The sequence below is a fragment of the Haliotis rubra genome, unplaced genomic scaffold (genome assembly GCF_003918875.1).
Source record: "Haliotis rubra isolate DU_JTF1 unplaced genomic scaffold, ASM391887v1 Scf83, whole genome shotgun sequence".
Taxonomy (NCBI): Eukaryota; Metazoa; Mollusca; class Gastropoda; order Lepetellida; family Haliotidae; genus Haliotis; species Haliotis rubra.
The window spans coordinates 2,356,793-2,417,740 of NW_025767557.1; the positions used below are offsets into that span (position 1 = coordinate 2,356,793).

Genomic DNA, 60,948 nt, shown 5'->3' on the forward strand with positions numbered 1-60,948 from the left:
GTGTGTAAAATCAAATCCCATATGCACTCTCTGTTGTTAGTCAGTCATACAGACCCTGAAAAAGTATACCCAGTCCAGCCCATGCAAGTCTAGATTACCACAGTTCTGTTCTGAATATGAAGGAGGTCTCTTGGCTTCTTTTTATTGTATTTTATAGTATGACTAGAAAATATTGAGAATTCGAGGAATATGTTTAATTGGATTTCTAGTATAAACAACCTTGACCGGCTATCAAGTGCTTGGTTTCATTCAAGAGAGACAACTCCGTTAATCCTTTATCATTAGTTTGTGAAGAGTTATCCCCCTTTGTTTACTTGCTAGCAGACGACATTTTCAGTGATCCTCAGTATGGATGATTTACAGAAGAGGAAGTTGATTTTAGAGTATTATAACAAGGACATCAGATCAGCTAAAGTGATTTCAAGTAGAACAGGCAACCCTTTGTCCACTGTTTATCGTGTTTTGAAAAAATATTGCAAATGGATATGGCATTGAGCACCAGGGAGGCGCAGGTAGGCCCAAAATATTGACTGTCGGTGACAGGAGGCGGCTTGGTATTCTTGTTTCCAAAAACAAACGAAGGAGTTTAGAAAACTTAAGGCTGGAAATGATTGATAGAGGAACTGTGGCTGTCTGTAAGGAGACAATTAGAACTGAGCTGCATGCAATGGGTTGGTAGAAAAGTCGAGGAATTCCATCACCGATCATGAAACCTGAACAAAAGGAGCGAAGGTTGAAGTGGTGCTTACAGCATAAAAATTTTACCTGGGACAATGTGATTTTCTCAGATGAAAGTTCTGTGTGGCTGTTTCCTAATACACTGAAATTCTGGACCAAACAAACTGAAAAACCTTTTGTATCAGCGCCCAAAGTACAGTCCGAAATTTAACGTGTGGGGTGGCATATCTGTGTTAGGGACAACGCCCCTCTGTGTATTTGAAGGGAATATGAACAGTGAGCGGTAAAAAGATATTCTCGAGGGACATTTACTTCCATCTGCTCACGTGTTCTATGGAAATCTTTGGATTTTCCAGCAGGACAACGACCCAAAACATCATTCAAAGCATTCACAGGCCTGGTATCGGACCCAAAATATGACATTATTAGATTGGCCAAGCTATAGCCCTGACCTAAATCCAATAGAAAATGTTTGGGGACTTATGAAGGAAAGTGTCAATAAGAACAATCTGACAAATATTGCTGAAATGAAAGAAGAGGTGGTCCGATATTGGGACAGCATGGACCACGACTTTCTAACTTCTTTGATCAGTAGTATGCCCCGCCGCATTGAAGCCTGCATTGCTGCCCATGGTGACTTGACAAAATACTAACTGTTCACCTGTCTTTGCATCTGGAATTATGTTCTGCTAATATTCACATTTAATACGTGAGTAATGAGTGAAAGAAATATAAAAACTTACGATCTTTTAATTCTCAATAATTTCTGGTTGTACTGTACTAACACAATTCAAAAAACTGTATTTTTGTGTAAAATATGTTCATTTTAGAGACAAGATGATAGTCTAAGTCCGCTGTAAATATTGATGGTTAATCATTGTTTTTAATACGGAACTGATATATGACTGCTCTGATCATTTCAAATGTTAAACTTTAAAATTTGAAATTAGATACTATTTAAAATTCTAGCTTTAAATAAACTAGCTCTCCATCCCCCTTCATCTTTGTGGAGATTATTGGTCAGAAAATGTGTCCAACAAAATATGGTGGTCGTCAGAGGAAATTAGTAGATGGGGTGGTCCAGATCGGTGGCTTGATTGAAATAAACTAATTCGAATAAACAAAATGTTTATTTCATGTGGTCACTTATGACACTGTCAACATTGCAGGTGGTTTTATTTGACATGAAAACACAAATACTGAAATGAAGGTCGCAGTGCCCAGTGTTTCGAATAGTTGACAGGACAGGTCGTTTAATTAATATTTACGGTATACTCCTTTATACCAGTTTCCTGAAGAAGCATGTGATGGGAGAGTTAGGAGTGAGTGAGTGAGTTTAGTTTTACACCGCACTCAGCCATATTCCAGCTATATGGCGGCGGTCTGTAAATAATCGAGTCTGGACCAGACAACCCAGTGATCAACAGCATGAGCATCGATCTGCGCAATTGGATACCGATGACATGTGTCAACCAAGTCAGCGAGCCTGACCACCCGATCCCGTTAGTCGTCTCTTACGTCAAGCATGGGTTGCTGAAGATCAATATTCTAACCCAGACCTTCACGGGTGAGAAGAATTAGGAGGTCGTAAGATGATGGCGATGATGATGAATAGATCCCTTGATAGCAGCAGTCACATCTACAAAAGTGTCTTGGTCTACATTTCTTAAAGTCATATGATTCACAGCAATTTACATTTTCACTCGCTGGTTTTATTAAATGCAATTATTTTGCGTGTCAGTGGTTTTAACGCTTGGCCTGTTTTCAAAGCTTAATGCTAAGGATTTTAAATGGTTGTACGAACTTTACTGGTATCATAGATTATTACTGGGTAAAGTAATGTTACTTGCAATACAGAATGTAAGGGACTGACTGTAGGTGATGGGAGATTGAGGCACCTACGTGTAAGACACAGAGTGATACAATGCACAGAACCGTAGCGTTGTTTATACTGTCAAAGGGTACCTGTAGTTTAAATATGAGATAATTCCACTTGATGTGAACATCATAGACATGAAAGATGGTAACAGCCACATACGTACGCACTAGGGGTGGGTATTGCAGAGAATTTTCATATTGCGATATATTGCGATGCGGAAGCATATATTGCGATATGTATTGCAATATATTGCAAGAATTATTTTTTTAACAAAAACTATTTATAATCGAGTTAATGCTTGATTATAAAGCAAAAACACAACAAAATCACTATGATTGATTAACCTTTAATAAAAACTTTTAATCATGACAAAATAAAACTGTAAGTAACATTTGGCACTAATGAAACAGGGAAGAGAACAATTCAAGAAACGGAAATATCCGAAGATTTCCGAGTGTTACGAAATTTTCCGAATGCATGTCAAAATACCGGTTTTCGATCAGTGTATCGCAATACGTATCGTTTTCATGTCTGAACCGGTAAATACCGGTAAACCGGTTATATTGCGCAGCCCTAGTACGCACACACACAAAAGCAAGCACACACATATATTCATGCACAAATCACACGCAAAAATATGCACACGTACACTCACACACAAACACATATACAGTCACGCGCACAAACACACACACACACACACACACACACACACACACACACACACACACTTCATATACACACATTGCAGACATGTTAATCGTGGTCTGTTACAAATCTGAGTGCCAATCTTAGCGCTAAGGTAACCTTTGCTCCAACTCACAGGCTTACGGTCACCGTAGCGCTAAGATCGCTTTGTGAAACAGAGGTGAGGTTACTGTCGTTCAGTGTCCTAAACAGCCCTCTCGATACATATGCATTTCACAGTGCGGCCTTACTCGTTGAGCAAGTGAGTGAGTATGGTTTTACGCCGCTTTTATTCCAGCAATATCACGGCGGGGAACACCAGAAATGGGTTTCACACTTTGTATCCATGTGGGGAATCGAACTCGGATCTCCGGCGTGACGAGCAGACGCTTTAACCACTAGGCTACCCCACCGCCCCTACTCGTTGAGCAAGAACACTTAACGAACAGTCTGATAGAAATGGACGCAGTGTAACAACAACTGAATCAAAGAACACAGATGATTTATAGTTTAAAACCACAGTGAGAAGTGTGTGTAGATCCTTGATAATATGACAACCTCACATGTTCGATTCTCAACATCGGTGAGCGGGTGAATGGAGTGTCACGCCGCTTTGACAATATTCCAGCAATATCACAGCGGGAGACATCAGAAATAGGCTTCATACTTTGTACCCGGGGTCTTCGGCATGACGAGCTTCTACGTTTGATAACACATATTCTAGGGTTTCCCACAGTGGCAAATGTAAAAAAACTGCATTACTCCGGGTTTTCCTCCTGCGGTAAGCAACACGCGGTGGTATAAATCTAGTAACTCCCAAATCGGCGTTAAAACCCACTCACTCACTCATCTGATGTCACACCCGGGCAATGACCGACCAATCAGTCACACTATATATAACGGGCACTGCAGACAGCCACTATCAGGGTGTGACGTCAAAATGCACAATAAACTACATCATTGACATCTTGTAGGCTCCACCAAAACACGTTAAGAAAATCTCCTACCCAGTCTGGCCCAGCGCAAATCTAAAAAGATAACAGCAGCCGGTTTTACCACGTGAAAAATCGACTTCAGCAGGTATCATGCCGATGTTTTCAGTACCGTATTTCCTCCATTAAACCATATTCAATTTGAAATTCCTTACCCAGGCGTTTAATCGCAAAATGATAATGGGGACAATTCCCTGCATGAAAACGTTTAATCGCGATCAGGGTTAATCGAGGAAATATGTCACATACCTATAACCTGCGGGGTTGATTGAAGTGACTTTCACGGTGGCTCCTGCTGTTAAACTTCCCAATCCACAATACCCGTTGCCACGGTACGTGCTTGGAGATTCAAAGATGTTTTGTATGTCAGTATTATTTGAAAGGCTGTGGAAAATTTACAACGTGACATGAACACATGAACACAAGAACACAATTTTTAACTCTGAAGTCCATGATAGAAAATTTACGGAACATCAAAGACAGGGTTCCCACATGCATGGCAGGCCAAAATTCCCTGACTTTTCCCTGACAAGTATAGATTTTTCCCTGACCATTTAAGTGTAAAAACTGGCCTCCTTCCTCCCTTTCAGTCAGTCCTAACCACCCTGTTAAGATATTTCCTTCACACATATCATAAATACACACAATATTTGTTAATTTATTACATTAACCAAAACATTGATATTTGTGATGAAGAAAAGTTTCCTTGACTCTCCTGCCACGATGTTACATAATACTATTAGAAACATTTGACCGTGACCTAAAATATATATTCTCAGGTGAAGTCAGTAATATATCATCTGAAAACTTTGTATTTTATATTAAAGGCTTTTGACAAAGAGCATAAATGTGAAACTAATGATTTAATTGAATTGTTTCATCAAAGTCAGGAACACATTTCTTCATTATCACAAAATGTTGTAATTATCAAAGGCGTATTTGGAAAGAATAAACATGCAAGATGTAACTTTACATTCAGTACAACCATGACAACTAGATTATGAACATCATTAAACCACTTTCAATTTTGTGAATAAACAGCAAATGTCAGAACATAGGGCATATTATAAACCTATGCTGTACTTTAACAATGAAACTTATATGGGTATTTTTGGCCAATATGGGCTTTCACAATTTGCAAGAAACCACCATAGCCATCATACTATTTATAATATTTTGGAACAGTATACAAATGAATGGAAAATTATCTGTTAACATAGTTATCTTTAGAAGAGGTGGATCTGTTGCCTATAAAGAAACATGTTTTTGAATGACAAACAATTATCTATTGTTAATCACTATGCCTATCTCAGACTAGTGTTTTTCCATACTAAACAAGAGTCATCAGAAGATGACAAATCCCCCAGCCCATACAAATATGAAAGAGAAAATCATCTGACGGTTACTTAAAGTTGAACTTCATTTTTTTAGACAAATTCCAATATGTTTCCATGGAAACCAAGAAAAATTGATTTGACAAAAATCTGTAAATAGCAAAAGGCACCACTTTAGGTTCTGTTTGATATATTTGCCAAGTTTTATTGAAACATATTAAACGGTTTTCAAGTTGTGCTCCGGAGACAAAGCCCACCACTCCCTTTTAAGAACAGTCAAAAACGTTTCCATGGCAACCAATAAAAATAAAAATGACAAAAATATGTAAATAGTCAAAGGCACCACTTTAGGTTCTGTTTGACATATCTGCAAAGTTTTGTTAAAAACATTAAACCGTTTTCGAGTTATGCTGCAGAAACTAAATGATTACGGATGGACGGATGGACAGACAGACGTGCAAGGCGTCGACTATATCCCCCCGCATTCATGCTAAGAAGGCTCTTATTCAAATTTATGTCAGTTCCCCAGAATTTTGGAATTTTAACCCGGAAAATATGTTTCATATTGTTTGGTTCACAAATCCAACCGATTGTGTTTCATAGAAGAATATGTCTGTTATGTTACCCGGCTATAGAAGATAAAATTCACATTATGCTGATTTAAGAAAACAATACATGCCAAATAATTATCTGTAAAAATATCCTTCAAGTGACTTTGTTTCCATTCTATCCTCCAGAAATAAAAATGTAATATGTAATCTAGGGCTTTATGTTAAATAATGCTGTTATGCTTAAAAGCAATCTCTTATCTGAACTGTAATTTATTTCAAGACATGTCTGTAACATGTGCTGCATCTTGGACTTTGACTACTACCATAGCTGATAAGCGACATTCTGAGTCTTATTTTTCCCTGGCCAAAACCCTAAATTTCACTGACTTAAACCCCAAATTCCCTGACTATTCCCTGACTTTTGAAAACATCAAAATTCCCTGACTTTTCCCTGACTTTCAGAGAAATGCCAGATTTCCCTGACTTTTCCCTGACCTGTGGGAGCCCTGGAAGACGTTATTTGCTGCACTCCATAGGGAGATTTATGGCCTGGAAGTGGCCATCGAAATACCGGTCCTGTGAAGTAGGTTGTAGTCAGGATATTGATCATTATTGGCAGTTACAGGGCCACTATTTATGGGACATCATTCCGCGTACTGTGAGTGCAAGTAGAACCTCTTACGTCAGGTGATAGCAGTTCAATGTCACCCCGGTGAGGGGTGATAGAAAGCTGACGCAGCAATAAGTCATTTATCAGGAACTAGAAGATATACAAGTCCAGAATACCAAGCAAGGGTAGATTTACCCCGATTTGGAGAGAGAGAGAGAGAGAGAGAGAGAGAGAGAGAGAGAGAGAGAGAGAGAGAGAGAGAGAGAGAGAGAGAGAGAGAGAGAGAGAGAGAGAGAGAGAGAGAGAGAGAGAGAGAGAGAGAGAGAGAGAGAGAGAGAGAGAGAGAGAGAGAGAGAGAGAGAGAGAGAGAGAGGTTTAGTTTTAGGATTTTCGACGAGACGAGGGAACGCTTTAACGGCTAGGCTACCCTAGCACCCCATTTCTATCACTAACAAACTTGAGCCACGGCTCCACCTGCAATCCAAGAGAATCGTTGTGCAAAGAGCTATGACTATGACACGTCATGGTTAGATTATAGGGGACATAAAACCGATATACATTATAATATAAGTTGTTCACTGGTCACGAGGGGGGAGGGGGGCGGGGGGGATAAACAAACATCGAGGGTACATCAACCCGAGGGACCGGTGAACAACGTATTTATCTTACCGAACACCTCAATGTTAATTTTGAATTGTTTGAAGCACGGGTACAAATGTTTTTTGTAGCCATCGCTAGCTTTTGCTGACAAGAATAACAGATTTAGAGTTATCTCCCTTCCATCGATTTGCATTCGCAAAACATCGGTAATTTCCGTACATCATACGTGATTCAATGTTATTCGAGATAAAGAATTACTACCACGAAGTACCAAATGAGTTGCCATTGGCAGCGGGGTACATTGAAATGTTACTCGCTTGTGAGCGGGGTACATTGAAAATAATAGAAGAGCGCTCAGCCAATCAGAAAGCGACATTTATGTGTGAGGTAAGATAAATATAAAGACAGCCAGGCAGACAGTTAGATAGAAGGATAAAGTTAACCACTTCAACTGAAATGCTTGTTGTTTAAATACATATATTTTTTACACAGATAGGTTAAGTCGGAGGAATAATAAAACTATTTTCCTGTCCCATGTTGAACTTACATGTCTAGCCTCACTCCATGGCTTACGAATATTTACACACTGCATCTTTTAATCAAATCATCATTAAAGTTTACCAAAGAAATCCAAACAAACGTGGGGAGTTGTCCGCAAACATATTTGACATGGTATTATTAAGAAAAGTAACCGTCTTATTGCACGTCGTTAGGAAACGGGATGTTTTAGTGGCGAGACTTTCAAGTATATGTTTACACGATGTGCGCATGTAGTGAGTGGAAGGCGTACGTATATACACAACACAGAAAGAAACGCTTCATGCTCGGATGCTTCTAGGAGGATGTAGACAGAATGGTCCTTTCACACCCTCACCCATCCCCTTTTAGCATTCAGTCTGAAAGAAAGACTGGGGTGCCCCTCTTACCGCTATTGTGTATTCGTCTGAAGATAAATAGATGACTCAACAATTATTAACTTTTCCTTATAATTTCTATAAATATTCTTCAGAATGTTTAGCCTACTCACACGAATCACTAATGTAAAATAGTATCTGGCTTATCGTATATGATGCTAACCATTCTAAAGGGGTGGCCCAGTAGTATACAGAGCCTAGCAGAGCTGACACAAGGGTTCAAATCCGTAATTCGGCCCGATTATGATCATTGGTCTGCTAGCATCATTATAGTAAACGTCGACGACTTTCGTCGCTCACTGACTCACTCGCTCACGACCATGGGCCATTCGGCTTTCCTATTACAGTTCCTTTATACTTTTTATGGCACTCACTTAGGTTTGAATGCTTTTACGCCGCTTTTAGTAATATTCCAGCCATATCACAACGGGGTACATCACAAATGGGCTTCACACATTGTGCCAATGTGGAGAATCGAACCCGGGTCTTCGACGTGACGAGCGACGCTTTAACCATTAGGCTATCCCACCGCCCCTCTTCTGACGGGGATGGTGCACTGTAGTAGTAGTAGTAGTAGTAGTAGTAGTAGTAGTAGTAGTAGCAGTAGCAGTAGAAGATGCAGAAGCAGCAGTAGTAGAAGTAGCACTGGTACTAGTTGAAGTAGTGGTTGCAGTAGAAGTAGCAATAGCAGCAGCAGCAGCAGCAGCAGTAGTAGTAGTAGTAGTAGTAGTAGTAGTAGTAGTAGTAGTAGTAGTAGTAGTAGTAGCAGCAGTAGTAGTAGTAACTGAAGTAGTGGCAGAAGCAGTAGTAATGATAATAATGGTATTGGTCACTGGATCATCTTGTCGATTATTTACAGACCGCTAGTAGTAGTAGTAGAAGTAGTAGTAGTAGTAGTAGTAATAGTAGTAGTAGTAGTCAGTAGTAACAGTAGTAACTAGTAGTAGTAGTAGTAGTAGCAGTAACTGAAGCAGCAGTAGTAAATGATAATAATGGTGTTGATCACTGGATCATCTGGTCGATTATTTACAGACCGCTAGTAGTAGTAGTAGTAGTAGTAGTAGTAGTAGTAACAGTAGTAACTGAAGTAGTGGCAGAAGCAGTAGTAATGATAATAATGGTGTTGATCACTGGATCATCTGGTCGATTATTTACAGACCGCTAGTAGTAGTAGTAGAGTAGTAGTAGACCGCTAGTAGTAGTAGTAGTAGTAGTAGTAGTAGTAGTAACAGTAGTAACTGAAGTAGTGGCAGAAGCAGTAGTAATGATAATAATGGTGTTGATCACTGGATCATCTGGTCGATTATTTACAGACCGCTAGTAGTAGTAGTAGAAGTAGTAGTAGTAGTAGTAGTAGTAGTAGTAGTAGTAGTAGTAGTAGTAGTAACAGTAGTAACTGAAGTAGTGGCAGAAGGAGTAGTAATGATAATAATGGTGTTGATCACTGGTCGATTATTTACAGACCGCTTCCATACAGCTGGAATATTCCTCAGTGCAGACAACAAATCAAAAAGCAGTAGAAGCAGTAGCAGCAACAGAAGCTGATATAGTTGTAAATTATGTCTATGTTAGGAACATAACGACTACCGTGATACACAGCAGCGCTATAAGCGCTCGATTCATGTGACGTATGGCCAAGACACACAGCTGTGTAAACTCACCGCTTATAACATCACATAACATCGTGTAACACTTTCTAACACACTACTGTCATGATACCTTCGGCAAAGACGTGTGTGATATGTTACCTGGGCGTGTGAGACCGCGGGTGATCGGGCAGTATAACTGACTGACTGAGTTTAGTTTTACGCCGCTTTTAGCAATATTCCAGCAATATCACGGCGGGGGACACCAGAAATGGGCTTCACACATTGTGCCCATGTGGGGAATCGAACCCGGGTCTTCGGCGTGACGAGCCAACGCTTTAACCACTGGGCTACCACACCGCCCCCTCGGGCAGTATAAATCAAAGTAGGGTATTAGCGATCAAAAGCTCACCTGGAGATGCTGTTTGCCCCCCGACGTCTTTTGTTATATGTTTAGTGCCGCCCTATTTCCTCAGACTGACTGAGTTTGGTTTTACGCCGCTTTTAGCAATATTCCAGCAACATCACGGCGGGGGACACCACAAATGGGCTCCACACATTGTGCCCATGTGGGGATTCGAACCCGGGTCTTCGGCGTGACAAGCCAACGCTTTAACCATTAGGCTACCCCACCGCCCCATTTCCTCAGAAGAAAGAGTGAGCGAATTATGGTTTTATCAATATTCCAGCAATGTCACGACGCGGGACACCAGAAAAGGGCTAAACACAATGTACCCATGTGGGGAATCGAACCCGGGTCTTCGGCGTGACGAGCGAACGCTTTAACCACTAGGCTACCCCAAAGTCTATTCCTCAGAAGACGGAAGTCTATTCATCTGTAGATTATCCCTGATACAACTAACTGAAAATCGTTCCTCATATGACGTCACTGCAGTGCTCTGTCGCCAGAGTTACGTAACCTGTCTGTGGTTTCGTTGGCGGGCGAGAGTGAAGCAGGCGACGTTTTGGCAACTTTTAATCGCTCGGTATTAATTAACCACAAGTATTTTAAGAATGAATTTGGTGTTCCGCATAAGACTAACCACAAATCTTTCATATGTAATAGTTAAAAGAGTACAAAAAGGAGAAGTTTATTTGTTCTTTAACTGTTAGATTGATTCACATCGTATTTAGAATTACCAAACGATGGGCGATTTAGAAAGCAATGTGCGCCTTGAGGGTACAAGGGGAGATAACTCTATTAAGATTCTTAGCCATTACCTACACTGCCCAGAGACGGTTTTGCACTTCCTTGAATGCCCAACACATAAAAACCACGCCAGGCTCTCAAAGAAACTGTGCTCAACATAACTAAAAAGGTTTTTACAATTAACACAATGCTCGGGGATAATTTAATGTATGGTTGCATACAAAGAGCTGTGTTAGACTACCTCATTCAAACGATGAAGTGTGACATATTTTAACTGAAAATAAATTTATGTACAACAGTTTGTTAAGTGTTGGGAACATATAGGCCTTTTCGGGCCTCCGGTCGTCCTAAAACGGGGCCGCGTCGCGCCAGGCAGTCATTTGAACCAAATAGACATGCAGAGAGGTGCGCCAGGCCGACTTGTCGGTGTCCTTTGAAGTAATTAACGCCAACTAGCATTGTTTTTGACAGTACGGGGGTCAGCTCATGACGAGTTCACCACTTTCGTGAGTTCTAGCTCATGGTTTAATTAACGAGTTCACCACTTATATTACTGAATTTACAGATTTGAACAGTGTTCACACAGAGTATAAATAAGGAATGATAAATTTACCAAACGATTCGCAATGATGGCTCACGCACAGGTATATCTTAAGTTCATTCCGTCCAACCGTGGAGAAGACTATTAATTCATCAAGGATACATGTTCAAGAGCAAAAAGAAGACTGACTGACTGAGTTTGGTTTTACGCCGCTTTTAGCAATATTCCAGCAACATCACGGCGGGGAACACCAGAAATGGGCTTCACACATTGTACCCATGTGGGGATTCGAACCCGGGTCTTCGGCGTGACGAGCCAACGCTTTAACCACTAGGCTACCCCACCGCCCCACAGTATAAATCAAAGTAGGGTATTAGCGATCAAAAGCTCACCTGGAGATGCTGTTTGCCCCCGACGTCTTTTGTTATATGTTTAGTGCCGCCCTATTTCCTCAGACTGACTGAGTTTGGTTTTACGCCGCTTTTAGCAATATTCCAGCAACATCACGGCGGGGACACCACAAAATGGGCTCCACACATTGTGCCCATGTGGGGATTCGAACCCGGGTCTTCGGCGTGACAAGCCAACGCTTTAACCATTAGGCTACCCCACCGCCCCATTTCCTCAGAAGAAAGAGTGAGCGAATTATGGTTTTATCAATATTCCAGCAATGTCACGACGCGGGACACCAGAAAAGGGCTAAACACAATGTACCCATGTGGGAATCGAACCCGGGTCTTCGGCGTGACGAGCGAACGCTTTAACCACTAGGCTACCCCAAAGTCTATTCCTCAGAAGACGGAAGTCTATTCATCTGTAGATTATCCCTGATACAACTAACTGAAAATCGTTCCTCATATGACGTCACTGCAGTGCTCTGTCGCCAGAGTTACGTAACCTGTCTGTGGTTTCGTTGGCGGGCGAGAGTGAAGCAGGCGACGTTTTGGCAACTTTTAATCGCTCGGTATTAATTAACCACAAGTATTTTAAGAATGAATTTGGTGTTCCGCATAAGACTAACCACAAATCTTTCATATGTAATAGTTAAAAGAGTACAAAAAAGGAGAAGTTTATTTGTTCTTTAACTGTTAGATTGATTCACATCGTATTTAGAATTACCAAACGATGGGCGATTTAGAAAGCAATGTGCGCCTTGAGGTACAAGGGAGATAACTCTATTAAGATTCTTAGCCATTACCTACACTGCCCAGAGACGGTTTTGCACTTCCTTGAATGCCCAACACATAAAAACCACGCCAGGCTCTCAAAGAAACTGTGCTCAACATAACTAAAAAAGTTTTTACAATTAACACAATGCTCGGGGATAATTTAATGTATGGTTGCATACAAAGAGCTGTGTTAGACAACCTCATTCAAACGATGAAGTATGACATGTTTTAACTGAAAATAAATTTATGTACAACAGTTTGTTAAGTGTTGGGAACATATAGGCCTTTTCGGGCCTCAGGTCGTCCTAAAACGGGGGCGACCCGCCAGGCAAACATTTGAACCAAATAGACATGCAGAGAGGTGCGCCAGGCCGACTTGCCGGTGTCCTTTGAAGTAATTAACGCCAACTAGCATTGTTTTTGACAGTACGGGGGTCAGCTCATGACGAGTTCACCACTTTAGTGAGTTCTAGCTCATGGTTTAATTAACGAGTTCACCACTTGCATTACTGAATTTACAGTTTTGAACAGTGTTCACACAGAGTATAAATAAGGAATGATATATTTACCAAACAATTCGCAATCACGACTCACGCACAGGTAGATCTTAAGTTCATTCCGTCCAACCGTGGAGAAGACTATTAGTTCATCAAGGATACATGTTCAAGAGCAAAAAGAAGACTGACTGACTGAGTTTGGTTTTACGCCGCTTTTAGCAATATTCCAGCAACATCACGGCGGGGAACACCAGAAATGGGCTTCACACATTGTACCCATGTGGGGATTCGAACCCGGGTCTTCGGCGTGACGAGCCAACGCTTTAACCATTAGGCTACCCCACCTCCCCAGCAAAAAGAAGAGACATCCCTGGCAGTCCTGGCAGTCGTGGGAATGTATGCTGAAGACCTGTCCTGCAAGACTGTCAACAGTAAACGACATCTTGACCAAACAAGGAGCAGGTCATAACCATCAACGGGTAGACATTGATATAAAGGTAAGACGGTAGTTTTATTCAACCATTAAAAATGTAAATATTTTTTACAAATATGTTTTCATATCCCAATTATATTTTTAACAAAATTCTCTCATGGCATTACAGACAGTTAATTTTCAATTCTCTTTACCAGGTGAAAAAGATCTTGGAGACCATCAAGGGCCTTGCAACCAAGTCCACCAGTGCTTAAAATGAACGTATGGAATATATGTATGAAAGATGCTTAAAATAAATGTATGAAATGTATGTAAATTGCTCAATGTGTGTATGAAATGTTTGCAAAGTGCTTGTGATTGATTGATTGTATGAAGAAATGAACGAATGTATTTTTGACATGTCCCCCAGATTTAACCCCCACCCCCCACCGCCATTATTTCGCTAATCCTTTTTAAATTGTAAAAGGTAAAATGTGAGTTTTGTGAGTTCTCTAGTAATTGTTGTGTTAAGTTTTGTTAATAATTTTAGTATATTTATAAATATTATTTGGGATGGGGGAACGGGAGGCATTCTTACAGAAGGGGCTGAAAAGAGCGAATTATCTCGTTTGTCGATCTGGCGGTACCTCCCCCTAAAACCTCCCCTACCTACAGCGATACCCTTCCTCTGTGTTTGTATGTGCTGGCGTCGTTCAGTGCTGGCCACGTCCAATTTACACATTACTTGTCAAAGACGTGACCTTTATCTACAAGCTTCATCCATTCTGATGATTAACACTACGTATTTCTTAAATATGTATCTATAAACAAAGAAATTATCCAACATAGAAACGGTTATGTGATCCTATTTATCTTAGTAAACTAAACAACATTTGTTATTGAAACTAGAATGTATTTTATTTTTTGGTACAATAATAACAAATCAATTAATAGTTTCAAAACATTTTTTAATATAATCGTTGTTTGATACAATGCCTATCGTTTTGTGATACCGTGGGTGATGATACGAGAATCGTATCGACAGGCCGGCCACGTACCTTTCCAAAACAGTACAAGTACACGTAGGGTATACGTAGACAGGGCTCCAGATAATTTTTCAACATCAGGAGTATGTACTCCTTATTTGTTCAATATAGGAGTACTGGAAAATCTTAAATGTACATTTAGAGTACTGAATGGAAGCTAATGGACTATCAGTAATCTTGTGTTTCGTTTCAGATAAATACGTTTGTAAATGATTCTAAGACCGTACACCATTGCTGTGGTGCGTATTTGCTACGTTTTCTAAATTACTTCCTACCGTATCGTGCATATTTTTTATCCGTACATACGTCGATACGGACCTTATCTGGAGCCCTGCGTAGATATGACATATATCTCAAGGTATTGTTCCAATAAAACATTGGAATCCAGTAAATGTTTTTTTAGCTAAGCTAAAATTAATTTTCTTTGAGGACGGTAATGTTTCCTAAAATGTTAAGTACCGAGTTAACAAGTATATTGCGTTGTGAATAAATTCTTACGACATTGTTAGAGATATTTGTAAGGTATCGCAACTATGTGCTCCGTTGCACAAATAGTCTGCCTCGCAGTCCATGAAACGTACTACATTGTACATTTATTTTCCCTTCCGCTCTTACCCTATATGACTGACTGACTGAGTTTGGTTTTACGCCGCTTTTAGCAATATTCCAGCAACATCACGGCGGGGGACACCAGAAATGGGCTTCACACATTGTACCCATTACCCTATATGAAGCAGGTGTATATTTTTGCACAGGCTCAGAATGCCGTCCCCACAAGCTTTTCTTTTCAAAACTAAATGGGCGCCTTGTTTCTGTCAAAATTATTTCAGAGACTAAGCGTTAGTCATTAATGTTCTCTGCATCTATGGTATTTTTGATACAATATAATTTCCATGCTTTTAATACGTCTTTCCAAAAAGGATTATCAACTGCAACTATATTCTGAAAATTTGCTCCATATTTTAGCATATCCTTAAAAGGAAAATTGCATGGGTTACCAGGATTTGTTTTTTTTAAAGTATAGTTTGAGTGTAGATAATTTCATGGCGTTAACAAAGGTTTTAATATCAATCATCCGTATGTGCACATATTCCTCTATATGCTTGTACCCATCATGTTTTTGTACTCATCACATTGGGAACAATTTAAAAAAAAAGAAGAAAAGCGTTAGTCTGTCCTAGTTCGTACCACACACAGCAGAGATCTATGCGAAAGTTGGGGGTGCTAAAAGACTCACACCTATCTAAGTGCCTCGAACTCCGTTTCTCTAGCTTAGCGTGCTGTTAAACATGAGATACTGTTGAGATAGTGGAATACAAGGGTTATATATCTGAACTTAAATACATACATCAGCTAATTATATTCTTCCCTTAGTCGCACTCTCTGGTAATCAGGACAAATTGATTTTTGATTTTGTGTTTGTCTCTTTGAAGGTTTAAGAAATCTAAATAAAAATATCTAAAAGTGTTTCATTATAATGTATCTTCATTTTAAATAGCAGAAACGTTCGAGTTAATTTAAGGCAAACAACTATTAATGATCATATATAGAGTTTGGTCCATGTTTAGATAAACCAGATGGCGAGGTACCCCTAGCCTTGCTCCAAGGCTGTACTGAATGCTGAGCCCGTGGATGTATAGTAATTCTATCCTTCGAAGAGGCAAGTGACCGCCTCCGTGGTGTAGTGGTCAGAGCGTCCGCCCGGAGAGCGGAAGGTCGCGGGTTCGATCCCCGACCGCGTCATACCAAAAGACGTTAAAATATGGTACTTGTTGGTCCCTGTCTGGCGCTCGTCATTAATGGGTACAACAAGGACTGGTCGGCTCGGAGTCAGTATAATGTGTCTGAGTGGGGTATTCATGCTTCACTGCGGCATGGTATCTCAGTGGGCTAGCACTATAAAACCAGCTTAAGTCTGGGCTAGTACAAGCAGCCGCACATACACATACACACGCATGCACTTCGTCATATGAGCGAAATATTCTCAAGCACGACGTTAAACCCAATTTCACCTTACCTCACCTCGAAGAGGCAAGTCTAGGTAGTAGGATCCCTGTTATTTATCATTTTTTAGAAATTATCATTTAAAGTGTTAATATATACCTTAGAGACTTATGCAAGTCTAAGGTACCCCATGAAGCGGTCGTTGTTGGCACCGTCAAAGTCGTCGGGATAAGATGACATGCAATGAACCAAAACACCGATCCTGACATCCGATTATTTTACTTTTTTAGTAGCCACTCACTCTTGCAACAAGCATGATATAGCTTGCTTGGAAACTCTTTTCACCTGAAATTTAATCAGGATTATTTGACCACTATTATGTGTTTTGATCGTTAAATTAATGAATGATTACGGGGAGACAGTTTCCTAATTTTACACAAATTACAATGTCTAGACCTAAAACGCTTTGCAAATTTACGCAAATGTAACTGAGGCTATATAAAATGGATGTTTCCTTTTCATGGATACAGTTGTCACAGTCTCGTATTGTATTTTTCTAAGCCTGTAACTGAAGCGGTGTTCTTCTGTTTAATACCGAAATCCATTCATAATTTTCTGTCGGTGGAACCTGGAAGTCGAATTTTGTGGACCACTGAACTGTCTGTTTGAGCCCAACCCATATCATTACTTTCCCGATTATGAGATTAGAGTGACGCCCCTTGTCAATTGCGGAAGCAGGTGGCGCTATACAGGAAGTACACGTGTGGTGTTTTGACGTTCAGTCAACTTCAATATTGTTTAGATACTGTCTGTTACAGAAGAATCAGCAAGGTTTTAAGACAATCAAAATGAGAAGGGCACATATAGGTAATATACACAGATAATTATGTTTCTTATCTCAAATTATTTATGTGTAATTACACATGTTTATTGTGAAACCTGTTTTCGATATTTATTTCTGTCACTGTCAGCTCTGTAAAGTCGCAATATTTATTACGAGACACTATTTGGCCTAGTCGGGTGTCAGTTATTTTATTAATCACGAGTAGTCGTGTTCAGGTGCAAGCAAATTAATATGGCGCCGAGGAAAAAGATTACACAACAAAAATCTACTTATATATTTTGAATCTACTTTTACTTTTACTTTTTAATGTGAGTTTTACTTTTATAAGAGGGCTCTGATTTCATGTGTTTTTCTCTCAGTGTTTTTCCACAGTTTATGACCACGAGAAGTAGATGAATGCTTTGAAGGTGAAAAAAACACAGGATGAACATCAGAGTTAGCTGGGTCCGACTGTCAAGACATTAACATGCATCACGCCATGAGGGAATGCTTGACAGGGTGATGAATGGTTATGTCATGACATTTGGACCCCACCGCGTCTCTCGGCTACATGCTGTGTTTGTCAGATCCTGAAGTGTGAAGCCTATTTCTGGTGTCCCCCGCCATGATGTTGCTGGAATATTGCTAAAAGCGGCGTAAAACCAAACTCAGTCAGTCAGAGCCTGACACTGACAGAGCTCTTGTTTGCAACCGGAGCAAAATGTCTGACATTAATATGTTGACATCTTAAGGGATGAGACAGCAGCATTTGTATAATAGGAGGGTGTGTAATGGGAGTCATTTCATTGGGGGTCAAATATAAAGGGCCCTGCTTCAGCTCAGGGGAAACCATTCCATCATATTAGCCTACATGTTATTAACCCCATATCCCACTATAGTTACTATTAGTTATCCTAATGATGGTCATTTCACAGAGGGCAGATGATTAGGTGAAGAAAGTTGAACTGTGATCAGGTGAGATGGGGTGACAGTGCCAGATAAACCCTGTAACTATAGTAACTGTAGGTTATTGGTTGCGACCTATGGGGTACCAGTGCCAGGTAAACCCGCTCAGTAACCATAGTAACTGTATGTTATTGTTACAGGAGACATGGGGTACCAGAACCAGGCCCAACTGGTGGAGGAAGAAAACCAGGTGTTGGAAGATGCACTGTCAGGGAAAGTGAAGGCTCTGAAATCTGTGAGTGGAATTTGTGACGTGATGTTGTCTTTTGAAATTCCTTTCATGCATACCTAGGTATGCAAAAGGATATTTCCCCATTGTAAATTCCTAGTTACTGTCCCCAGCAGTTTATTCTAGTTGTAAAAGACGAGAATATCATTTTGTTGGTGGGTCAGTCAAATGCATTATGTCAGTCGTATAGTAAGATCCACCCAGGTATTCGAGCCACTGTCTTATTGCGAAGCATCCTCGATTATCTCCAGGGAATACGTTATGATAAATCTCCACTAAGCCCTGGATGCATCTATGGCTCTGCCCGATGATTTTATTACCTCCCTTGGTTGGCTTTTTATCCAATCAGGTGTCTACGCTGGGAAGTTGAGCGTACCAATCACAACTCACTTTCGCTTCTTAAATTATCTAATTGATTAAACTTGGCAACACAATTGTTGCAGAGGTATTCTGAAAGAGGTAGAAGGAGTTCTTGCATATAAGTTTCAGACCTGTCAATTTGTCTGTATGATTTCCCCCCAAAATCTGAGTCACACTGCCAACAAACCTTCGCGGCTGCAACCGCTATCTTTGTTGACACTGGCAAGTTTGGTTGTAATTGCGGCTTACCTGATTGGCTACTGTGAGAATGTGGAGCCAGCAAAGGGAGGTAATAAAATTATCGGGCCAAGCCATAGATGCATCCAGGGTACTTGTGGAGATTTATCGGAACATATACCGTGGAGATTATCGAGGATGATTGCGAAGGAATCCTAAGAAAACAACAACAACAACATAACATTCATCCCCAGAACAAAACTCATATGAAAAGTCTTATGTCTGGGATGATACACTATGTCACGATACGATACGCATTGCGATATTTTACCTGCGATACGATAGGTATCAAGATACATACACCTTGAAAGACTGGCACAGTATTAAGGTTTAAACTGATTTTTTTCAAGTTATGTGTGTATAACAATAACACTATTGTAATAAACAAGCACAAAACTCTATCATACTTGCCTATTTTTCTCTAAATAAGTACTTTAACATGTTAAAGATAAAACTGTTTTGAAAAAAAATTGTGTATCATTTTGTATCAATACACCAGTCGACGATACGATAGCTGTTTCAAACTTACATGTATCGCGATGTATCGGTGAATCGTCCCAGTCCTAAAATGTCTTATGTTTCATATAAAGAAATTAATCTCAGGAATTCTGTTTAAGAAATGAGTCTATACAATAAATGCATGATTCGAATGACTAATGACAAGTATCCACCATTAGTAACAAGCAAATCTGATATCGTCACACAAACATATGTCAATGAAAGTCCCTACAACCAATTAACTATTGTACACAGACTGATAAACTTGGGAGAGGTGTCAAAAGCAGGGCATATGGTATCTTACAATCTGAATAATGTTTCATGTAGTGGTGAACTCCTCAACCATCTGTCATGCGTACAAGCCCATTAAGCCTTTATGGCCCACCTTTACATGTTTTGACCGAAAGAAGAAGTAATTGAACTAGTCTGTCCTGATACTAATGAGAAAACACGAAATGCTGGAATGGCAGTCTAAGTAAACTTAGGCTCAGTATTATCCGGTTACACTGCTTTACTGAGTCTAACAAAACCTTGTGGAAGGTCGCGTCAGGTAACCTTTTCAATGGACCAATCAGAACACAGCTTACCAAATCGTGAAAGTTGACATTCGCACATACCTTTTGAACTTTTACCTCGAAAAAGTTTTGTACCCGAACGATTCCAAATGCTATTATCCGTACGATCACTTCCGAGTGATGAACATGGAGCACGCCACAAGAGTGAGTAAACAGTCGCTGAGAATAGCGTTTTGTCAGTATTCAAGGATGTCAGCTTGCGGAAATATTAGCTAATGGTAGCCATGTCAACAGAAACTCAAAAGCGTCTATTCTGCAGGTCATATATCTGTGTTTTATGCGGATTTTCATTTGTTATGAGATCAGTGACCGGGGAAGAGAAAATCCATTTTGTAAGTCCCGCCAACCCTAAATAGTAGCCGTTGTCTGATTGGTTAAATCCGTTCGGCCGTCTCGCGTTTGATTGGACGGTCATAGGTCGCTCAAAGGTTACCTGACGCGACCTTCCAAAAGGTTTTGTTAGACTCAGTATAGCAGTGTAACGAATAATACTGAGCCTAAGTTTACTTAGACTGGCTGGAATGGATATGTTTTATCCGTCAGACTCATATGTTATAGTAGTAGATCTGCTTGTAATAGGTGTTTCTGTTTGTCATTTTCAGCTAAGTATCGATATTGGAACAGAAGTGAGGACACAGAATATGCAGTTGAGAAACATGGTGAGTCAGATGTGTCTACATGTCTTACATGTGTAACCCGTGAAGATCCAGGTTAGAATTGGTCTTCAGCAATCGATGCTTGTAGTGAAAGGTAACTAACGGGATCGGGTGGCTTGCTGACTTACTAGTAGTTGATACATGCCATCGTATTCCAATTGCATAGATCGATGCTGATGCTGCCAATCACTAGATTGTCCTAGACCAGACTAGTTCGGATTATTTAGACCGCTGCCAGTGTCATATATCTGGAATATTGCTGAGCACTCTATTAAACTGACTGACTGACTGACTGACTGAGTTTGGTTTTACGCCGCTTTTAGCAATATTCCAGCAACATCACGGCGGGGGACACCAGAAATGGGCTTCACACATTTTACCCATGTGGGGATTCGAACCCGGATCTTCGTCGTGACGAGCCAACACTTTAACCACTAGGCTACCCCACCGCCCCCTCTATTAAACAACAAACAAAACAAATCTTGCATGTGTATCGACAAGAATTTACAGTTGTCACAAGAATTTGAAAGTCTGTTTTCTGTGTGGAACAAATGTTGCTTCATGAGCCCTTGGCAATGTGTCATGGTTGCAGCAAAAGGCTGGAAGACCAAAGAACCAACAGCTTATCTGGAAATGTCACAACAGAATTCGCTTTTTTATTGACAGTATGTGCACAATAGGCCATTTGGGTAATTTACATTTGTGACACGGGTAATACCGGTATGCATTTGTCACTTTTGTGTTATAAGTAAAGCCCACCCCCAGGCCCTTTTTTCAAAATCCTGAATCCACCTCTTCCTATCATATCAATGCATCTGTTGCAGGATGATGACTTTGACACTTCGGGAAACATCCTCCAGGCAACGATGGGACGACTGAAGGCGCTGACAAAAGCTGGACACTACAAAATCTGGATCTACATGATCTTGTTCTGTGTGTTTGTGTTTCTAGTTTGTTGGTTCATTGTTAGATTCAGGTGACCGAAAGTAACTTCTATTTATACTGACAACTACAAAAATGCCAACTAGAAAGACATTGAACTCAGAATCATAACATTTTGCTCACTTCAGTTGAACCCTTCTTGCTGTTTTTATTATTTAGATGTTTTAATCTCCTTTGCATTTTTTTGTCACAAAAAACTCTCTGAATGCAACACAAATAATTGATGCAATATCATAAACAGGAAAATGTAAACAGAATTATGAGGACTAAGATATTTTGTAAATAAGTAATTATGATACTTATTGGAATGGCATTTAGTGTTGTTAAAAAATAGTTACGTCTCTTCATACATATGCTACTCAGAAGACGTTAAGGTTGAACATGGTATTACGGATGAACCAAAAAAATATGATCATGCTGAAAAAGACTCTGTAGTGGTTTATGGCATGACGGATTAACTATTGTGACATGAAGAACTGAATGATCCTTGGTATGACAGAATAATGATAGTTATTTAGAGGAATTAAGAGGTAATTAAGTTCCTTGAGAACAATATTTGCTCACTGTATATGCAGCCAGTGTTCTTTGATTTGTACAATAACTGGTGCAGGGCTTGATAATTTCACCAGTTTGACATGTTTAAAGATAGACTGGAAACCTCACTAAATGTCTCAATGTTTGTGCTGCTAAGTAGGTCATTTTGTTGTATTTCAGGTATATTGATTATAGTCTTGGCCCATGAAGATCCGGGTTAGAATTGATCTTCAGTAACCCATGCTTGTTGTAGGAGGCGGCTAAGGAGATCGGGTGGTCAGGCTCGCTGACTTGGTTGACACATGTCATCGTATCCCAGTTGCGTATATCGATGCTCATGCTGTTGATCACTGGATTGTCTGGTCCAGACTTGATTATTTACAGACTGCCTACATATAGCTGGATTATTGCCGAGTGCTTCATAAAACTAAACTTACTCACTCAGTGATTATAGTCTTGAAGGTCTTCACTGTAACAACATATTCAGCTGCATTGTGAATCTGTTTGTTCTCCATCGTTGATGCTATCAGCCTAGTCACTTGTTGACACTATGTAATAGGGTTTTGGAGATGCGTTTGTCGTAGATGATACACAAAGAGGGCGAGAATTTAAACCACACATTAATTGCATGTGAGACTGAGAGGTAGAAGATAAATTTTATTTATATGTTGATGAAACCTAAATGTTTCTGATGATAGCGAGTGTGGAGTTTTACCCATTCTGAACTGTGTTTTGGTCAAATTCTGTAGTGTAAACAAAAAAATATGGACTGTTCAGTAAATGTTTGAGTTTGGCAATAAGGCTGTAACGATTCACTCACATATTCGGTGAATCGAACCGTAGCACTTCATAAATTCAATTCAGTTATTCGTGGTCACCAGAACCGAATATTAACAAATATTTACAAATTTTTTAAGGGAGCATGTTTTACTTGAACCCTTGTGTACTTTTGGAAAGTGAAATATGCAAGTATTGAATATGTACTAGCCTTGCAGTAGCGCAAGTCATGTTAGTTTGCCAAGGCCGCACATAGTACTGTCATTGTCAACTAGAACTATTACATACCAAATTTGAGTGTCATGAGATCACTGGTTATTGTTGTGACAAATCAAAACTGTCAAAATGGGCGTTCCATATTGTACATCAATCACTTAACTACAATATTGTATTCGTGAATAATTATTCGTATTCGTTACCCAATATTCATGATACATATCGTATTCTCCACATAGTGTATTCGTTGCAGCTCTATTTGGCACACAGTTCTTAGAAAAATTACAGATGGGTATAGCAGTTTTGGGTGCTTGTTGGAGAGCATGCTTATTGAATTTGTGTTCGTCACATTTTATTTGTCATGGTATTGCTTCCATACTGATGAAAGTTGTGTATTATAAACTAATCCTGGTACCATGGTAACCTGTCTTCATCTGTTTCTTCCTCTAGTCATGAAACTCACTTTAATGAAACTTGTGTGTCACCATGGTTACAAGCGTGATTCAATTTCCATGGAATCAGTACACAGGATATAAATCGTCTGTATGCTTGTATTTTAGAGGGTGATGTTTAAAATGTGTCCCCATGGTTACAAGCGTGATTCACTTTCCTTGTATTCTGTACACAGGATACAGAGGATGATATTGTGTAAATATATATTGTTTGTAGGTACTAATTATTTGTGTATGGACGATATTCAGGACATGTTATTGAGCTGTTCTTGTTGTCCCTGAGGTGTGTTTTTCAACTAAATACACATCCAGGAAGAGTCATGCCTATATTGTTAAGTGATTACATACTGTAAATATGAACATTCTATTTTATGACCATTGTAAATACTGCATGTTGTAAGCCAGGTGTACATGTGAATAAATCTACTTTTATTGTTTCTTATATTTGTGTTTGCTGCTTCTTGGAATAAGAGAATGTCCTGTGTTTGATCAACTGACGCAGTGTCACTGACTGACAAATTGAGGTAGTTGCTAAGAAAGAGTTTTCATCTAATGATTGTATTGTTTGAATAAACACAACAATCCAACTGTGTAGCAGTTGGTTGTTGTATGCGAGAGTAGACACTAAGTCATACTTACCAAATTAAAGTGCAAAATATTCTGAGGGAAATAAATAAGGGATCGCATGAAAGGACACGTGTTCCTTTATTTTTTTCCAGGTTTCTTCACAAGTTGTATGATACAAAGCTTGTGAAGAAACCTGGGAAAAAATATAGGAACACTTGTGCTTTCATGTGATCCCTTATTTTTTTCCCTCAGTATACATCCTCCAATGTGTAAAATAGTGGTATGTTTCTATAAGAACAGACCGTTGCAAGCTTGGGTGTTCATGTTGTGTAACTAAGAGCACTCATATTTTCTCGCAAAAGAAAAAGAATCTAAAGAAATGTAATGATATATGAATTTTCTTTTTAATTTGTAGTGATATTGCAATAAATACAAAGGTCTCAATAACTCTTCCTTGTGATAAATATTGGGTTATTGACCAATCAGCTTATAGCAAAGCGAATCAAATGACATGTTTGTATAATTGAGTCTGGACCATACAATCCAGTGACGGACATCGTGAGCATCGATCTACACAGTTTGGATACAATGACATGCTCAAACGAGCCTGGTCACCCAATACGGTTAGTCGCATCTTATGACAAGCACAGTTAAGCTCTTCATAGGCGACATAATTATGATTTGTCCAGGACAGATGGGTGTTTGAAGGTGTTTCAGACATTCACAGTAACTGGGGTGGTGGGCTAGTCTAGTGGTTAAAACATTCACTTGTCACGCCAAAGACCTGGGTTTGATTCCCCACATGGATACAATGTTTGAAGCCCATGTCTGGTGTCCCTCGCCATGTTATTGCTGGAATATGGCTAAAAGCGGTGTAAAACTAAACTCACTTCACATTAACTCCTGCACACAGTGATATAGAACTACTAACGACAGTGAAAAGGAAAATACTTTATTCTTTATCAACTAAACATGACCTGGTTCACTTACCAGCACTAACATGTTGCTTAAAATGAATAATTGCCGTTTGAAAAATAGATTAAGAAATATTCATACAACCTCATGCCTACCAGCAAACAAGGCTGGATTTGACCCCAGTTTGTGCTTTACTTAATAACAGAATGTATAGAACTTGGTATGTCATATTTCAATTTCCTCATTTTCCAGATTTTCTCATTTTTAAATGTATAACCCCCAGAGACAAACTTGCTTTTTCACATATTTTAGCCAAAGTGTGCATGTGTATTACACATAAAGACCAAAAGAAAGAATTGTAAGATGCCTTGCTGAACATACCCATATTTTAAACTTTTAATTACTTTAAACTTTGACATTTCCAAACGAGTGCCTACCTCTACTTTCATGATACAAAATGTATGATATACATTTGCAGCCAAGGCCAAATTTAGAAAGTCAAGACCTGAACGTGAAATACAGTGTCCCTCTTGCAAGTTAGACTTATCAGATAACCCATTAAGTCACTGAGACCCTTGTCTTAGCCTTATAAGATCGCTTCGTGAAATAGGACCACGAATCTCTTTTAAACTGTAACTAACAATAATAATCAAACCATCAATTCAACATCAAGGAACATGTAACAATGTAACTTGCGTTTTCTCGAGACAAGGGAGATAACCGACTCCAGAACCCAGTTGCCAGACAGTTGCTCAGTTATCTCCCTTGCCTGGGGAAGACTAACTTTGGGATGAAAACCTTTAAGTAGGCGTAACAAACTAAATATACTAGCAGTGTATGAAATAAGCCAAGACCCTGCCAGACATGGATTTAACCAGAACAGACAATCCAAACAATTTTTTTTTGATGTATGGAACATATCTTAATTTTTTGCCAGACCATCGGGCGGGCGGGCGTGCTGGCTGGCTGGCTGTAAATTTACAGCGTCCGTCAGAAATCTAGCCCGTCTCGGGCGGTCGTTCGGACCTTATTTCATACACTGATACTAGCAGACAAAGCTAAGGTAGCGTGTAGTCATATTACAGTGTTTAACCTGTACATATATATTGCACAGTAAGTGAGTTTTACGCGACTTTTAGCACTGTTTCTGCCCTGCCACAAGAAGAGACTTCGATGTTTTGGTTACCCTTCCAACCAGCTGTGTTGCAGGGTAAAAGATGTTTACTGGATCGGGGGTGGGGTGTTTTGACCCCTTCTTTTGATAATGACTTTAGATCACACTGAAGATTGTTTTTTGCGCTGGCGGAGCCAAAGGGGGGGATTCAGGGGGTTCAAACCCCCTCCTTTCAAAATTCCTGGATCCGCCCATGGCTATACTTTACTTTTTACAACATCGTACTCTCGGTTTTCCCGAAATGTGTGATGTCTCAACTCAGATGTTGGTGGCTGAGTGGGTTAGATCGCTGGCTTTGACTCAACCGTACACAAGTGCTAGAACCTGTACATTGCCGAGAAATTGTAATCCCAAATGTAACATATGTTACATTTGACCACTTTCTAAATGACATTGTGTATTCACTATATGATAAATCGGGCGTACACTAAAACAACACTGCGTTTTGCAGTATCTCCATTGGGTGACATTATGCCTTAAACATGCCTCATTCTTACAATGTCATTATATGGTAAAGGTATTATTGCCCCGTTTTCTATCGTACGGTTTACAACATATGTTAGAAATAAACATGTAGTCGTAAAATATTATTTTTACGACCCGGAAACACCCGACTAATTATCTCTAACAAACCATATTAATATTATTAGCAATATTCCAGCAATATCACGGCGGGGGACACCAGAAATGGGCTTCACAAATTGTACCCATTTGGGGAATCGAACCCGGGCCTTCGGCGTGACGAGCGAACGCCTTAACCACAGAGTAATGGAAACCTTCATGGTTCTGTATTGCATGGAGCTGGGCCTCAAGAGCTTGTAGCAATACTAGCATCAAGGTCTACATTGTCAGTGACTGGTCTTAGCACTATGGGGTGGTAGGGTAGCCTAGTGGTTAAAGCGTTGGCTCGTCACGCCGAAGACCCGGGTTCGAATCCCCACATGGGTAACAATGTGTGAAGCCCATTTCTGGTGTCCCCCGCCGTGATGTTGCTGGAATATTGCTAAAAGCGGCGTAAAACCATACTCAGTCAGCCAGCAATATTAATATAGGATCAGTTACTGGCTTACAGAGATCGATAACGTGTGTGAGCAGGAAATGCCGTGATCTATTCAGTGAGAGGCAACGTGCAATACAGGCAATATGGGGATTTCCGGGCGTTAATATTGCATTCGTGGCCAGGCAATACTGTCGGTGTGTGTACATACACAGTCAGTCTTAGCACTATATAAAGGTTATCCTATTACCCAGAACCAGCAAACAAAGAGCTACACAATCAGTCACAGCTATGGGGTGTTCTTTGCTGGTAGTTGCATGGTTAGATTAAACACATATATACATAAGAAAACAATAACATCATCCTCGATAATCTCCAGGGTATACGTTCCGATAAATCTCCACTATATAGTGGAGATTATCGAGGATGCAATAACATTTGATATGTATGAAATCAACAGTTACCTGGACATCATACATACCAATAATGAACCCATTATAACGAATATACCTTTTCGCATTGGAATACTAGTCATTAACTTTGATTGTTAAATAAATTACAAATTACCACACGTGTTCATATTTATCATGCGTTTGAAGTTGGCATGAACAAACAAACAAAATAAATTACATTCTTCTTGTAAAATTATCAATAAATATATAAATGCATTCAATCTGCATCCAAACAATATCTGACCTGGTGAATATAGGCGGTATCCTTTCTCCCACACAGGTGTAAAACTCAGTAACTAAATACACAACATATCCAATTATACTGAAGAAAATAAGTTAGGGATCATAAACATGTCATGGGATTTTTTACATGAAATTATTTGCGCAGTCTTCTCTAAAAAACAGTATCCCCCAATACTCATGATCCCTAACTTTTTTGTTCAGTATTAATAAATACTAAACAGATGACATTTTTATCAATAAATGATATATTTTCAAATGATTTGCATTCACACCTCGAAACACAAGAGCACCCCGGGTTACCTTATTATGCGGTGTTCTAAAGGACTTCCTGGTGGGCATAATATTACCTTGGCACACAAACTTAGTACACATGATTCTGCTGTGTTTTAAAATAAGGTGCATGGTGCATCTAACCATCCGTTAGCTATTGGTTAAATCACGGTTATCCCCATATGCTCTCCGTCTGGTTGACACTATCTATTGATGTTGTGACAGCTGTTGGCGACGGACGTCGACGTGTGTGGCCCCTTTGTGGAAAGGTCCAGAAGTACCTGGGCAATCTCCTTCATTCCTTCCTGAGACTGAAACCAGAACATATGTGTGTCGACAAAACGTGGGTAAATGCTGTATAAGGTCAAGGTTAGCAATATTCCATGATATATCATGCGGTCAAGACTGACAAACCAATGGCTGATGTTATGAACAATGTCCAACGCCGTCGCGATGAAACACCATTTTCTAAGTCACGGAGTCTAACAACCCGCAGTCTGTTTCGAATATTACGATGCGCAAGCGCAGCCTCCACTAGGAACCAGACAAGAACACACGATCCAGCCTAGTCGCCTCGTACAAGAAATATGCAGTGGTGATCGATTTAACTCGGGAGTTGCTATCAATAAAACATATGAATGAACAAGTGAAAGGCCTCTGCTTTACACAACTTAGTACGATGTGGAATCTGAAGACAGTCATTTCATAGGGTACAAGAGAGAATGAACACAGACTTGGTATCGAATTACAAATAGAGTTGTCTGCCCTTCTGGACACCTTCATCTATAAAAGTGTTTCTTACACAACCAACCTTGTGACCAAGTGAACCCCTTTTAAGTCTCCTCATAAAGTGAGAAAGCTACAGCACCTACACTCTTGGTGTTGAGATCACTGTGCGAAATAGTCACTGGCCCGCTGGCCTGTGGCTAGTAAAATCCAGTCGGGCTAGTAAATCTCGGGCCCGACTGGCTTGTGAATTCTCATGGGGTCATATGGTAAATATATCACTCTCTCCGACTTTTAAATTAAAATACCCTTTTTAATCATGCAAGATTATGGCCTGATAAAAATGTTCATCATATTAGCAGCTAAATGATGAAACCCGTGTCTACATTCACATTTCGGGCGAGTGAATTTTTTGTGGGCTAGTAACTTTCAGGCATAGCTAGCCCGACTGGCTAGCAAAATTTTGAAACTATTTCGCACACTGGAACTTGAGATGCCATACAGGGTATTGTGTACATACCTCGGTGGAGTTAGCTGGTGTAGGAGTAGACAGACTGGGAGCGAGAGAGGGAAAACTGCAACCAGAAACACCACGACAGTTACAGAGAGTTAGTTAGTGAGTGAGTGAGTGAGTGAGTTGGGTTTAATTCCACTTTCAGCAGAATTCTGGTTAGAGTTATGTGTCAGCTTCATAAGAAAGGAAACCCATCAGCAAAGCTATGGTGCCGAGAAACCTTGAAACATAAACGGGCCGAACCGGGATTCAAACCCACGATCATAGGTTTCTGGAGTGCCCAAGAGTGCCCTCAGACGACTGGGCCGACTGTGCCCCAAGAGTGTCATCGTGGCCCATGAATGTCATTGTGGCCCAAGAACGTCATCGCTGCACAGCGGATTGCCGCGCCTCAGATGACTGGGCCCGACCGTGGCCCAAGAGTGTTAGTGATAGAAATGGGGTGCTGGGGTAGCCTATGGTTAAAGCGTCCGCTCGTCATGCTGAAGACCCGGATTCGATTCTCCACATGGGTACAATGTGGGGAGACCATTTGTGGTGTCCCCGACGTGATATTGCTGGAATATTACTGAAAGTGTCGTAAAACCATACTCACTCACACATTCACTAAAAATAGAAATGCCATAGTCAGAAGAGAATGTATTAGTGTGCCGCTCCCTGTTTCAACTCATCATTACAGTTAATACTCAAATTCGGTTAAACAGTATTTTGCGTATATTGACGAGACAGTGCAGAGAAAAATATCATTAACTTACTCAAGTGCCTCCTTTGCGTCCACAAGGCAGTTTTCTTTACGTTTTAAGTGTGTGTGGGCGTTAGGTGGCACCATCTGATTGGCCGAGGCGGGAGCCGTCTTGACATGCGCAGGCTGGCCGTTAACAATGCTGTCCTGGCTGGTAGGTCTTGAGAACATCTTAGACCAGTCGGACACTGGAGGAAGAGAGGTGTCCTTCGTCTTTTTCAGTTCTTCCTCTGTTGAGCTACACGATCGCTTGAGGTTGGGTTTGCAGGGAGGCATCTGTCCTGTGTTCATCAGTACCTGCCCAGGGGCTAGCAGTCGAGGTGGGGTGTCGTCTGCCTGGGAGAAATTGGGCTCGAACTGACGGTCTCCTGGTCGAACAGGCTGACTTTGATGTCGCTGGCGTTTCTTAGCGACGACGGAGGCCGATGTAGTGCACGGTTCGATTGACCTTTTGGGCGCATGTTGTCTTGGTTGTTCCCTGGAAGTGGGTGAACCCGTCTTTTGTCCTTGACCTTGCTGCTGCTGGATGAAGTTTAGGGGAAGTGACGGAAGAGGAACAGAGGATGCTGGGAGTGTGAAAGATGCCGCAAACGCTGGGAGAGTTGTTGCTCTGAGGATAAACGGAGATCAGCATGATAAAAAAGTGATAGTTTCAATTACACAGGGGCTGGTATTCTACCTGCCTAATGCAAGCGCCATGGAAGGGCACCATTTCTGTATTGCCATAAAAGGGAGAGGTTTGGTTTTCTTCACAGTAGGTCAGGTGAAATGGGGTGTAACGTCGCACTTGAGAATATTTCTTTCATATGACGACGTGCATGCGTGTGCATGTGTATGTACTAACCCATACTTAAGATGGTTTTATAGTGCTAGCTCACTGAGATACCATGCCGCAGTTAAGCATGAATACCCTAATTCAGGCACATTTTACTGACTCCGGGTGGACCAGTCCTTGTACCCATTAATGCCGAGCGCCTAGACAGGGACCAACAAGTACCATATGTTAACGTCTTTGGGTAATTCTGTTACCCCCTATCAATTACATGATCATGGAATAACCATTTATTGTTTATTACATATTAAACTACCATCAATTATAGATGTATTTGTTTTTCCCACGGAAAATTTTGAATCGAATTGATTGTTAGCTTAAACGCACCACTCGAGTCTGGGCCAGACAATCAAAACACCAGGAGCATCGATCTACGTTATTTTGATAAGAAGAAACACATCAACTCAAGTCAGCGAGCGATTGGTCGCCTGTTATCACAAATATAAGTTGCTGAAGTCTACTTCTAAAAGGGATCTCGACTGAAAGTTGGAGTGAGTGAGTGAATGCGTGTTGTTTTACGCCGCTTTTAGCAACATTCCACAACACCACGGGGGACACCAGAAATGGGCTTCAAACATTGTACCCATGTTGGGAATCGAACCCGGATCTTCGGTGTGACGAGCGAACGCGTTAACCACTAGGCTACCCACCGCCCCCTTCTGAAAGCCGGAAATGTATGTTACGGTTATCAACGCAATTTACATTAATCTAAATTTTTAAACCCAGCTTAATGGCGCGTCACTGAACTGACCTGTACTTCATCGGTGGGGTGTTGTTCATGGGAGACCATTGTAGAACTGACTGGTTGGAAAGGTTAGGGTGGGACGGGGTGCGGCGGAGAGGGGCGGGGTGGTTCCTGGTGGATGGCGGGGGTCGCAACGCTGGTCCCCATCATGGCCAGACCGAACGGTGGGAGAGGAACTGTGGACGGGTCACTCGTTAGTCGAGATGTCGTCGGCTTGCAAGCTGAAAATACCCACATATATCAAACGGAAATCTTTTGTGTTTTTGTATGTGTGGCAGATTATGAAAGAAAGTGCACAGAAAGTCAACAAACGTCTTGCAACACTATTCCAAGAATCCAATCTAATTTCGCCTGTAGACATACAAATCAACTAAAACATTCAATAAATCCACCCCTCTCATTCCCCATCCGAACAGAGTCCTCAGGCCGTCATACACATTCCATTTATACACGTATGTTATATTTGGGACTGCACTTTGTCCGGGATTCGAACCCACTCTCAGAGTGAGGCACCAAATCGCCATCTCACAAAGTCAGCGATCTAACCCACTCAGCCACCGCTGCTTCCACAGAAAAATGTAAGTCGGACAACTGGTAGTCTAGATCACAGACTTTGTGTACTCCTCTGATGAGTGTAAACTGACACGGCTCCCAGGAGAGAAGGCTATGAACCACATCACGGCGGGGACACCAGAAATGAAAGTGGTCAAATGTAACATTAACCACTTTCTAAATGACACTCCGTATTCATAATACACGCCCAGAGAGCCTAGATAAGTAACTTGTCTATTCTGCTATACCATAGATCAATTGTGAATGAGTGAGTATGGTTTTACACCGCTTTTAGCAATATTCCACCAATATCACGGCTGGGGACAACAGAAATGGGCTTCACATATTGTACCCATGTGGGGAATCGAACCCAGGTCTTCGGCGTGACGAGAGAACGCTTTAGCCACTAGGCTACCCGACCGCCCCAGATCATTTGTGAGACAATAACGTTTAACATACATCTTAATATGAAAGTGAGATTCACCAGGGACATCAGAACTAGACCTCATGATGAACGAGTGAGTGAGTGAGTTTGGTTTTACGCCGCTTTTAGCAATATTCAAGCAATATCACGGCGGGGAAAACAAAAAAGTGGCTTAACACATTGTACACATGTGGGGAATCGAACCCGGGTCTTCGGCGTGCCGAGCGAACGCTTTAACCACTAGGCTACCCCACCGCCCCTCATTATGAACGAACGCTTCAAGCATAATCTGGTAACTAACAATGATCTGAGTGAGTGAATATGGTTTTACGCCGCTTTTAGCAATATTCCAGCAATATCACGGCGGGGACACCAGAAATGGGCTTCACATATTGAACAATGATCTGAATTAGACGGGGCTGCTGGTAGAAGATATACATTTAGTCTTCCATCTTCCCGAGTCAAGGGAGTTAACCGGGAACAGGAGATTTTTATTCAGTTAACTCCCTTGCTTCGAGGAGATATTAGTCATTATGTTTTGAGAGAGAGTGAGTGAGTTGAGTGTTACGGCGCTTTTGTCAATACTAACAAACATACTAACCCGTGCATGGAGCCACTGTGTTACAACCCAGGAAACAGCTGCTGGTGTAAGATTGTTGGTATGTAGGCCAGGGGGTTCCTGGGGGTGCCCTTGGGAGACTGAGCTGGTTTGGTGGTAGGTGTGACGGGTGTCCAGGTTGGTCAGCACCCCCAGGGAAGGGGGTGCTGACATGGAATATGGACGGGCCACAGTCTGGTCCCGACTGATATCACGACCCTGGTACCACTTCTTCTGTTTGTGGGGAAACGTGTCCTCATGACAGGCGACTGGGCGGAATGGCGGATAGGATGGAGGCTGTTCTGGACTCTGCTGGTAGGAGAGATACCGGACCGTCTCGTCTTGCAGGACTTGGTAGAACGCAGGTCGAGGCTGTTGCTGGTGGTGGTAGTCGGGGACAGAGGGACAGATGGGGTGTTTGGGGGCGGGGATTCTTGGCATGCCCAGCTGGTAGGTCGACGGGGATATATCCTCACACATGCCCGCTAGAGCCTTCAGGTACTCCGAGGTTTGGGTGGAGTGGTGGTACTTTGGTCGGTATGAAGTGGACACTTGAGTTGAGATCAGCTTCTCACTAGACGCCGCCACGGACCGAATAGCTCTAGCAACGTCGTGGTCCTCAACCTTCTGTCCGCTGATGGTGTCGTAGGTGAAGTTTTGAGGTTGATACTGCTGATGCACAACGTTGTTGTAGAACTGGTTCTTCCCGGCATACGGGATGAAGAAGTCACCCGTGGGAGTCTTATCAACTTGCTTCAGCTCCACTGATAATCCATCAACCTGCTGGAAATCCCCTCCGTATCGACTCTCCCCACCCTCCTCCTTGTGAGCAGTCTCCTCCCCCGACAGCAGATCCTCGGGGGAGTCGGACAACCCATCCGAGCAACTCACGTCAGCCTCAATCTCGCTGCAGGAAGACGGATGGCCGCCTTTGGGTTTGTGAGACTTGCTTTCTTTCTTTAGTCTGAGACGGCGCCTAGCATTGGCAAACCAGGTCTTCACCTGGCTCAGGGACAAGCCCGAGTTCTTCATAAGCAGGTCCTTGTCAATCTTGGAGGGGTATGGATCCGTGGGATGATCCAGGAGCCACGCCCTCAGGATCTGCAGAGCTTGGTCCGGGAGTCGGGTCGTTGGACGTGTCCCGTTTGGACAGATGTGTTCAGGGGGTAGGAATCTGTAAAAGACTTGTTGTGGGTAACCTATTGCTTGCGTCTTTTACTTGCACAGGTCTATGTTATAAACATTAAACATTTATATGGAAACTGAGCGTGACCAATGCTTAAAGAGAGAGTGGCTTAACACCGCATTATGAAGTACGTGTATTCGGTTATATTTTGGCGTTTTATCTTGACAAAAGACAAAGGCTCGAAGAGAGGCAGGCCATTGTTAAAAGCCGCATCAACATTGCAGCAACTTGTGATATAATCTAACTAAATAACTGATCAATTTACTTCCAGTGAATCAGTAACAGTTTTCATAGATTTTGTCATCAATCTAGCCATTTAATAATGGCACCTGTTGATATATACTACTGCACATATTGAGTGAATTTGGTTTTACGCCGCGTTTAGCAATATTCCAGGAAAATCACGGCGGAGGACACCAGAAATGCCTTTCACGCATTGTACCCATGTGGGGAATCGAACCAGGGTCTTCGGCGTGACGAGCGAACGCTTTAACCACTAGGCTACCCCACCGCCCCCTGCTGCACGGAATACTGACCCACCTTTGGCGTATTCTGTATCTGAGGAGGGCGTTGAGGGGTTTCCCATGCGTTCCTCCCACTCCCGGTAATGAGCCTCGTCCCAGATGTCCAGCAACCCGTCTTTGTTGCTGAAGTTGCCATTCTGAAACAGGAAGTGTGTCGGGGTCATCCTCGAAAATCCAGTGTATTTTATCTACACACGGTTAGCAGAGCGACGTTTCGGTGTAGGTTCTGACACCGTTATCAAGCAACTAGCTTGATAATGGTGTCAGAACCTACACCGAAACGTCGCTCTCACAGCAATAAAAACTTGCTTGATAACGGTGTCAGAACCTACACCGAAACGTCGCTCTCACAGCAATATAGAAGTTGTTCATCCATATATTGTTATCCTTCCTTACTGCTCCAACTTCTAAATGCCTCTCAAAGAAGTTATTGAGTACAAGTTATTTAAGGTAGAAAGATTTCATTGTTTTTGAAAAGATAGATAGCGTTCAGTAATCCGTTCCCGAGTCCCCATATTCAGTTCGAACTGTTCATGCATTACAAATATTACTTTCTCAACCGTCTAATTAGAGAATGATTAAATAGAAACTCTTACACTAAATCAAAATATTTGTAACCTTTAACTGCTTGTTCCATCATATTAATTAAATTGTAGCTAAGGTCACATGCAACCAAAAAATCAAACATAATTAAAACACAATTATCACTTATTCGTGACATATAATATACATTGCTGGTTATGAAAAAACATATAAACAAAATTATAAGCGTACAATCGCAAATCAAAAGTGCCATATTGTGTACTTGGGTTTACTTCCCAAGAAACGAAGCAGCCGGGATACCGAACCCAGTCAGAGCGGGTGGGTGTGCACTCAAGTGTAACGGCTGGTTCATTAGCAGATGCCCTCACGGCTCATTGTGTGTGTATATAGAGAGATGTTGGGTTTTGTGTTCAAGTATCACACCTGCCTGTCTGTGTAATTACATAATGTGACAGAGACCGAACTCGGGCCATAAATCAATGCATTTTGTTTATGGTGTATAGCCTGATTGGTGTTAAGTTCAAATTGCATGTGGTCAGTGATAGCAGCTGTGTATTGAATATTGTCATTAGCAGACAGGCAGGCAGACACACGGGTGTCAATAAAACAAGACATTGAGTTTTGTCTGTGACAACGACATATCTATATCACAGTTAGAAAGTCTGTCAACGCTAAATAATGACATTGCTTTTAAGTATCGAACTGAGAAAGTGACTCGGTAAGAAGAACGTGTGGTGAAATAGACAAATGAAGGTATATAAACAGTTAATTTACTGTCATAACATATAAAAAGCTTGCGCCTGTGAGCTATCAACAAAACATTAGAAAAATAGCTCACACCAAAGCCTTCACCGAGTATTCACCGGACAACCCGCTTCCAAGCTGCGCGAACCTATTTCACTGCGCATGTGCTATGAGCGCAGCCCAGCTGTTGAAACCCGTTTTCCCCAGAAAACTCGGGGGAAAATTAGTAAAACGTTTGAACTCCGATTTCGCGCGGTTTTTTTTTCATCGCGTTATTTTTCAACTTTATAAGTTGAATTTGCATTTTTGACGATTTGTTTCGGTAAGTCCATACCGAAAGGTATCAGAATCTGCAAAGTTGTATTTTACGTTGCATGTGACCTTTAAGCATTTAAATTTCTACGCAAGGTTATATAACGGCCGTACGTTTGATCTTAAGTCAGTAATAAATGTAAAAAGATAGAGAACATGATTCCAAAATTATTGTGTAGAAATTATAATTAGATTTGAACATTGGTACATCTGTGTTACACAATTTCAGTAGATATAGTTTTAGGTGAAAACATATTTGAATATATTTTCTATGAATTATTTTTTCATAATTCAAAACCTTCTTATAAATCCCGTTTTCACGCACGTTCGTTTAGATATACATGTCTTAAAATGTATGACTACAATATCGAAGACCTGGAAACTTGCTGATGCGACTTAACGCAGTATTCATTCATTCATTCATTCATTCATTCATACAACATAATATATAAATGATTTCTAAAGTAATTAATTTTCTCACCTCTAACAGAGAAAACACTTCATTATATTTTCGCTGTGTCATCCTCAAGCTCAACAACGCTCGGACGAACTTCTCATTCTCTTTCATTTTGTCCAGGAAGTTGTCATCCAGACTGTTGACAAAATGAACCATGTTTGCGTAGTGTCCTCCTTTCACGAACATGTTGGCAATTTCAGCGGCGAGATTAACATGAGAAGGTCCAACCTCCAGCGTTTTGATAGCATCCCATGCTTTGATGTAACTTTCAATACTCTCCTCTTCGCTGTGCTTGTTTGAAAGATTCCAGTTAGACACGGAAACACCATCCATTTTCTCAAATTCGAAGCACCTACTGTTCGCTTCTCAAGTCGATATCTGATTGGATCCTTGCGATTTATTGAGCTATATACAAGAGCATATTACATAAAATTTCAAAACTGCTCGTGGTTTGTGTCTTGTCTATGCACAGACTGGTGTCAATAGACTGAAGATCACGAAAATAACGACCAGAACGTGCAGCACGTGCAGCCTACAAGCTGGGCGCATCCACCTTTCGCTTGCCGCCTTCAGAAATGTGAACGGGATGTCTAAGTTTTGTTTGGACAACTTGTGAAAAATATTCTTCAGTTTGTAGACGTTCCTATAGCTAACAAACTTAAAATAAATTAAAAAGTTATTTTTACGAGTAACTCCAGTAAGACCTCCTTGGTAGTTATTCCATTTCTACCTGTTGTATGTGATATCAAACGTATGTATCAATACAAATAAACAAATGTAAGCATATACTTAACTACTAAACTAAAGCAATATGAACTAAAAATCAGGCGCATGTTCACGATAATTATACGTACTAAACATATATATATAAATATACATAAAAATCAACTGAACATTTTAACCGCATTACGTAAGGATTTTTGTTTTGAACTGACCCATCAGACCTATGTCCACCTACGCTTAACAAGGAAAGAGTTGTTAATTTCACCCAGCTCGACCTTGTACATTCACCCCGCACCTAGACACATGCTATAAACGTATTCACAAGACGTTGCGGGAAATTATGTCTGTGCTGTCTGGGTTCGAACCCAATATTTATGCACTCGGTCGACAGCTTTAATTTGGAAAGCTGCCAAATTTGTTCTTGCGGGTTTCTTGTTCTATAGATCAATACCGATAAATTCCAATTTTTTTAAAACATTAATTATTCTATCATATTGTTCAAACAATAATGATTATATTTTTACACATTAGGAATATTGAAAATATCACTGTCTCGTTATATTTGGGGTCATGTGAGCGATATTTGATTTCGTCATGTTTTGTACTGGTGAACAGCTTGCAGGTGCGGTGCCAAACCAACTGCGCGTGTCGCACGAGCGCCGTGTCACAACAACGCGCACACGTGTTCGCTGCTCGTGTCTCACACGAGCCAAGTTGCCATATATGGACTGAGGCTTATTTCTGACAATATGGGGGCGAATATTGATGAGCTTGGGAGTAGATATCTGTGGATAAGTGACACAAATTAGTTGAAATATATTTGTTAATTACATCTACAAATTTCACATATGCCTGTGTTTTGTGTCAGAATTATGTGGTAGAATTTGGCGTACAATTGAAAAAAAAAAAAAAGTGACTTTACACATCCATGTTGAAATTTCAGGTATCACACACTAAAGGCTTCATCTGGTATTGCTTGCAGTAGTTTGTAGTCCGTTTGGCTCAAAAGCGGACCGATGAATTGCAATCTAGCTCGAAAACTACAAAACATATTATACTCAATGAAACACTGATCATAATCAAAACATCAAACGGACTATAATTAACAAGGTGATGGATCAATATAGCCCCATGCATAGTAGGGGCGGTGGGGTAGCCTAGTGGTTTAAGCGTCCGCTCGTCACGCCGAAGACCCGGGTTCGATTCCCCACATAGGTACAATGTGAGAAGCCCATTTCTGGTGTCCTCCGCTGTGATATTGCTGGAATATTGCTAAAAGCGACGTAAAACCAAGCTCATTCACTCACACACTAAAGAAATCAGTATTTCGGTTGTATTACGGTATGCCAGCTTGATAAGGCAGGGAAACGAAGAACATGAAGACGAAGGCATTAACCACTTTGATGAAACCCATGAGTGTGGTAACCCGTGAGGATCCGGGTTAGAATTGATCTTCAGCAACCCATGCTTGTCGTAAGAGGCGACTAACGGGATCGGGTGGTCAGGCTCGCTGACTTGGTTGACATATGTCATCGCATCCCAATTGCGTAGATCGATGCTCATGCTATTGATCACTGGATTGTCTGGTCTAGACTCGATTATGTACAGACCGCCTCCATATAGCTGGAATATTGCTGAGTGCGGCGTAAAACTTAACTCACTCATGAGCGTGGTGGTGAAATCACAAGCGGAGAGAATAGCGAACTGGGGTTTGAACCCACAGTCCCAGATTTCCGACACTGTGAAGGGACGCAACTCTGTGATGATAGAATAAACAACGATTCCTCCTGGTATGGGACGGGGCGGTGGGGTAGCCCAGTGGTTAAAGCGTTGGCTCGTCACGCCGAAGATCCCGGGTTCGAATCCCCACAGGGGTACAATGTGTGAAGCCCATTTCTGGTGTCCCCCGCCGTGATGTTGCTGGAATATCGCTAAAAGCGGCGTAAAACCAAACTCAGTCAGTCAGTCCTGGTATGGTACACACAAGCAATAATCACAATTAGGGTGAGTCCCGAATCCAAGACCCTAGAATTATGGCACGTTTGAAAAGGTAACTCTTCACTGCAAATTGCGTTGTCTGTGAGTACTCAACCCCATTGATGTCAGGCCAAGAATGGGACTACTGAGAGATATTGCAATTGTATTTGTCAGTTGAATACAATTGCCAATACTCGGAAAACATGTACAAGACAGGAAATAGATAAATTTAAAAACAACCGAAATATCACTTTGGAAATTATCAAGTCCGATCCGGACAGTCCAGTGACATGATCCTCTATCTATGCAAATGAAATACGATGTTACCCATCAATCAATTCCGACAGCCTGACCACCCGATCCCGTTAGTCGTCTCTATATGAGGTGAGGTGAGATGAAATGGGGTTTAACGTCGTGCTGGAGAATATTTCGTTCATATATGACGACGTCTCTATATGAAAACTACACCATAACATTTTAAAAAACCCGCTCATGCCATATTTACCCCCCCCCCTTTCCCACAGGGTCTTGTAACGCAAGAAACAAATAAAATACCCCTCCCAAAAAAAAAAATAAAAATAAATAAATAACAAAAAAATAATAATAATAAATAAAATAAAAATATTTTTTTAAAATAATAATCAAAAACAAATAAATAAAATATAATAAATAAATAAATAAATAAAAATAACAATTAAAACATATAATAAATAAAAAAATGACCATACGTCATAAACAGTTTTCATTTTTCACTGACGGGATCTTAGCACAGTATATCATTTATATTGTGTTAATAATACCCTTCATCATGCCTGTTCTTTGCGTTTCAAGCCCCTGTGTCTCTCTCGACATATACCACATCTCGGCATATACATCCCAACCCCGAACTCGACATATTCATCTAGTCAACATACTACATGTCATCATAGTGTATGCTCATGACTCAATAATGTAAAGACCGCCTTTATTTACCTGAGATATTGCTGAGTGCGGCGTTAAACAACACTGTACACCTTTTCTCAGGCATATCCAACAAACGTCCTTTACAGCATTACAGTTCCACAACAAAATACCCGTAACAGACCCTTGTAACTCAATAATATTCAAATGAAAACTGTTTATGAAGTTTGCGGAATCACTGAAAGCAGAAACGTGTATGGTTGCCTGCGATGTGGGTGGATTATAATGAATTGGAGCCGCGGAAAGTCTAGCTAGCAGACGACTCGCATTGAGAACCTGCAGGACGGGTTTTGCCTGATCGAGAATGTCGGTATTTTTAGCTCTTCCATTGGATTTGTGTTTGAGGCAAGACTACAACGCGAAACCCACACCTTATATTGCTCATTCGGCAACAGGCGTTTGGAGACACGATTTTTAACTTCACAGTAGATACAGGTGAGAATTGTGTGATTTATAGGTAAGGTTCCATGTCAAAACAGACAACATAGCACCATGGCAGATCTGTTTGAACATGGCAGCTTAAACAGAGCTTACATCAAAAAGCAACTCTCGTCAAATCAGATATGTTATTGAACTGGGTGGTTATTTTGAATGATATCTATACACTCACATGAACATTTTGTATGTAAACCTGTTATGAAATGTTTAATATGTAATGTACAAATTAATATGTAATGTAGATGATATTTAGTCATTTAGTGTTATATATCAAAGTATTTTAACGTGCAATGTCTTGATTACTCTCTGTTGTTTTTCATGTCCAAATTGGGTTCCCCCTTGTTTTCATCGTAGCAATGTTATCCAGATGACATTGAGAGACAGAAATGTTAGGGTTAAAAAATGTAACATTGGACATATAGTAACAATTTTTGTATAACAACAACATTATCGCTTGCCATTGCTGTAAGGATTCGATTAAAAATATGATATAGTTGTATATTAAAGAGTATGATGAACATACATTGTGTCCATTTTGCCATCTTGTGCCTTTAACAATCTAATGATTTCTGGATTAGTTCTTTCTAGGGACTGTTCATAATTTATGGCTGGGCTGGGTATGGGTGTGGGCGTGTGTGTGTGTGGGGTGACGATGATTTTTATGGAAAAGCATGTACAAAGTTAATGACCCCCCCAAATTTATGTTCAAAGCAAGATCCCCACCCCTCTCCCATGTCAAATGGGACCCTCCATGACCCTATGTTACATAAGATATTTATTTTTAATAATTTTAGGCACAAAATTGATGACACCCTCCACCCCCCAACCTACCCCAGAACAAAATGGGTGCTGCGGGGCATGGTCCCCCATTTCTCCCCTTCCTTCCTCTCTTTTCTCTCCCCAAAAAACAAAACAAAAACAAACAAACAAAAACAAAAACAACAAATTAACAACAACATAAAACATCATCACCCCACCCAGCCCTAAATTATGACGGCCCCCTAAACAGTTACAAGTGACACCTGACATTATATATAAGAATACCTGATTTTAATAATATGCCATCCTCGGGAAAGGAAGACTCATTTTGGACTGTTTCCTTAGGTTGTATTTATTGCAGTGAGTGGGAATGGTCTTTTGCTGCTTTTAGCAATATTCCACAGCAGGGGAATAAGAAATGGTTAAGGTGGCAAGAGAAAACTTGTCTAAGTCACTACCTTATTCATCATAGAGATACTCATGCCAATAATGGTTGTCACCCCCTCCCCACCCCAACCCCACACCCACCTCACACCCACCCCACACCCCCTCTCCAATTAAAAAAATTGAAGGGGGTGACAACCATTATTGGCATGAGTATAAGAGAAGCAGTGGCCCGGTCCATCAGTCATGAACAAATATACTCTCATTTTGCTGTTCAAATATTAATTCTTTGTGTGGTTTCCATCACAACATTTGCTTAAAAATGACAAACAGACATATTTATGACACAGTCACAAAAGGAAAAAAAATAGGGTTGTGACTTTTTTAATACTCTCATGGAAGATATTGTTCTCTGGAACATTTTGAAAAAGAAGTATATTGTAATATATTGTAATATATGGTAGAACACTCAAAATAGAAATTACTTTGTATGAACCAAAAGGGAGGTTGTGTCATAAAATTGAGACGTTCAGTACACCCAAATGAGAATATTTTCGTATAATCCAGTAGGTACATACAGCAAATTCCCATTAATCATCTTATCCAATAATCTGATGTGTTAAGTCAACCCAGGTCAAGGTGTTGGTATTTTTGTCCTTTTGTTTTCTTCAAGCAATGGCCATGTATCTGGAAATCTGAGAGTCTAATAATTTTGTACATGGTAATACATAGTACATACTATGTTTGACATTTGATTTAACTGTTTTTCTGGCGTTTCAGATGGTGTCAACTTCACACCATGACTTTATAAATAAAACTAAAACTGATGTTATTTTGAAATTTTTGAAAATAGACAAATTTAAAAATGTTGCCACCAGTGCCATGGTGATTTGTGAGATGGAACAATTATAGAAACCTGATTGACATCATATAAATTATATGACTCACAGAAAAAAATATCTAACATTAATGGAGGGACAAGAAAATGTCCATATATTTAAGCACAGCTAAAATAATGATTAATATTATTTCATTGATTGAACATACAGAGAATATGGTATTTTACATGGATTTCACTGCAGGAAGTAGATTGAAGGAAGATGAATGTACACCGAAATCAAGCCCCAATTTGGTGAAATGGAATCACTGACTGAGTTTAGTTTTATGCCGCTTTTAGCAATATTCCAGCAAAATCAAGGCGGGGGACACCAGAAATGGGCTTCACACATTGTGCCCATGTGGGGAATCGAACCCGGGTCTTCATCGTGACGAAATGGAATCAAATTCCAAAAGACTAATAATAGAAATTCAGTGTTTGATACCATTTCTTGCCAAAATGTTGGTACGAGTGCTTTCTAATTTCTTTAAATGATGAACTAGTGATCAAAATCCGTCACTTAACCATTGTGTATAGTCTGGCTGACCATACAGGGTGGTTGGTTAATATACAGGTGGTCTTGATCATGCTCTAGCAGTCATCTACAGGACTGGATTAATGGATTACATAGTTAATGTGATTTGGTACTATACCTAGTTATGAGTGGGCAGTGGTTTTCGGATCATGGATAATAAGTAACACTCACTGAAAATACTGATAAATGTGTTCTGAAATGCAAGTTTTCATTGAATGTATTTTTATATAAAAGTCCTTGTTTGAAAATATATTGGGTGTTTTTTTCAAGTTGTGCCTGGGTAGGGTTGGGTAATAGGGGTTTGATACCTGGGTTGGTTGGGTATTAGGGGTAGGATACCTGGGTGGGTTGGGTATTTGGGGTCAGATACCTGGGTGGGGTTGGGTAATAGGGGTAGGATACCTGGGTTGGGTTGGGTAATAGGGTAGGATACCTGGGTGGGTTGGGTAATAGAGGTCTGATACCTGGGTGTGTTGGGTATTAGGGTAAGATCCCTGGGTGGGTTGGGTATTAGGGGGGTTAGGATACCTGGGTGGGTTGGGTAATAGGGGATACCTAGGATACCTGGTTGGGGTTGGGGTAGGATAGGGGGGTAGGATACCTGGGTGTGGATACCTGGTATTAGGGGTTGGATACCTGGGTGGGTTGGGTATTAGGGTCCGATACCTGGGGATACCTGTGTGGGTTGGGTAATAGGGTCTGATACCTAGGGTGGGGTTGGGTAATAGGGGTAGGATACCTGGGTGGGTTCGGTAATAGGTTGTTGTATACTTGGGTAGGATTATAGGTAATAGGGGGTCATAGAAGATGCTTTAATGATTTGTTTTGATTTTTTGCATTGAACATTCAAAATGCAGTGTTAAATATTTCTAAAGAACGTAAGAACATTGATAAAGTCTGCAAAATAGAACAAAATATAATTTTTGCCCCAATTTTGATGCCAATGGTGCTTGGTTTGTAATCCTAGACAATCCCTGTAATTAATGTTCTCACAGCTGCTCAGCATCTGTATCTGTGCTTGGCCAACACCCTTCCAGATAAAACACACCTTTCACTTGTTGCAGCTCCTCTAACCTGCCACCATGTGCTGCTCGCTGAAACTCACCAAGTTTTTCTTCGTGTTGGTGGACATTCTATTCCTGGTGAGTTCAAATTTTGTTTGACTGAACACATGAACAACAAACAGATTAAATTATTCTGGTATCCAAAGAGCAATTGTTGATCTCGGCTAGAACTAGTTCTCAGCAACCAATGAATGCATGTAAGAGAGGACTGTATAGATGGATCGAGAGGTCAGGCCAGGTTGTTAACGCCAGCTATATTACATTAGTCTGTGGATGATCATGTCTGGACTAGACAATCCATTGATTGACATCATGAACAAGCATGATCAATGCAATTTGGGATACAATGACGTGTGTCAACAAGTCTAAATTTTCTTTATAAGTAAAATACTAAACACGAAAGAAACTGAAAAAGAAAGATCTCATTAATTTGAATCCCCCCCAAAAAGAAAAAAAAAGTCAGCGAGCCTCTTACAACAAGCATGGATTGCTGAAGACCGTTACTAACCTCGATCTTCACGGTTAAAAAAATATATGGGTTTAGAGAGTTTCCAGCAGTAAATAGTATCCTCAAAGCTCCATGCACAGTATCACTGTTTATAATCATCTTTTAAAACAAAGATGATCAGTAAGGCTGCCAAAGGTCAACTATGAGCTGAATATGACTGTTTCGGTGACATATCATGAATATTGGGTAATAAACACAATAGTGAGTGAGTGAGTTTAGTTTTATGCCGCACCCAGCTGTGGTCTGTAAATAGTCATGTCTGGACCAGACAATCCAGTGATCAACAGCATGAGCATTGATCTACGCAATTGGGACATGATGACATGTGTCAACCAAGTTAGGGAGCCTGACCACCTGATCCCGTTAGTCGCCTCTTACGACAAGCATGGGTTACTGAAGATCAATTCTAATCTGGATCTTCACGGTGAAATAAATACAATAACACGTCAGCAGTCAGCATCATCATCATCGGATCATCATCATCGTGAAACAATGACAATAAAGTCTTTGCATGTTTTGTCATCAGTCATCATCATCATCATCATCAGTGTTGTTCATCATATTCAGTGAAACAATGACAATAAATTCTTGGACGTGTTTCTGATCATGTCGACAGTGTTAATTTATCATGACAATAACCAGTAGCCACATTAACATTAAATTAAATATATAGGAGTTATTATATGTATAATATTATCCTGCTGGCTTTGATGGATTCCATTTTGCATATCTCGCATTGATGAATAACATGCAAATTCAAGTACAAACACTTTCTTTTAGAAAATTCATGAATATTTGATTATTGTGATCATGAAAAATGAATTGAATTGAAAGTTTACAGTAAGTCCACCAAATATGGAAGTCAGTCATGCCATATGCCAGTGGAAATAAATTGTGACACAGCATGTGCATATTTTAACATCTGCATACATGACTGACGATATTGTTTCTTGACATTCCTTTATATGATTTTATTTAATTTTAAAATTCATCTAATGATTTTCCCCTTGCTTTAGTTGATGGGTTTCGCCATGGTGGGAATAGGAGCCTGGGTACAGTTGAACCAGGCCGACTTCCTGGGCGTCCTCGTGGACAGCAAGTACGTCAGTGTCCCTCTGGTCATGATAGCAGCTGGCACCATCGTCATCATCGTCTCCATCATCGGCCTCATCGGCGCCTGCATGCAGCAGAAATGCTGTCTTATCATGGTGAGTGGGAACATGGGTTTGTGATGCATCGTAAAATCAGAATACAGATTGGTATCTTATCGCAAGTTACATGACCACATTGGCTGGTAAATTTGATAAAAATGGTATTTCACAAGATACTTTATGTTGGAATGCTGGAAGAAATTAATTTTGGTAAAAATAATCTTTTTTGATAATACTGACCATAGCTGTTTTTATGATGTATATGATGTAAGCATTGTTTGATGCATGTATACAATGCATTTCAAGGGCACTGCACATTTATAATTGGTATCACCAATGGTTTCTTTACTATTGTAACTGAAATTCAAAAGTGGTGAAAGCATCAAGCATATAGTCGTGTGTATACTCCCACTGGTAGTCTGTGGACCTACTCCTATGGCGACTCTGTGATAAGGGAGGTAACTGACTATTTCATAGCCAGTTTCCTCCCTTGTCATAGGAAGCTTGAAATAGCCTTCTAAAATTGATATGGTCTGTGCTTAAATTTTTAAGTTTAGCCATTTGTTGAACTTTTTGTGGGTATGGTCAAGAATCCATTTGTACTTTTCTATCTTTATAATATTGATGACTCAGGGGTTTATAAAAGAGCGCAAATTGAAAATAATGAACATAATGTTTTAAACTGGGATATGTTCAGTTCTTATTTTCTAAAGTTACAGGTACTCTAACAGTTGTATTCAATACAGTCCCAGCAGGCACATCAGCGTTGTTTCAACGTTGAGAATAGGCTTGATCCTCAACGTTTTTTGAGTAAAATTGATATTTTATACTTATATCCTGACTCATGCTCTTTTTTAACTTGTCTCCTTCCTCTTGCGAACATAGTGGAACACTTGTATCTCCCTAATTGAAGTTCCTTCAATGTAAAATCACTAATTAATGTACACCACGAGTTACCTCCCTTCCCTTCCTCTTGCTTGAACATAGGGAGCAGAGCCACCCTCTACCCATGTGCCTCACTCTCTCCTCATATACTGGGCCCAACATTTGAATTTACAGGAAATCCAAAGTGTTATTTGGGGAGGATGGGAGGGCTGACCTCATGAGTCAGGATAAGTATAAAATATCAATTTTACTCAAAAATTACATATTTTTCCTTATCCTGACTCATCTCTTTAACTTGTAGAATCCAACAGGCGGAGGTGGGAATATATAATACTTTGGATTTTAATAATTAGTGATTTGAACTGTGATGATTGTAATAACCCTATGAGAACTTCATAAAGGCATTGAACTGATGAATTCCTGCTGCCAGCTTATCAGCTGCCATATAGAGGTTATTACAATGTACTTATTATGATAAGTATATATAATATTAATACAATGCTTAAGACTAATAGACTTAAGCTTGTTAATATGCTAGTATAAACTCCTTAGAGTTTGTTAGCTAAAATACTTTAAGATATAAACATAGCACTAAGCTTAAAATATGATTAATTTTAAGCTAATTATATAATAACAAACCTCTTTAGGGTTTGTTAGTTAAAATATTTATATGATATAGACAGTGCTGAGCTTAAGATATGAATAAGCAGCTATATATATAACAGCAAACTTTGTAGAGTTTGTTAGCTAATACATTTTACAATATGAGTATAGTATTGTGCTTAAGATATAATTATCTTAAGCTACATATATAATAGCCAAACTTAGTATAGTTTGTTAGCTAATATATTTTTACAATATGAGTATAATACTGTGCTTAAGATATAATTAACTTAAGCTACATATATAATAGCCAAACTTAGTATAGTTTGTTAGCTAATATATTTTTTTACAATATGAGTATAGTACTGTGCTTAAGATATAATTAACTTAAGCTACATATATAATAGCCAAACTTAGTAAAGTTTGTTAGCTAATATATTTTTACAATATGAGTATAGTACTGTGCTTAAGATATAATTAACTTAAGCTACATATACAATAATAAAAACTCTGTAGAGCTTATTAGCTAATAGATTTATAATGTAACCATAGTACTAAGCTTAAGATATGATTAGACTTAAGCTAAATGTATATAGCAAAAACTCCTTAGAGTTTATTAACTAATATACTTTTATGTTATAAACATAGTACTGAGCTTAAGATATGATTAAACTTAAGCTATATATATATAATAGTAAAACTCCGTAGAGTTTGATAGCTAATACATTTTATTATGTTGATTTAGACCTAGTATTGAGCTTAAGATATGAAGTAAACCTTAAGCTAAATATATAATAACAAAAACCTTTTAGAGTTTTAATAGCTAATATACTTATATGGTATCAACATAGTATTGAGCTTAAGATATGAAGAAACCTTAAGCTACATATGTATAGCAAAAACTCCGTTAGAGTTTGTTAGCTAATACATGATATAATGTAACCATAAAGCTTAAAATATGATGAAAACTTAAGCCCAATATATAATAGCAAAAACTCTTTTAGAGTTTTGATAGCTAATATACCTATATGCTATAAACATAGTACTAAGCAAGATATGAATAAGCTTAAGTTACATATATAATAGCAAAAAACTCCATAGAGTTTGTTAGCTAATACATGTTATAATGTAACCATATTGCTTAAGATATGATGAAACTTAAGCCAAATAGCAAAAGCTCTTTAGAGTTTGTTAGCTAATATAGTTATATGATATAAACATAGTACTGAGCTTAAGATATGAATGAGCTTAAGCTACCTATATAATAGCAAAACTCCGTAGAGTTTGTTAGCTAATGTATTTTTACAATATGAGTATAGTACTATGCTTAAAATATACTTGACTTAAGCTACGTATATAATAGCCAAAAAACTCTGTAGAGTTTGTTAGCTAATGCATTTATCATGTAACCACTGTGATGATAAAAACGAGCTTAAGCAAATTATATATAGCATGAAGCTATTTAGTACTGTTATAAGATAAGTAAAAATCTGTAAGATTGACTTATCTTCTCCGAGAACTGTCAACTGTTGTGCAAGGACCATGGGATCGAATTGGTGGATACCTGAGATGTCCTCGGTGGTGATATCTCTCAGATAATGGTTGGCAACCACCATATCGGATCTACAGTAATAAACCCTCCATTATTTCAAATAACATTTGTGTAGATGAAATTGTAGAAGTTAGGGCTCTAATATCAAGAGTATTAAAGCTCATGGAGGGTCGGATTAGGTCCATCTGTCTTGTATGCACGTAGTATGACAGTTCTGATCCAAACGGAGATATAGTACGTGAGACTACACTCTGCGTAAGTTGATGATAGAGGAAAAAAATCTGTTGTATTTTTTCTTCCTGTTTGGTTTGGTGGAGATAAATTTACAGTGCTCTTGCTGGCCAGCGTGATAGCATCATCGTATCATGGAGTCCAAGTATGTCATCCAGGCATGTTCATAAACCTCACTTGTGAGGTGTTGTAACACTATATTCATATCCCCAAGTTGGTACGTGAAACTTCCGTTTATTCTCCAAACAGAAACTTAGTAGGTTTACTAACCATCTAGTTGTGTTAGTAGCTTGATGATGAAATTCAGGTGTAGTCTGAAACGCTGTGGATTTCGATCCACTTGTATCACGTCGTCTAGGTAAATCGTTGCGATGTCCTTGGCGATGTATGTCTGCACAACCGGGAGTTTGTGTCCTCGATGAACTTTATGTAAAATCGCCTGACTGCTGTGCCCTTGTCTAAACTTGACAGGGGAGGTCTCTAACCTGAAGAAAGCAGCCTAATCATGAAGGTTCAGGTTAACTGGGCTGTAAGGAGGCTTGCTCGTTCATTGATATAAAGTTGTCACTTGCAACCTATGTCTTGAACTGTGAACTATGCTCGACCTCTGTGTAGGGCGTTGTTCATCGAGGGTCCAATCAGAATAAGGCATTTTGATTCTGTAGAGTACCCCGCTGTGATGTCACCGGTGTAGCAGGAAAAGGAACCTTGTATAATATAGTGCGTCGTTGATATTAGAACAATCATCGGTCTTCATCGTAACTTCCGAAGTTACCCGAGTGACCACGTGTTTCGAGGATTAATGGTAAACGCGCGAAGCTTCGGCGCAAAATACCTTGCTCTGTAATATTAATGCTGGGTAGGTTATTTTCCTGGCTGTCGTGAAAGTACTTCAGTTTTGAATATAATTCCGACTTCTTTATATATAAAAGGTACAATAACTTGTAAGTTGTCAGCTTGTAGACTGTATACATGAATGTATCGTCATAATTGTAGAATTAAAGCTGAATTTGTTGTACATATTTCTTCTCAGAAATGTTGGCGATTATGAGTTATACTGCGCTGTAACAAGGCTGCTGTTCAATTTCGATATTGAATTGTCTGCAGATATGCGTAATGGTCACGCATGTAGATAATCGTATCGTCGTCGGGATTGCATATACTAGCAATTTATACGGAATAGTTGATTTCTGTGAAGATCTATGAAGCGTCGTTGACAAATTAATACAGCGGCGTTCTGTGTTGTAAATAGCCTGTGCAATTGTCTTCGCGTAGGCTTATAGGCGGCATCTGGCATACAGTTGATAGACAACTTATGCGATGTCTTGAACGGACTGAGGAGTAGCTATATATGGCGAGTGGCTAGTATATGGAGACCTTGGAGGAGACTTCCTCGGTGAGCGCCGGAGACTTCACGAAGCTCTCGAAGTATCCCTTCTAGATCTACTGGTGAAGTAGACTTGGAGCCACTTAGCCTTAGCGACCTTCGCGAAGGTATCGATCAAAGTCGATTAGAATATATATATATATATATATATATATATATATATATATATAATAGAAGCTTGCTTCGCGAATGGCCTCTGTGTTTAACAGGATGTGGGGTCGTGCGAAGCTTCTCCTCCTCCGCGACGTCCCTTGTAGCTGGTGAGGCTCTAGCTCCTTCGCGGAGGCGACCTGGGACTTGCTGGTTCTGCATAAGTAGGGCCGAGTGGATCATCTTATCATTTTTCAGAAGTCGTGTTACGAAATCTGGTGATAAGTGTCTCAATGATCGTTCTAGATCTATTTAGGCCAACGAACATACGTCTCGTCATGGATTCAACTGAACCAATTTACGATTGTAGTTCTTATTGTTGATATCGATGATCAACTTGTAGTTTTCATCGATGTCTTAAGCCTTGAAGAAGGGTCCATGTTGTGCGTGGAAAACTTCTAGGCGTGAAAGTTCGGCAATTATGGTGTCTGAACTTTTGTGGCTTTATGGGATGCTATGTCTAGATTCTGTGCTACCGCAGCAATCGGAGGTAGGGTGATAGCATCTGCGTCGTCTTCCTTCATCAGGTATGTCTGCGTCGTACTGCCACTCTAGGAAGGTGATGTAGACTTGTGTGCAGACTTGTGTGGTAACCTGTGAGGCGATCGATGTGGTGATGTACGAGGAGATCGGAGACTATTGACAGCTTCGCGAAGCTCTTGAGTAGTCCCTTGACTCTGTTAAATGGCGATCTATATTCGGGTGTCCTTCCCGAGTGCCTTCGCCCATGAATGCCTTCCATGCGAGCGCCTTCCTGAGCATATGGCGAGCAGCCAGCGAAGCTTCCTCTGCGTTCGGTGCTGGGGAGCGGCGATTTGAGCTTCGCGAAGGCTTCCGTGAGGTCTGGTGGCTGAGTCTGCATCTAAGGATGAAGCCGAGGAATGTGATGATCTATCCGCCGCGAAGGCCTTCCGAAGCTGTACATCTGGGTCCTTCGTCCAAGGTGGTCTGCGACTTCCTTCGCGAAGGCTGCATCGTCTTAACTGCTTTCGTTGACTGGAGGTGCCTCTAGAGTGTTGTCTAAGTTGGAGCCTTGGCGAAGGCTCGTACTCTGGGCTGGCTGCTTCTCCAGTCTGTAGTGACCCTCCATCCGACCATGATTTGCCGTAGTAGCTTCGTCTGGGATGGTCTGCGGCAAGTAGTCGGTGCCATCTCTGCGCTGTTAGTGGTGGGGGGCCCTCAGGTAAGTCGTCTGACATCAGTGTAGAGACATCAGGCTGCATGGCGATCTCTGCTGATGTCATTGTAGCTGTCACGGTCGCTACTTGTCTCATCGTCGAGGATGATGATCGGCTGATCATCGTAGAGGCCAAGTTCAGCGGCTGGAACAATCTCGGTTGAGAAAGTCCTAGTAGACTTCGTTGAATTCCCCTCAGAGGTCGGCTGCCCTGGGGTCGTGCGAAGTCTGCGTTGAGTGTTAGTAGCGGCGGGACCCTCAGGAAGATCATCGAATGTTGATCTGCGCTGACATCACTGTTGCCGACATCAGTCATTCTTTGATGTACATCAGGAATGATGATCGGCTGATCATCATACAGGCCCAAATCTGCGATGAGAACAATCTCGGCTGAGAAAGTTCTAGTAGACTTAGTTGAATACCCCTCAGTCGCGGCGAAGGGATGTCTGGGGAAGCAGGGCGCTTCTTGGAAGCGGCGGACTACGTCCCACGCCTCTCCACCATTCTAAGCGGAAACCCAGGCGGGAGGGTCGACCAACAGCAGTAGACTGGCGAGGGTTCAGGTGTATCAGTCATGCTAGACTCTGCATCGTGACCTATCTGCTGCGGCGTCTCAAGCGCCAAAGTAATTATTTATTAAAGGTAGAATTGGATAAATTAGTATCGCAACTGCAGCGTGAATCACATGAAACATGGCGCAGTACAGCTAGGGCATATTAAATCGCGGATCAGCAGCAGAATAAAAAGCGTAATGTGCAACAGTACAGAATTTTTATCAACGTAATCCACTGCAACAACACGGTCCGTGCATAAACAGTAGAAACGACTAAATATCAATATATAATTGTTGAAAGATACTAGCTAAACCTCTATAGATCTCTCTATACGAGGTAACTAACTAAATATAATCAAAGGATATAGTGTGTCGGGAGACACAGGCGCTCTCACGTCCAGCTCACTGGGCGAAGAAGGAAGAGTGAGGCACATGGGTAGAGGTGGCGCCCTCGTTCAGCGCGCTTGTGGAAGGGAGGTAACTTCGTGGTGTACTAATTAGTGATTTTACATTGAAGGGAACTTCAATTAGGGAGATACAAGTGTTCCACTATGTTAGCAAGAGGAAGGAGACAAGCAAAAGAGCATGAGTCAGGATAAGGAAATGCTTTACTGTCATATATTATTTGCTATGTGGTCATGATGAAAATGCTGCACTTGGTAATTAACTTACCAGAGATGATTGAATACAACCTTGTATTCTTAAAGAAAACTTGCCGTTTGCCCATCAACATTCATTCTTGACATCAAATTGTTTGACATTGTCCTGCAAAACAATGGAAGATTGTTGTCATTCTGTCAGATTTAAGGTTTCTTTAGAGATTCTCAGAAATGATTATTTCAAAATTAATAGAAGTTGAACTGATGTAGCAATTTTGCTACCAGGAGTCATAAATTGTAACAAAAGCCATTTTTTACATTAAATGATAAGAAAACAAAATGGGTGGTGGTTCTGGAGTCAAAGAACAAGTCTATTGTGGGGAGGTCTCCCAACACCATTTTGTTCCCAAACACAAGGAAGTATGGATCATGGAGTTCTGAAAACAATAATGAGCTCTCATAAGTATACAATATATTCTCTATTATCTACTCTCTCTCTCTTTGTCATTTGTACACTCATAAAACTCAGATAAATAACTTTTTTATAATTCATAAATGTTTACACTTAATCTCTTATAGGAACGCTTAGAAAATCTCTCATATAATGAATTATGTGTGCGTATTATCTGGTGACGTCATAACTATGCTTCTCTGAATCATGAACAATAAAATAATGAGATTAAACTCTACATTGCCAGAAATAATCTATCATACCATGAACAATAAGACATTGAATAACATCTCTCTTACAACTCCAATCTACACTCAAAGAAGACTTAAATGTACTCGTAAACAAACATAGCTGGCACACGCAAATTCTTGGAAACAGTGCATCTCTGACTCTCAATTCAAGAAATGGAAATCCTACTCTATTTGATCAAAGGGGTGACAGGGTGGCCAAAACATATTGAAATGTAGGTCATACACTGAAAATAACTCTGATTTAAAACACTACAAATATACACCTTCTCTATAATATGCTCGATAGATGATCTTAACAAGGGAACATGTACATAAAACGCTGATATCTAACAACACCTGTACTTCAATTAATGGACTCTTCCAAATCTCAGTATGTTTCCCTGCACACATATTAGATTGCAAATAATGAAAAACCTACCCTTTGACAATAATAAAAACATCATATTCAAATTCTACAGCTGACCAAATACCCGAAGAGTGTGTTTCCCAGCAATAAACATCTCTTGTATCTATAAATGTATGACTTCTGTCCTCTCGCGTGCTATCTTGCATCCAGCTGTTTGCGGCGAAAACAATATGGCGCCAAGCAAGGGAGTGCTCATTAAACTAAACATCTCCGGGAGAAATCATTGTCATTTTTTTTCTCTTAAAATTTTAAACCTTATATATATAAAATGAAAATAAAGACCAACTATTATCACCAAAAAAGACCAAACATTATCACAAATATTCAAAACAGGTGGTAATGAAAGAGCATTATCATCTTTCTCTTAAACTTTGTGGTGGATATACTGGAAACAAGTTGAAATGTTAAAACGTGTTACCTTAGCCTTGCTCCTTTTATGTGATCCACAAAATTGCTGCCACCCAGTCTTCAAGATGAGATTTCTGCAAATTCCATTAAAATAATCTTATTTCATAATTAAATGTTCCTTACATTAAAATTACTTCTTTTGTATGTAGATTTTAACCTTTAAGAGACATGAATTATCACATCCCTTCCAAACAAGTGCGTAAGAATGAAAGTCTGTGGGTGCAGTTTTGTTAATTGTCTCATCAAAGAATCATTAGTGAAGTTACACTTTTGTAAATAAATAAAAGTTCAAATAAATTATATACAATTTCATCCTTTAACAAAGACTTTCACAAGACATTTTAAAGTGAAAATTTTCGTTGCATTTCCTTACTTATTTCTCCACCACCCCCTCACCCCAATAATATACATATGTTGACAGGGTTCAGGGCGTGCTCAATGCATCATTTACTGATAGATCTATTCAAACGAACAAATGTTCATAATAATGGGATGCAATATAAAATGTTGATTAACCCTATCCGATTTTTGTATAGTGTATAGCTGCCCTTAGGGACCGTTCATAATGTATGGCTTTGGGTGATGTTGATTTTATGTACAATGTGAATTACATCCCCTAAAGTGTAAGGAGTATGTACAGAATAAGAGACGGCCCACCCTGCATGTCATGTACATTATCTATGACGCCCTCTCCCTTCCCATAATTTCTAAACATAGTGCGTGTGTACAAAAATGCTGACCCCTTAGCTCCCCTGAACAAAATGGGTGACACCCCACCCCACCCTCCAACCCTACAATCAACACCCCCACCCGCAGCCATATATATTTAATTATGAACGGTTCCTTATATTGATGTACTTCATTGATTATTTGAAAATGTATATTTGCAAAATTCAGATCAGGTGATGGGTACGAAAGGAAATCTTATTCGATTCTATAATAAAATGCCAAATATATGCATGCAAATATATTGAAAATAACAAAACAAGTTCATGGAAAACTGGCTTTCCACTAAATTTTGAGAAACATGTACATACCGGTAACCTTGTGAGATAAAACATGAGCCCTAATTCGGAGTTTCTTTGCTACTGCTAGATTTAAAACGGCATTCCTACGTTTTCATTATACATGATGGACATACTTACCAAATAAACACCAGCATGCCGTGAAGATGGGGAAAATAGAACGATATTGCGTTGAACTTCGCCAAAGTGAACTGACAACGATCAGCTGCCTTTGCGCGCGCGATAATTGTGCGCATGTCCGGATATGGCCAAACGAGGCGATCGGAAGGTCAACATCTGGCTTGTGTTTGAAAGCAAATTGTCGGGAATTATACAATTTTCACAGTTTTGTGGGAAAAATCAAATGTAATACAATTTGGATAACTGAAGACTTTATACCTAAAACTGCGATTTACGTAATATTTCCGTCCGTTGATCGATGCACAATCAAATAATATATAAGATTATATCTGTCAGTAGCTCGATCCAACGTTGACAACTAACATTTATTCTAACCGAATTGCCTTTGGAAATTTTCATTTTCATAAAGTGATTTATTAATCAATATGTTAATTAATGTATTAATTTATATGCATGTTCCAGTTTGTGGTGTGTGTCCTATTTGTCTTCATAATGGAGTTGGCAGTGGGTATCATCGCCTTCCTGCACAGGAATGAGGTCAGTTTCTTTCTTTCTTTGTATTCAGACAGCTAGTCTGTCTCACAATCCCAGAACAATATTATTTTCCCTACTGACTAGCCTTCCCTGTAATGCTGGGCGGTGGGGTAGTCTAGTGGTTAAAGCGTTGGCTCGTCACGCCGAAGACCCGGGTTCGAATCCCCACATGGGTACAATGTGTGAAGCCCATTTCTGGTGTCCCCCGCCGTGATATTGCTGGAATATTGCTAAAAGCGGCGTAAAACCAAACTCAGTCAGTCAGTCCCTGCAGTGAAAGCCTTAAATGTAGCAAGTCTGGATTTCCTTTTGAATCTCCCATCACACTCGGGCTCCTTTTCAATTTAAATGGATTTTTATATACATTCAGAGACTAAGCATAAGCCTAATTTGTCGCAGGAACTACAAAATCCAAGTTCTGGTTGATGTATTTATTTCCCAAAGACCTGTGGATTATTACATGTTTTAGTTATCAGACATGGTGTATGTTCACACAGACCATGAGGTTTTAGACCAATTCACAATTAGTCTATGTGTATCTATAAAAATTTATTCTGGAAAATTACAGTGTATGTGAAGTAATGCAAACAACTTATTGCTGCTGGTTTCCCCATAATACAATATTGTTTAGAATTATCTTTGACATTGAATTTATACTTGGGAGAAAAATCTCTTTGACATGTTTAAATAAAAAAATACTTTTAATCATCCACCACAGCATTCATTCAACATATTGGTGGATTATGCTTGCTGGGCCAATGGCACATTCAGTTCTTTACAGAGGAGGGGCGGTGGGGTAGCCTAGTGGTTAAAGCGTTGGCTCGTCACGCCGAAGACCCGGGTTCGATTCCCCACATGGGTACAATGTGTGAAGCCCATTTCTGGTGTCCCCCACCTTGATGTTGCTGGAATATTGCTAAAAGCGGCGTAAAACCAAACTCAGTCAGTCAGTCTTACAGAGGACAGTGTTCTTGTTCCCATCTAAATAATATTTCTTTTACTTTAAAGATTGAAAGTACTTTGAAGGAGGAGCTTCTGGAAGGAATGAAGAACGATCTGTCGCTTCCTTCTTGGGACGTCATTCAGAATAAGGTTGGTGTGAAACTACTGTTTAATGAATACTTCTTGAAGATGAAAACATAAGTCACCGAGTGTTACTATGATTATGTATTGATCAATCAAATTGTAGGTCAGTCAAGTTAAAGTTTTCAAAAGCCTTCAGTTGTGGCACTTCAGAATTTTAAATTGCCAAGTAACCTACTGGAGGGGTGGTGGGGTAGCCTGGGTGTTAGAGTGTTCAGGCTGAAGGCCAGGTTCAGTTCCCACATTGGTTCAATGTGTAAAGCCCATTTCCTGAGTTGGCCAGCATGATATTGCTGGAATATTGCTAAAAATGACATAAAACCATAGTCACTCACTCGAAGACAGCGTTAGCATATTGAATTCAACTTTCTGTGGTAGTAAGGAATTATCTCCCTTGCTAACCGTTGCTTTACTGAGTTGGAGTGAAGTGTTTGACTTTTTCAATAATTTTTGTTTGCACATTTTCATAATTCTAAAACTAAAAACAATAAACATAGTAAAATGTAGACATTATGAACAATTCTATACAGTATCAACTTATCAACAATAAGAATTTGACCATAACATTTTAAAGACATTTGAACTGTTTATGTACAGCTGAAGTGCTGTGGAGTGAACAATGCAAGTGACTGGCTGATAGGGGATAAGACCACGATCCCCGACTCCTGCTGTAGATTCTCTGGCTGTGGATTACAGGGAATCAAAATAGCCCACAGAGATGTAAGTAACAGACCAACCCGGGCTGACCTTTATACTGGACTTTGTCATTTGTGGATTTTATCTTTTCTGTCCAAGAACAAATTGTTTAGGACTTGTTATTGCTCTGATTATGGTTGGTTGGTTTTATAGTTTCAGGGCGACGTGGGCCAATAAGAGGCCTATTTGCACCCAACACATTGACTTGATTTAATAAACAATCATAGGTAATTTCATCGCCAAAAGGAACGACAACACTATTAATTGGGATAGATGAATACATATATCGAATAACCTCTGCTTTGTGTTACGGATTAAAAACCTTAAGTAATCACTTCCATTTCTGAAACATGAAATACTCATTCATTAAAAAAGCAGTAGGTTCAGATGACAGAGTGTTAAAATGATTTAAAACCACAGAACTAAATCTGTCAAAGCCATTCGAGAGCCTGTCTAGATTACATCATATTTTCCAGATGACGAGACAAAATCTAAAACTGCCCGTTGCACAGACCCATACATGATATTGGGGCCCAAAACTGTTTCTAGTGAAAATCCATCATCAACCTCAAGTACAGCACTTCTGAGATTATGTCTTATGTTGTTATGCCCAGGGCATGTAATTAGATAATGTTATGCTATGATTATATATTCTGTTAGAGTTATTCCCCCTTAATTATAATTTTTCAAATTTGACCTATGACAAGGATCCTGTTTCTTTACCCATTACTTAATTTACAATCTGTAACAATCTGTGTGTCTACAATGTGTGTTGTTATCTCCAGGCCTGCTTCACGAAGGTTAAAACAGAGATCAAGGATAACTTCTACTATCTTGGAGCAGCAGGAATCGGACTTGGTGTGTGTCAGGTATGTCCAGTAAATCTGCAACTTAAGTCTTTTAATTTGGAGATTGTTCATTCGTTTTGCCTTTCTATAGCTGCAATACTGCTGACCATGATATATTTCCCAGGTGACCCGTACGTGAAGATCCGAGTTAGAACTGATCTTCAGCAACCCATGCTTGTTGTGAGAGGCTACTAACGGGATCGGGTGGTCAGGCTCGCTGACTTGGTTGACACATGTCATCATGTCCCAGTTGCGTAGATCGATGCTTGTGCAATTGATCACTGGATTGTCTGATCCAGTCTCCATTATTTACAGACTGCCGCCATGTAGATTGAATATTGCTGAGTGTAGTGTTAAACAAGAAACAAACAAAACTACCCGGCTGATTCCATGTCCAAAGATTATTCTGTCTTGTCCCACTTGTTCATGACTTGATGTTTATTTGCAGATAATTGCCATTATTTCTGGCATCAGCCTCTTGGTAATGCTGTGGCGTAATGACAAGGTGGTGTAGGGAATCTGTATACCACATCGCTATGACAACAGAGAGAGCGGTGGGAGGCTATAATCTGTATATCAACATGGGCAGAGAGTGGAGGGACACTATGCTATATATCAACACGGAAATGCTGTGGCACAAAGAGAGTGTAGTGTCGTCGCATACTTTCTATCATCAGGGTAGGGTTATGGACTAATGGCAAGAGACTGGATGGACAGTGTAATCTCCATATCATCATCTTTGAGCTGCACAGGGCAGTTTGCTCATCATCTACAATAACATCTGCGTTGGTAACTAAGCTGTTACCATGGTAACAACAACACACAGTTTGTCTCCGAGTACATAATCCCCATATTTCACCCTACAAAAATACTGCAGACATTTTTCTCAAACTTGGATTCAAATTAAGGAACTCTTTCTTTTTCAGCTACTTTCGTGTTTAGTGTGTTACTTATAAAGACAATTTAGAATCTTAGACTCTGTGTACCGGTTCTAGACCATTGCTCTGTTACACAAAGTGATCTTAGCACCAAGATGGTTAAAATTGATCTTCCGCAACCGATGCTTGTCGTAAGAGGCGACTAACAGGATCGAGTGGTCAGGCTCGCTGACTTGGTTGACATGTCATCATAACCCAATTTGTAGATTGATGCTCATGCTGTTGATCACTGGATTGCTTGGTCCAGACACGTTTATTTACAGACCGCCATCATTTACCTTAGATATTACTGATTGCGACGTA

General features: G+C 40.1%; 4 protein-coding genes across 4 annotated transcripts; 2 read left to right on the top strand and 2 right to left on the bottom strand.

Annotated features, from left to right (window-relative positions):
- The first annotated feature begins 17,328 nt into the window (after positions 1 to 17,328).
- LOC124262278 (BET1 homolog) lies at positions 17,329 to 22,288 on the top strand. The gene is made up of 4 exons (XM_046696765.1): positions 17,329 to 17,457; positions 18,520 to 18,614; positions 20,881 to 20,937; positions 21,759 to 22,288. The coding sequence occupies exons 1-4, from the start codon at positions 17,439 to 17,441 to the stop codon at positions 21,912 to 21,914; spliced, it is 327 nt and encodes a 108-aa protein (XP_046552721.1). The 5' UTR covers positions 17,329 to 17,438; the 3' UTR covers positions 21,915 to 22,288.
- Positions 22,289 to 27,950: 5,662 nt separating this feature from the next.
- Positions 27,951 to 32,162, bottom strand: LOC124262244. The gene is made up of 4 exons (XM_046696728.1): positions 32,039 to 32,162; positions 30,469 to 31,065; positions 29,720 to 29,774; positions 27,951 to 28,784 (listed from the first exon to the last, which is right to left on the bottom strand). Exons 1-4 carry the CDS (start codon positions 32,065 to 32,067, stop codon positions 28,677 to 28,679), a joined length of 789 nt encoding a protein of 262 aa, XP_046552684.1. The 5' UTR covers positions 32,068 to 32,162; the 3' UTR covers positions 27,951 to 28,676.
- LOC124262290 lies at positions 32,134 to 37,705 on the bottom strand. Its single transcript, XM_046696776.1, has 4 exons — positions 37,397 to 37,705; positions 35,333 to 35,481; positions 33,610 to 34,780; positions 32,134 to 32,253 (listed from the first exon to the last, which is right to left on the bottom strand). The coding sequence occupies exons 1-4, from the start codon at positions 37,703 to 37,705 to the stop codon at positions 32,227 to 32,229; spliced, it is 1,656 nt and encodes a 551-aa protein (XP_046552732.1). The 3' UTR covers positions 32,134 to 32,226.
- A 3,623-nt stretch (positions 37,706 to 41,328) lies between these two features.
- Positions 41,329 to 60,664, top strand: LOC124262253 (tetraspanin-9-like). The gene is made up of 8 exons (XM_046696738.1): positions 41,329 to 41,467; positions 45,090 to 45,167; positions 46,614 to 46,805; positions 57,009 to 57,083; positions 58,089 to 58,172; positions 58,761 to 58,883; positions 59,645 to 59,728; positions 60,156 to 60,664. Exons 2-8 carry the CDS (start codon positions 45,108 to 45,110, stop codon positions 60,219 to 60,221), a joined length of 684 nt encoding a protein of 227 aa, XP_046552694.1. The 5' UTR covers positions 41,329 to 41,467; positions 45,090 to 45,107; the 3' UTR covers positions 60,222 to 60,664.
- The last annotated feature ends 284 nt before the right edge of the window (positions 60,665 to 60,948 follow it).

What these genes read in the sequence shown, in the direction of transcription:
- LOC124262253 (XM_046696738.1), top strand. Translation starts at nt 45,108, where the DNA reads ATGTGCTGCTCGCTGAAACTCACCAAGTTTTTCTTCGTGTTGGTGGAC. An exon ending in TGGTGGACATTCTATTCCTG is followed by an intron (nt 45,168 to 46,613) that starts GTGAGTTCAAAT and finishes CCCTTGCTTTAG; the next exon opens with TTGATGGGTTTCGCCATGGT. An exon ending in TCAAAATAGCCCACAGAGAT is followed by an intron (nt 58,884 to 59,644) that starts GTAAGTAACAGA and finishes TGTTATCTCCAG; the next exon opens with GCCTGCTTCACGAAGGTTAA.
- LOC124262290 (XM_046696776.1), bottom strand. Translation starts at nt 37,705, where the DNA reads ATGGATGGTGTTTCCGTGTCTAACTGGAATCTTTCAAACAAGCACAGC. An exon ending in AAGTGTTTTCTCTGTTAGAG is followed by an intron (nt 35,482 to 37,396) that starts GTGAGAAAATTA and finishes TGGATTTTCGAG; the next exon opens with GATGACCCCGACACACTTCC. An exon ending in AGATACAGAATACGCCAAAG is followed by an intron (nt 34,781 to 35,332) that starts GTGGGTCAGTAT and finishes AGTCTTTTACAG; the next exon opens with ATTCCTACCCCCTGAACACA.
- LOC124262244 (XM_046696728.1), bottom strand. Translation starts at nt 32,067, where the DNA reads ATGAACAACACCCCACCGATGAAGTACAG. An exon ending in ACCCCACCGATGAAGTACAG is followed by an intron (nt 31,066 to 32,038) that starts GTCAGTTCAGTG and finishes GTTTATCCTCAG; the next exon opens with AGCAACAACTCTCCCAGCGT. An exon ending in GACGCAAAGGAGGCACTTGA is followed by an intron (nt 29,775 to 30,468) that starts GTAAGTTAATGA and finishes TTCTGGTTGCAG; the next exon opens with TTTTCCCTCTCTCGCTCCCA.
- LOC124262278 (XM_046696765.1), top strand. An exon ending in AAGTGAAGGCTCTGAAATCT is followed by an intron (nt 18,615 to 20,880) that starts GTGAGTGGAATT and finishes TGTCATTTTCAG; the next exon opens with CTAAGTATCGATATTGGAAC. An exon ending in ATATGCAGTTGAGAAACATG is followed by an intron (nt 20,938 to 21,758) that starts GTGAGTCAGATG and finishes CATCTGTTGCAG; the next exon opens with GATGATGACTTTGACACTTC.